Below are 71,860 nucleotides of genomic sequence, written 5' to 3' on the forward strand. Positions count from 1 at the left end.
TTATTCCTGCTTTACCCCTAGGTTCTTCATGACATTTTTTTCTTAAATTCCATATATATGTGTTAGCATACGGTATTTGTCTTTTTCTTTCTGACTTACTTCACTCTGTATGACAGACTCTAGGTCTATCCACCTCATCACAAATAGCTCAATTTCGTTTCTTTTTATGGCTGAGTAATATTCCATTGTATATATGTGCCACATCTTCTTTATCCATTCATCCGATGACGGGCACTTAGGTTGTTTCCATCTCCGGGCTATTGTAAATAGAGCTGCAATGAACATTTTGGTACATGACTCTTTTTGAATTTTGGTTTTCTCAGGGTATATGCCCAGTAGTGGGATTGCTGGGTCATATGGTAGTTCTATTTGTAGTTTTTTAAGGAACCTCCATACTGTTCTCCATAGTGGCTGAACCAATTCACATTCCCACCAGCAGTGCAAGAGTGTTCCCTTTTCTCCACACCCTCTCCAGCATTTATTGTTTCTAGATTTTTTGATGATGGCCATTCTGACTGGTGTGAGATGATATCTCATTGTAGTTTTGATTTGCATTTCTCTAATGATTAATGATGTTGAGCATTCTTTCATGTCATGGTTACTCTTTTAAACTCATCAGAATTACGTATATTTATATTATAGTGCACAGGTTTTTCTCTCTTTTCTTTTCCATGGTGGGTATTATTGTTGGAAAATTTACTATTAAAAATCATTGTAAAAGGCATTCTTGATACTTAATTGTATATTTTTCCTGAGGCAAAATTTTCCTGCCCTGATTTCAGTCTGTCTTCCATTGGTTTATTTATTAGATTCCTCCACTAGATAGTATCTCTTCCAGCTTTGGATAAAACACTCCCCGTGAGTATCACTGCCTCTGTCCTCACCAGCTAGGAAGCCTACATTGAACTTCACTTTCTGTTGTTTATATTACAAAAAAAATTAATATCTTTTTTACATATATCCTGCCCACCAACTTACCACTCATTGGTGTGGGGGAATGATGGGAAAGGCAGTCAGGTGTAATTTGCTACACCCTCGCATGGCTGCCTAAGAGTGTGCCTTGGGCCTGGAACATTTCCTTATGTGGAGCTAAGAAGCCCTCATGGCCTCGCTTGGGAGAATCTTTCCCTGTTCTGGGCTTGCTGTGTACTCCTTTGTTCTGCCTACGCATGTGTGTTATACGGCACTGGGCTAATCCCACTGCTATATCTTTTGCTAGTGGGAGGCAACGGGGTCCTTTGCCTGCAGACAAGAGGGGTGCATGCAGACCATCTCCCTGCTCTGGGATGAGACCTGCCAGCCATGGGAGACTGGCCCACACTATTGAACCTGATTTTGCTCTGTCTGTTCTCTAGGTGAATAAAGCATCATTCCATCCAGTGCCTGTGTGAGTCGTGTCTTTCTTGGCAACACTGACACCTGCAAACCATGCAGTGGGTTGACATCCGGGACTTAATGCTCCTAGTGGCAGGGATCATTATGTTCTTCACTATCCTCCACTCAGTGGGACACCTCCCCTGGAGGCAGTAACAGGTGTCACTTGCTTAACAGGGGAGCATATTGAGTGACACTTGAGAAACACTATCTTAAAAACATGTTTATTGTTCTAATCTCTCCCCATCCCTAGCCCATAACAGACGCTCAGTACGTGTGTTGAACTGAGTTGGCAGGTAACAAACATCACCCCAAAGATCCCGCTGTGCAACCCTGGAGAGCAGCAGCTGCACCCCTAGATCAGTTCCTGTGGCACCTTCTCTAGGGACCCTCACCAGGGCCCTGTGTCCCCAGGGACAAAGGGACCTCGCCCGAGGCAGCCAGCCCATACTGACCACCGCTGCTGTTCCTGGAAATGGAGCCATTGACCTAAAGAGGACAAGAGTGAGGTGTTTAAACCCCTCACCACCACTGCATTTTCTGTGACAAACAGGACTGGATTTTTGTTTGATTCTAGCCAAGTTCTGATCTAGTAGCACATGCAGCAACTTGGTCCAGGCGAGGCACCTGTACTGAGGATGATATTGAAATCAACCAGTGATCCGCTTTTCAGCACAATCCTTACTTTCTTGTCCAGTAGATTAGAATGAAGAGGGCTGAAACACCAACACTTGACAATTCTCGATCATCTTGTATGTGGAGTGCAAACAGAGAGAGGAGGTGCATGCCTCCCCCTTCTTACCTCTTTAGATTTTGTTACGTGGATACGGCTCTGTTTATGCCTGTATAGCCCTCATTTTCTAACTCAAAACTATCTTTCTTCTTCCTACCACAGATGCATGACTTACTTGCTGGAACAAATCATGGAGCCCATATACAAATGCCTTGCTAGAAGTTTGCACAGGAAGACAAAAAAAGCTCTTTCCCTGCTCAACGCAGATGTCAGCCAGCACAACACCGGAGCATTCAGAGAATGTGATGGAAATTGCATATACAGGAAAGTACACTTAGTGTATTAGCTAGGGTGACCTGTTCTTTTAGGCTATTCAGAGAAATAACGGTCATTTGCAGTGGTTTTTGTCAACTGCTCTATCATTTTGTGTAATTAGGGACAGCGTTTTGTTTTTTGAGTGGCAAAACACGCAGAGATTCAGGTTTTCCTTTTTTTCTCCCGAACCCCCAGCCCCGGCCCCATAGAACAGCTCTGTTTCTGGAGCCCTCAGAACTGTAATGGTCTTTGGGCAGAATAAGTCACTGAGGCGGCAGCATCAACACGGAACATGCGGTTAGCTAAGCAGAGAGACAGGCACAGATAACGTATGCAGTCAGCTCCACGGAAGGAGGAAAGATGAACGACAGAGCTGTTTCCTGAATGTCCTACCTGTCCATCACTTGGTACCAAAACGCCCGCTTGGCTATCCAGCTTCTTATTTTTCTCCACCGGAGAACAGAGGCCCTAAGGACGCAAAAGCTTACGTATTTTGACATGTCAGAGGAGAAAGCGATAAAATAAAATTTTCCTGCCACACAGGGTGAAGGGAATTTAAATATGTGATTGTTTTCAGCTGCTTTGCTCTAGCCCTGCCCTTTTATCTACTGCTCTTAGAAATGACTTCATTTAGCCAAACTCTCCCTCTCCCCCCTCCACCACAGGCATTTTCAAAGCACGAGTCACATGACTCCATTTCATTAGCGCCTTTTTGTCCCAGCATCCTTGATGATATCAGTTATAGCTCTGGGAGTTTGGTTTGTTCATACATTAACCATCATTAGGAACAAACAGCAAACAGTTTCTCTCAGGAGCAAAGCCCATTCCCTGTGCTGACAGAGCCTAAGAAACAGTGCCCTTCTAGAATACCGTTTATGCCTGATATGTAAGTTTTCTCTTACACTAGCTCTGGTGTATTCTCCTGAGTTTACACAGCATGCCCCCTAGACCAGTGCAAAAAGAGTTGTTGATTTTTTGTAAGATTCACAAACAGTATCCTTGTCATGCCCGGTACCCAGGAAATCCCAGAGTTTTTACTTTTCATGCTTTTTAGCTGAATTGGGTTGTCATTATGTCACGGACAATCTTTTCTGTGGCATCCTGAGACTAAGTGAAGTCTTGATTCTCAATATTTCCATTTGTACAGCTAAATTTAAAATAAAGAACATATACATTAAAAAACCGGTCTCTTGTAGATCTGTGATCTAATAAATGATGGATTTTGACAAAAAAATGAAACCACTCTATTACTAACATTTGAGAGATGTGATTAAGAACAATTCCAATGGTGGTTACTTTTCAAGTGAATTTCCTGCGGTTTTATTTACCTGAGTGCTGGAGGACCAACTTCTCAGGAGTCCCAGACTGTGGATACGGTACCACTGAATTAAGTCCTTCAGCTGGTTCACTTCCCCAATCACCCAAAGGTCACGCCGCCTGGCAATCCATCAGTTACTGAATCATCAATCCTTTTGTTGGCAATGAACTCATATTTGCTTTCTGTTTGATTGATTTCTTAGGCCAAGGCCACTGAGAAAACAAAACACTCTAAAACAGTAGATTCCCTGAAACACGCACAGGTGTGGCCAAAAGCCTCACTTCCTCTCTTGCCAGTTTATCTTTGATCGTCTGTAAACAGTGGTGGAACACTTTATCTGTGATCTGAACTGTCCTATTAATAAATGACCCAAAGAAAGGCTGAGGCATGTTTTTTCTAGTCTGACACCTCAGGTACCATAATAATGACAGGAGCAAACCTTCCTTCTGCCAACAGTCCATTTCTGTTCCAACTCTTCCTTACATGTGGTCCAAGCAGAAGATCACTGTCCTGTGACTGATAGCCTGCAGGCTGAATATGAAAGACGTCCTTAGGGAGAACCTTCCCAGACTCAGGGAAAAACCTGGGTTGGTGCAGAGCTCTCTCTGCAATTTACCAGTTGCTGGAGTAGCTCTCCTCCCAAGGAGAAGCCAGTGGCTGGGGACAACCGATGTTTGTGTTCCCTGCCACAGTGTCACAGCCTTAACCTTTGGTGGTGTGCTGTCTGCCTCAAGTTCGCAGGTTTGTCCTCGCAAGGCTTGATTTTCTGAGGTTACCTGATTCATCCTAGATTTGAAGTCTACAATTCAGCCAAGTTATTGGCAGGCAAGGAGTGGTCTAGACCAGGAGTTAGCAAACTTTTTCTGTAAAGGACCTAATAGTAAATATTTTCAGCTTTGTGGAAATACAGCTTCTGTCACAACTATTCAGTTCTGCAGTTGTAGTGTGTAAGTAGATACACACATCGAATGAGTGTAGCTTTGTTGCAATTAATTTTATTTGCAAAAATAGGCAGTGGGCTGGATTGGGCCCATGGGAGATGGTTTGCTAAGCCCTGCTCTATAGAAGTTGTCTCTAATGCTCTTGATTATGTATGCTATCAGTTCAAACAAAGCAAAACACACATTAAAACCCAAAACACTTTAAAATATATATCCACAGTAAATGTTTATTTATGTATAAATTATATACAAGGACAAATGTGCTAATATATTTTGTATATTATAAAACATATACAGGAGGTTTCCCTGGTGGCGCAGTGGTTAAGAATCCGCCTGCCAATGCAGGGGACACGGGTTTGAGTCCTGGTCTGGGAAGATCCCACATGCCGCGGAACAGCTAAGCCCGTGCGCCACAACTACTGAGCCTGTACTCTAGAGTTCACGAGCCACAACTACTGAAACCCGTGTGCCTAGAGCCTGGGCTCCACAACAAGAGAAGCCACCACAATGAGAAGCCCTCGCACCGCAAGAAAGAGTAGACCCCTCTCGCCACAACTAGAGAAAGCCTGCACGCAGCAACGAAGACCCAACACAGCCAAAAACAAATAAATAAAATAAATAAATTTATAAAACAAAACAAACAAACAAAAACATACACAGGGACTTCCCTGGTGGTCTAGTGGGTAAGACTCTGTGCTCCCAATGTAGGGGGCCCGGGTTCAATCCCTGGTTGGGGAACTAGATCCCGCATGCATGCTGCACCTGAGAGTCCACATGCTGCAGCTAAAGAGACTGCATGCTGGACCAATGATCCCATGTACCGCAACTAAGACCTGGCACAGCCAGAATAAATAAATAAATAAATAATAAGTAAATAAATAAATATTTTTTAAAAATAAAACATATACAAAAATAGAACTTTAAAAAATGAGATATAGATACAATAGTGCTTTCAAGTATAATTTTAATTGTGATGACTTCATACTATCATTAGCTAAGATCTAAAAGTACACTATATACTGAGGGCTAGGTTCACAGTTAATGACAGTGGATTTAAATCCATAATTTAATTGGTCTTCCTGGTAATTTCAAGATTGTTTGGCTAACTTTTTATTAGACCCAAATAGATCTTTATTTATGTCTTGTAATGTTACTGGCAAAGAATTCAAACTATTTTTCATTTTAACAAGCTCATATTGTTTGCACTCTGCTAAGCACTCTCCTAAGTGTTCCAAAAATGTTATTTAATTCTCATAAAAGCCCTATGGGGTGAGTACTATCATTACCCATTTTTACACAGAGAGTTTAGGTAAATTGCCTAAAGCCACACTTTTGCTAGGTGGCTGGCTCCAGAATCCTTGCTCTTATCCACTGAACTAGGCTGCCTCTCCCACTTTTTTGCATTTCCCTTAAACTTTCACTATTATAATTAAACTTCAGTCCACACTTTCTTTTTAGGAATATTTGAAAGATACTTGTCTATTTAGGGTATGGTGACCTTAGGTAAAACTAAGTAATATGGTCCAAAACTCCACTTAACTAGATGCATGCAATATACTAGAGTATACTGCCATCTAATGAATGCGACAGAGTGAATGAGGGCTACCCTGTTAAACCCCTCACCTTATGGAATTCCCACTTTCCTTCTAGGAAACCAGAGAAATGTGTCCATTGACAGATGGACTAACCAAAGATGCCAGGGTCCATTTGCATATTAAGGATTAATTCTTTTTTTTTTTAAGATATGTAAGTCCTAACATATTCTTTCTGCCCCCGAATGGAAGATGTTGCACACCTCCAGGAATATGCCACCTCTGCTTTCTAAAAGAATGGCTCTATGTCCTAATTACATTATACTATGTCCCTAATAAAATATTGACCTTGTTTATACTAATAAACATGATAAAGGCTAATCTATAATAACTATGATTGCCATTATATTACAATAATTTGATATACAAAGATACAGTTAGATGCCATTGCACTAATTTTCAGCTGTTATTAATCATTCTGTTAACTTAAAACTCTTCTTCTTTGTTCTGACTTAAAGAGAAAATAATCTTCAAAGCTCTGAACTTCACTTCTGGTCAAAAGCTTGTTGTGAAATGCCCCACTCAGCAATATTCCTCTTACCTTTAATTTCTCAGTTTGTGAACTGATGTTTAATGCTCTCTACATCAGTGGTTCCCAAACTTTCATGCACATCAGGATCACCTGGAGGGCTTATTATAGCACAGATTGCTGGGCTTTGGCCTCAAATTTCTCATTCAGTTGGTCTGGGGTGGGGCCTGGGAATTTGCATTTCTAATACCTGGGACCAGCTGCTGCTGGTCCAGGAAATGACTGCTCTGGATAACTATTGGTCTTGCTCTTTCCAGGAAGCAGAAATTGGCTTTCTGTTGTGCATGTGGTTACCTATGCCATGTGACTTTGCTATTACCCAGGAATCTTTTGTTTGTTTGTTTGTTTGTTTTTGCGTTACGCGGGCCTCTCACTGTGTGGCCTCTCCCGTTGTGGAGCACAGGCTCCGGAGGCGCAGGCTCAGCGGCCATGGCTCACAGGCCCAGCTGCTCCCTGGCATGTGGGATCTTCCCGGACTGGGGCACGAACCCATGTCCCCTGCATCAGCAGGCGGACTCTCAACCACTGCGCCACCAGGGAAGCCCTACCCAGAAATCTTGATGTTGCAATCCAACCCCATATACCTAGCTAGACCACTTAGGGCTTATCCTTGGTGTCAGCTTTTATCCCACGCCAGTTCTGCTTCAGTCCTTACTCAACAACTATGTACCACCAAACCCACCCTCAATAATTCTTGGCCTGTCCTGGAACAGAGGCTGGCATTAATTATGAGAAGAATTATACAAGGTTGTATCCTTTTCCTTCTTTTTACTCTATGTTCTTTCTCTGACCAATTTCATATGGTCACTCCCATGTTTCAACTGTCACCTTAAGATGATGATTTTTCAACCACACGTCTATAGCGCTGACCTCTCTCCTGAGCTGCAGACCAGCACCCCTCAGCTGCCCATTGGACATCTCTACCTTGATGGGACATAGGTATCTGAAACTCACTGTTGTAGGTTGAACTGAGTTCCCTAAAAGGATATGTTGAAGTCCTAACCTCCAGTATGTGTAAATGTGACCTTATTGGGAAATAGGGTCATTATAGATATCATTAGTTCAGATGAGACCATACTGGAGTAGGTTGGGCCCTCAATCCAATTGTCTGGTGTCCTTATAAGAAGAGAAGAGACATAGACACACAGGAAGAAGACAACTTGTGATAATGGAAGTGAATATTGGAGTGATGAGGTTACAAGACCAGGTATGCCAAGGATTGCCAGCAAATGCCAGAAGCTAGAAGGATCAAGGAAGAGTCATCCCCAACAGGTGTCAGAGGGAGCACAGATTTGCTGACATTTGATTTCAGACTTCTAGTCTCCAGAACTATGAGATAATAAATTTCTGGTTTTTTTTGTTTTTTTTTTTTTCCTGCGGTACGCGGGCCTCTCACCGTTGTGGCCTCTCCCGTTACGGAGCACAGGCTCTGGACGCGCAGGCCCAGCGGCCATGGCTCACGGGCCCAGCCGCTCCGCGGCATGTGGGATCCTCCCGGACCGGGGCACGAACCCGCGTCCCCTGCATCGGCAGGCGGACTCTCAACCACTGCGCCACCAGGGAAGCCCCATTTCTGTTGTTTTTAAGCCTAATTTGTGGTACTTTGTTTCAGCAGCCCTAGGAAATGGATACATTCATCATGTCCAAAACTGAACAGAATGCCCCCTTTCCTCCCCAGTAACCCAAACTTGCTTCTTCCCCTAACTGCCTTTTTCAAATAATAGCATTACAGTCTACAGTCTTGCTCATCCAAACTAGAAAGTTGGATTCATTTTATACTCTTCTTTACCCTTAACGTCCTATAAGCCACCATGTTTTGTTAACTCTATCCCTTATCTGACCTTTTCTTTAACATCTTGGCCATTGCAACAGCTTCCAAAAAAATTCTTTTTGTTTCCTTTATCTTTCCTGTATTTCCAATTAATATCTGCTATAATGATCTATCATATTAAAGTATTTATAATAATAGCTACCCTTTATTGAGAGCTTATATTACATCTAGAAATGTACTAAGTTCTTTCCCATGCATTGATCTTCACAACTTTAGCTGGTAACTACTGTTATTATCTTCATTTTATGGATCAAAAAACTGTTGCTCACGTGCACGAAGCTATCAAGTATCAGAGCTGGGGTTTGAAGTCTTACCCACTCTGCTAGTCTCCTTGTAGCCCATCACAGCACCTCCTTAAAATAGAAAGTATGGAATGGCACTCAGGCCCCAAAGCCATGTCTCCAGCCTTGTTTCCCTACGTATTTCTCTACAACCCTCTGCTCCAGGCTACTCATCATTCCCTGGCTTTACTTTCCTGCCCTTATGGCTTTGGTCATGCAGTTCCCTCAATCTAAAAATCCAACAAATTTTCACCACCAAAAACCTTTCACATCGGACTTCTCTGGTGTTGCAGTGGTTAAGAATCTGCCTTCCAATGAAGGGAACATGGGTTCGAGCCCCAGTCTGGGAAGATCCCACATGACACAGAGCAACTAAGCCCATGAGCCACAACTACTGAGCCTGCACTCTAGAGCTTGGGAGCCACAACTACTGAGCCCGTGCGTCACAATTACTGAAGCCCGTGCGCCTAGAGCCTGTGCTCCGCAGCAAGAGAAGCCACCACAATGAGAAGCCCGCGCACTGCAGCGAAGAGTAGCCCCTGCTTACCCCAACTAGAGAAAGCCTGCGTGTAGCAACGAAGACCCAACACAGCCAAAAATAAAAATAAATAAAATATAAATTTTTAAAAAAACCTTTCACATACCTCAGTACCAAGCTTAAGTATGGCCTCCTTCACCAGTACCCCAAGTCGGAATGACCTGTTCCTTCCTCTATGTAGCCTACTTAGAACTTAGGCCATTCTACCCTGCTTTCTTTCTAGCCATTTATATGTTTATTTCCGCATGGTCATGCTGGCCTCCTAATTCAAAGGCCGGCCATGCCATTTAATTTTTCCTTTATTTTCCTGCCATCTTTTCTAACAGTGCTTCAATGATTTGAATTGTTAATAGTAGCAATAGTAATCATGGTAGGAATCTTAGCAAACCTTTGCTATCATTAACACTCAACAGTTTCAGTACTATTTGAAAACTAAAGTCATATTTAAAAACATCGTATCAATTTTTTTTTCCACAACTGAAATTTCTTAATCTATTGACCTATTTTGATATAATATGAGAACTTCCTTTGAAGTTTCTATTCAAATTTCTATTCAATTTGATGTTTCATGTGATAGACTCGTTTATTGTGTGGTAACATCAAAATCTGTCCATTATCCTTTAGAAATAAAACGCTTCCAAAGGAGGCCAGGGGTGGGGTCAGAGGGCAACCACTTTGTTTTCTACTCTCCAGAAGATATTCTCTTTGCTCCTTGATCTTGAAGCAGGTCTGCTTTGTTAGTGATTTTAGGTTATGTCCCGGCCAGTTCAGAGCTAACCTAGGACTCAATTAGATTTCATGATAGGGAATCAGCTAACCTAGGACTCAATTAGATTTCATGATAGGGAATCAGTATGTGCGTCTCACTGCCCTCACCATTTATGAAGCTTAAACCCAGCCCTCATTTATTTTGGAGTCTCAGAGAACTGGCATAAGATCAAATTCCACACTTCTGGGCAAGCAGAAGGAACCCCAAAGAAGAAAACAGAGAAGAAACTCACTGAGCTCCGTGGGAAATCAAGCCAGGGTGGACATTCAGTCCAAGTGGCAGAATAACTTTCTGCTTAAATGAAAAACTATTTAGAAGTCAGTCACGTGCGAATGATGAACCAAAGTGGTTATAAATGGAGGTGCTTTGATAAGGACTTAAGAACACTTAATGAGGATGGAAGAAAATGATTAGGAAATAATTAAAAGGAAAACAATATATTCTACAAAGCAGAGAAATGTGATGAAAAATAAAGTGATCACTCTTCCCCCTTGGGCTTTTTAGCTTTTTTCCAAGCTGGAAAAATATTCCTGTTTCTGCCCTTTTTTTTGTGTGATACGCGGGCCTCTCACTCTTGTGGCCTCTCCCGTTGCCGAGCACAGGCTCCGGATGCGCAGGCTCAGCGGCCATGGCTCACGGGCCCAGCCACTCCGCGGCATGTGGGATCTTCCCGGACCGGGGCACGAACCCGTGTCCCCTGCATTGGCAGGCGGACTCTCAACCACTGCACCACCAGGGAAGCCCTTCTGCCCATATTTTGAAATATCTAGAACATTGAATTTATTGATGGAAAGTGTACTTACCATCTAATCAGAGAAACCCTAAAGGGAAAAGAGTGCTCTACACATCAGAGGTACCCTAGAGACTAGACTGTTCATAGCTCTGCATGAACAGGGGGGAAAGTGCTATATTCCCATTAAAGAGCAACACAGTTGGTTAAAGAATGAACAAAAAGCAACATTTCTTCATTAGTGTCATTGCAGGAAGCTGATGCTCTGAAAGCTGGAGGCCATCAAATGGGATATTGCAACAATAAAACAGAATGAAAAAATGAAATGCTCCATTCTCTTGTCAATCTCTTATGTTTGTCTCTTTCTTTTTAATATTCTTGGCACTACCCTGGTAAACGAATGCATGTTTGCAGTTTCGTTTTGTGCTTGGTAATTGTGCTATGGCCACCTATTCATTTGACAGACTTTGCTTTAAATGAAGGAAACTGGCAGGTTGGAGGAAAAAAACCAATGTTGCCAAATCACCAATTAAGGAAACTGCTGGAGGGAAAACTGGTCCTGAGACTGGTATCCATAAAAATGATATAGTGATGCTGCACTTCAAAAGACATTTTGAAAAGACACTTAATGAAGGACATAACAGAGGGGATTATAGGCTGGCTAACGTATATGACTGTCAAATTTAGACCATGAAGATAGATACGATGGGGTACAATCATTTTTACAAATATCTGGACATCGAAACAACAAATATACCAAATTGTGATGCAGTTGACAGGTAGGCTGATTCTCCCTCCGTAACTGGAGGAAGTCAGTCTCATGGTCAATTCTGTTCAAACCCCTGTGAAGAGATGTCACCTTGGGAGGCAGTAGACATGAGAATGAAGAGGCCATAGTCCTGGCCCTCCTTCTTGGATCTCATAATCTAGCAAAGGAATAGGCAGACACACAGGTTAGCTGAGTGTAGCTCCAAAGGCTGAAGCAGAACATTCCTCTGCTTTTCCCACTGAGTCACCTGCCAGGATCAGGCGGACCGTTCTTCCTCCCGTCTCCCTCACTGTTCTTCCCTACAGCATCCTCGATTTTGTTCGATTTCTCCAATTTCCCCCAATACCCAGCTCCACCTGGAGAGGCAGAATCAAATCCCTCATGTCTTGAAATTGCTGAAGAGGCTTTTATTCATTCCTTCCTTCACATTCTTAAATAAATACACCTTTCCTCTCTTGCTAATACGATTGCTTCTTATGGATTAATTTCAATGAACTATTATGACCCACATCCTTGTCTCTTCACTCTATTTTACCAAAGACCCTCTCCCAAGAAAGTGTGAAGGAGAAAAAGATGTGGGAAGAAAGGCCCATCTTGCCCCAGATAACAGGCACCAAAATCATGGTATGAACACAGTCCTGTGAAGTGACTGAGAACCTGGAGGTGGCATCATGGGAGATTTCATGGAAGAGGTGATGCTTGTTGAGTGGGATACTTGTGCTCAACACTGTGCTATATACAGTCAAGTTACCTAATGTAAGCTATGGCTGCTGTCCTGAAAGTGTTCTGAATCTAGCCAAGGAGATAAGATAGACACGCATGAAATAAAAAAGACAAGACAACCTATAGTTACATGTGTGATACAAAGGCACTGACATTTTTGGAACTGAAATTTATTTTCCTGTTTCTGTGCTACGTAGGCCTGGGACTAGACAAAAGAAACTTAGCTACTTGTTCCAGGAGAGACTGGTTTCTGGAAGTTAGTACTGAACAACTAAAATAGCTCACTTGGTGGATGGACTTAGAGACTGTCATCCAGAGTGAAGTAAGTCAGAAAGAGAAAGACAAATACCGTATGCTAACACATATATATGGAATCTAAGAAAAAAAATGGCTCTGAAGAACCTAGGGGCAGGACAGGAATAAAGACACAGACATAGAGAATGGACTTGAGGACATGGGGAGGGGGAAGTGTAACCTGGGACGAAGTGAGAGAGTGGCATGGGCATATATATACACTACCAAATGTAAAATAGTTGGCTGGTGGGAAGCAGCCCCATAGCACAGGGAGATCAGCTCGGTGTTTTGTGTCCATGCAGCGGGATGGGAAAGGGAGGGTGGGAGGGAGACGCAAGAGGGAGGGAATATGGTGATATATGTATAGGTATAGCTGATTCACTTTGTTATACAGCAGAACTAACACACCACTGTAAAGCAATTATACTCCAATAAAGATGTTTAAAAATAAATTAACTAACTAACTAACTAAATAAAATAGCTCACTTGTCAAGATTAACAGCTTGCCTGTTGATACTCTAAGACCCTTGACTTGTGGGGTCATCAGTCCAAAGCTCTCATGTCATTAACTCTGCTCAATCCAAACTAGTTTTCTGCCTTGCAAGACCTGCCTTAAATCATCCAGCCCTGGCCCTGAAACACTAAAAATATCCTTCCCCAATTTCCCCCCTCTGAGTTACGACCAAGACACTCAAGGTGGTCCTCTCCTTTATTGCAGTGAGTTCAATAAACTTAGCTTTGCTTGATCGGAAGTTTTTTCCATTTTTTTGGGGGATTGACAGAACAATTTAATAATTTTCCATAAAGACAGGTGTCTGGGCTACCTGGTCATTTCTGTAGCCACACAAATTTGTGTATAAATACTTCCTTTATCTCAGTGTGTCTGAGGATGAGGCCTAGAAATAAAGCAATAGCTGTGACTAAAATGCCATCCATCTAAAACACTAATAAAGCATTGGATCGCAGGAAAGCATTCATCTCAGCCGTGGCCAGAGACGGGTGGGGGTGGTACTTTTGCTTCCTGGTGGCACTGAAGATGTGATGACCTGAGCTGAGATTTGGATTACAGTTTTGGGTGAGGTTTAATTTGCTTATTTATTTATATTTTTTAATTTATGTTTGAGGTTTTCTTGCCTTATTCCCTAGGCTCTAATAGTCAAGGTTTCTCCTGGAAAAAAAAGGCTTAAGTCATGTCAATGCCTGGGAATCAGATACACACTGAATTGTCTGACAAACTAGGGATGGAAGGACTCTCTAAGGGATCCAACTTCCAGATAAAGGTAGGGCACAGAATTCATTGTGAAGGCATGCACACATACATAACCCTTGGTTCTTGGACTTAGCCAGGGCCTGTCATCCTAGGAGTGCTTGTACACTCTTGGAAGTGCTTGTAACTACAAGCCATCTTACTGGACTCAGCAACACCTTGGGGCCCAAGCAACTCTGCTGTGGTGAAACAGATGGAGGGGATGTTTCTCCATCCCAGCTCTTGGCAGATCAGGGGGCTTGAGGCTCAGACAGCTGGGAGCAATGGGGGCTGAGCATCTTTACCTCAGCAGGGCAGAGGCCCACAGAGAGGGCACATGTCAGAGCAAGAGAGGCTAGAGAGGCTGGCCCTAAAACATGAACACATGTAATACACCCCCCTGCCAACTCCAAGTCTTTCAGAAGGGCTTTGGGGCTGCAATCTGACAAAGAACCAGAATTGCAGGGTTTCCCTGGTGGCGTAGTGGTTAAGAATCTGCCTGCCAATGCAGGAGACACGGGATCGAGCCCTGGTCCGGGAAGATCCCACATGCCGCAGAGCAACTAAGCCCGTGTGCCACAACTACTGAGCCTGTGCTCTAGAGCCCATGAGCTACAACTACTGAGCCCCTATGCCACTACTGAAACCCGCGCGCCTAGAGCCCATGCTCCACAACAAGAGAAGCCACTGCAATGAGAAGCCCGCGCACCACAAGGAAGAGTAGCCCCTGCTCACCGCAACTAGAGAAAGCCTGCACACAGCAACAAAGACCCAATGCAGCCAAAAATAAATAAATAAATAAATTTATTTAAAAAACCCACCAGAATTACTTTTATGAGTCATCAAAGCCAAGAATTACAAGATTTATGTATGAAACCTAAGGAAAGCCAAGCTTGAGCCCACAGGCTGGTGATGCTTAGAGAGATCTGAGTCACACTACACAACATCGCTGATTTCCTGTAGGCATCCCGGCAGGAGGCAGGTGGCTGGGTGGGTGATGGCTGTGTGCACCAATGCAGGAGATGGCCGAGCGGAATTGCTTCAATCTGGGTCTCTATTGCCCATTGAATTCACACTCTCCACAGACTGATCATATTGGGGAAGCCAGCAATCAAGAGCATGAGGTGCTCTGGACTAACAGAAGCCAGTGGAACAGGAATGGCCACAGAAAAACCTTTGTGGCAAAGGTAGCTAACCTGAGAAGGCGGGTAAAGACACTGTCTGATTCTCTATGTCCGCTCACCTCCACTCTCGGGGGGGCTGAGACCCCAGCAGGCAGAGCACTTATGACCTCAGAGTCTTTGTGCTTGAGAGTCAGGAAGGAAGGCAGAGGAGTTGGATACAGTTCTGTCACTAGCTAGCATTTACCCCGATGGCTGCATATATTGATGTTAATTACACACCCTAGCTTTTTGGGGCAGCGCTAATTTCAAATGATCTGTCTCACTGTCCTGGGAGAGCAGTAGGGATAAAGAAAAGAACTGAGGAGCCCCAAACTACCAATATTATTGCTCCAGTGCTGCCTTTAACCAGTTGCATGCCTTTGAGGAAGTTTCTCTCTCTCAATCTGTTTCCTTGTCTGTAGAAAAAGGAACTAATACCAATCTTATGGAAGGATGACACAGCCTTCTGTCTTTCATTTCTCCCTTTTTCCAGAGTAATGGAAGTGTAGCAAGGTACAAGGTTGAGCTGCTAGTTGGCCTTTCACCACCTTCTGTGCAGATGTGACTACGTTCTCTCCAGTAATGTGCGACAGGAGTGATGTGTCCCATTCCCAGCCACCATGGTGCCTTGAGACCAGACCAGGCGAGGTCGTATGCTTTCCCCTTTCCATTGGCTGCACCCCAGATAAGGTGCCCACTCAAAACTAGACAAAGAAACAAGATGGAGAGGACCCAGGGCCCAGAATAATTGCAGGGAGGCAAGCAGCCTGCTGAGCTAGTCTGTTTATGTGAGGAAGAAATAGGTGTCTGGCTTGAGCTATTGCATTTTGGGGATCCCTAAAGTTTAACCTTATCCAAGTTGTGTAGATCTCACAGAACTGTCAAAAGCCAAAGAAAATAGAGGATGTGACATCCCCTTGTGAACTCAAGTGATTTACAAACAGATTACGGTGGCCACATAATTGAATGAGCCATCAACAGAAGAATTCTGAAAAACTGAAAGTACCCCAAACTCAGAAAAACTGCCAAACTGGATTATCCAGTCTAATCTTCCTACACAGAGCAAAGTAAACAAGGGTAACAGACACAGTGTTGCTGTCTGGGTGTCGCATATCGGATCCTATCTTCCTGTTAACACCAAATCTCTCTTGGAGTCTTGGAGGTAGTGGCCACAAAGCCTGAGGGGCCACATCCCCTCTTTCTGCTTCTGCGCACACTCAGCCTCATATGAGGATGGCCGGAGTTCACGTCCATCACTCAGCAAAGTGGCCTCAGCAAACCAGACCTCACCTGGGCCTGCCCTTTACTGCCAAGAACCTGGGCTGATGCCCTGGGCAGTGGTCAGCTCTCCACACCTGAGCTTACTCACAGACACAAGTTAAGCAATTAAACAATATCTATCTTGAGAATCTACCAGTTCCCTTCGTTACAGCCCTTCACGAACCCTCCCAACATCCCTGAGAAAGTGGAAAGCAGGTGCAGATTTCCTAACATGACAGCAAGCAGATGTTTGAGGACGGAATGAGCCAGCCCACAGGGGGACCTACGGGAACAAAACAGAACTTGCACAGCTGCCCTGGGCAACTGCATCTGACCGAGGCTGCTGGGCCCACTGTCTACCTAAAAAGAGTGTCTTTTCTGCCCAGTCTTGGGCCAAGGTACTTGGCATTTCAACTGTCAGATATTAAAGACTCATTTCTTTGTACTTCCTAGGAATTCTCTTTTTGGAATATGCAACAAGCCCTGGGCAGCTACAAATGACGGAAATGGGAGTGGAACCCACTTCTCTCCCACCCTAAAGCCCAGGCAGGCTCTTGCCATCTTATCACTCTTGGTCCCCAGAGCTGAGGAGGACACAAGTCAAGAACGTTAATTGGGTCCAATTTCTGAAACCCCCTTTGTTAACTGCAACTTAACCTCCCGAGAAACAGAGTTTTGCTTCAGAGTATTCTGTCTTATTTTCCCTGTTTCATTGTCTCTTCGTCAGGTCTTCCTGTTTGTCACCGAGCTGTACAAATGACAGACTATTTTCCAGTAGCCCCAGCAATGTGAAAGAGCTAAAGAGAAAAAAGAATGCAGACCTCTGAATGCAGTAAAAGACCAGCATGTTTCTGATCCGGGCACGTCACCATTGTTGCTCCCTCTAAAAAACTTCACCTTTGATTCACATGCCATCTACCTACTGACGAATTTATACCAAACAAGGCACAGTCTGAATGCTTTAGACTGGTTTTGGAAGCAGAAATCTTTTTCTTTCCCTCCAACTTTCAATTTGACACACTCATGTTGGCTTCTGATCTTTCTTTAAATTCTCCCCCTGCTGTAGGCCTTGATTCTCCTAAAGACCAGTTTCTCCTCCTAGCCTATGATCACTTGACCTTTCTTTGAGGCAGATGTTATTTACCTCTTTAGAGGGGAAAGGAAGATCTAAAAGCCTATTTCTAACTCATACTTTCACCTTATTCTATATCAAGATAGAAACTTCCTTATCAAAAGACCACACTAATCAGACAGGCTCCTGCTTTGACTTTAGGTAGGTGCCTTGAAGGAGAAATTCTGGGAAAGCAGAACCTGAAACAAGATCCACAGTGGATAGACCTGGGTCCGGAGCCAGGGCTTGGCCACTCACTAGCTGTGACAGCGTGGGCTAATTACTTCATGGTTCAGTTTCCTGCTATGTAAAATGGAGCTAAAAAGCTTGGTGTCATAATTAAAAGATATAACACATGTTAAGTGTCCAGCACTCAATAATTATTAATTTCCCTCATTTTCCAACATCCTGTAGGTAAAGAATTTGGAGGGAGTAGTACCATTTAGACAAACAACACTGTGGTTTCTTGAATTATGGTCCAGGACTGCTTCCATTATAAAATATAAAGCGGCATTACAGGCAATTCCCTGGCGGTCCAGTGGTTAGGACTCCACGCTTTCACTGCTGAGGGCCTGCGTTCGATCCCTGTTGGGGAACTAAGATACCACAAGCCATGTGGCGTAGGAAAAAAAAAAAAGGTGGCATTACAGAAGAGATCAAACTCTCTCCCACTTTCCCCTTCAGCACTTGGCTTCATGCGGTGAGATGTTATAGTCTCAGTGGGATCTGATCACATGAAAACAACATAGTGATAACAGGAGAAGGGATTCAAAGCATAGATGAGGTAGACTTGGTATTGACTGAAGGTGGTAGAGAGAGAAGGTGTCAAAGATGACTCTCAGGTTTCTGATATGAGCAGTGGATTAGACAGTGGTGGTAACCTGCCTCGAAGATGGCCCTGTTGATCCTTGTCTCCTGGTATTCACACCCTTGTGTAGTACCCTTCCACACTGAATCGTGGCTAGCGTGGGTGACCAATAGAATACTGAGAACCTGATGGTGTTTGCCTTATGAGGCTAAGTCATGATGGATATAACAGCTTTCTCCTTGTTCTCTTTTGGATCACCTTGCTCTGGAGGAAGCCAGCCTCTCTATGGCGCCTGTGTGGGGAGGAACTGATGTCTCCCACCAAAAGACAGCATCAACTTGCCAGTCATATGAGTGAGCCATCTTGGAAGGGGATCTTCCATCCCCATTCAACCCTCAGATGACTGCTTCCCTGGCCAACTTCTTGACTGCAGATTCATGAGAGACTTTGAGCCAGGATCACCCAGCTAAGCTAACCCCAAATCCTTGACCCATTGCAACTGTGAGATCATCAGTGTTTATTGTTGTTTTAAGCCATTAGATTTTGCGGTAACCTTTTTCACAGCAGTAGATAACTAATTCAACATTAGTGCCCAGTTGGGGTTTTTTGAAGGAAGGGTGATAAGTTTGGTTTGGGCATATTTTGTTTAAGATGCCATCTAAGTGGAGATATTGAGTAAACAACTATACATAAATGTCTGAAACTCAGAAGAGAGCTGGGCTGGAGATTTAAATCTGGGGGTCCTTAGCATAGGGATGGTATTTGAAACCAAGAAAGAATGTGAAGAAGACAAGAGAACAAGAAAGGCTTCTGGGAGGAAGGGATAGCTGAACTAAATGTTGGTATGGGACTGGGAGTTAGTCTGGAAAAGGAGCTGGGGATATGAACTGACCTGGGCTGGGGGAGGAGGGAGGAATTCCAGGGACTTCAGGAATTTAGGGTGTAAGTAAACTACTTGTGGAAACTGGTATCTGTTTGAATTGAGGCCATGTGTATTTCTAAGTATCTCCTGAGTGAATGATAAAGTTCTCAGTCCATACAGGCACCCCCTCCAAAGGCCATTCCTGGTATTAAAGGATAAATGAAATTGAAACATAAATATAAATAAAATGTGTGCGGTTAATAAAAGACACACATGCAACAAAGGAGTCTGTTTTGCAGAGGGAAAAATTAGAATTATCAATAACAAAGGAATTGGTAATGTATTCTGTACCTCCTCAAGCCCTTTTTCACAAGCCAAGTGGTTTGAAAAATAGGTAGTCTAGCCAGCTAACTCGTTCATTTCTACGTGTCCTGGTTGCTACACTGAGTCTAGACTAAAATAAAGTTTTGACATTTATATATGGAATGATGTATAAAAAGTGGCATAGAAAATATCTAGAAAGATTTTAGATATGTGTTAGATAATAAGACTCAAATGTGAAGTACAGAAGTAATAATCAGAAAAAAATGTATAGCTATTTACAGGTACTCTATACTATTAGATTAGCCCAAATGACAAGGGTCTATGTACACAGTCCCTGTGTTCAGTAGAAAAGAGGAACATGTTTTCTTCTCTGGCCATAAACATGTGAGAAAGGATTAACTCAGCTACCTGACTTTTGAAATTTAATGGATGTATTTACGGAAGAATATTAGAGGTGACGGGTCTTGGTTCAAAAACGCTAAATTTCCTGAACCTGGACTATGTTTTCTAAAATTCGAGATGCATTTAGCAAAGCAAAGGAAAAATAAATTCAGGCTGCTAGCTCGGCAGCTGGTCTGGATGCAGTATTTTGCTCTGTTTACTCTGTCAGGAAGCCAGTTACATTTGATTAAATTCTGAAATTAGAATGCATGCATTCTGGAAGATACCAAGCAGTTTCATGCTTTTACCCGTATGGAAAATGTGATTAAGGAAATGAACTCAACGGCTGTAGCATCCGAAGAGATCAATGCAACAGCTGTATTCAACTAGGCTCAGTGGGCTAGACCTTTATTTATTAAAATGGATGGCGTTAGCATAGAAACTGTGTCCACATCACATAACTGCTGTATTGCTCTGAACTCAGGCCGAGAAAGGAGCCAAGTGGAACTGCCATCCAATATTATGGCAGCGGTACAAAATGCAGAGCCACTCTCACACCACGGAGCTAAAATTAAGCCAAAAGGAGAGATAATTAAAGAATTTATATGCACAGTCTTCCCACATCAACATATTGGATTATTTTCAAAATTGCTGGTATGCCCTAATTTGGCAAGATTTACAGAATTCCCCCACAACAATCTGAAAATTCTTTGTGCTATGGCAACATCTTTTGCTTTACCCGAAAGGAAGTAGGCTATGAATAATACTTTATATGTGAAATACTGTCAGAGGTCAGGTATAACCAGATAACCCAGGCAAAAAATACCTCGTTGTGTTCATTTACTCAGTTAATAAGAGGTAAACGGTAGGATTTTATTGGAATATACTTAAATTGGCACCTGTGATTGCCAAGTCTTTGCTTTGGACATACAGGCTTGTTAATAGTTTGAAAAATGGAGATAGAACTGAGTATTATCATCAGATTGAAGCTGTGAAGCACAGAAGGGAGTGTGAAGGGACTGTGATCTAAGAGATGCTGACCCAGAGGACTGTCTAGATAAGACTTCCTAGAAACAGCAGCACATTGATATGGACCTCACGTTCTAGGATCTAATCTTCAGCTTCATAATCAAGGAAATCTGTGTAAGGGTCTCCAAATGTAATTAGATTCTCTGGGCTGTTTCATGCTAACCAAACCCACAAAAAGTAAACGCGTAAAGCAGAGTGCCAATAATCACGGGACCTTGTAAAGCTCAGGTGGGCTGATGAATACATTCTCTTCCTAAAGACATGCTACACAGATGTTTGCTTGGTCAGCTTGGAGCCAGAGCAAGGAGAGCTAATGGATCTCACTTGTCAGTTTTATCTGGCTTCGTATTCTTCTCTATGGATCAGATATTCATGTTCTTACATTGGCGGACACTCTTCCTTTCATAGGAGAAAGCGAAGCAAATTCTTACCTATTGAACTGTTTTTTTAGAAATACCACGTAGGCTATCCTTTCTGTTAATGCAATCTTTGTTTGATATGGTTTAAGACAAATGATTCAGCAGAGCTAATACAGTTGTTCATTACCCTAGAGTATCCCTTGTACCTGGTTATCATCCATGATTATGTTGAAATGATCCACCAGGAGAACAATGCACGAATTGATTGACTGATGTCTTGTAGTTAAAAATATGAACATAACCTAACTGAAGTTAACATGATTAAACAATAAAGAGACTAATAATGTCTTTATTAAAATACTTTACAGATTATTTAAATTTAAACAATTTTTTGATAAAAATTAACAATTATTTTGTAAATTCAGAAAAACAGAATCAGCATATATTATACAAAATGTCATCACCCAAAAATCACATTTTGGCACAATTATTCCTAGTCTTTTCTCTATATATTTTGTTTATATAGGTTAGAGCATATCATATATACAATTTTACATCCAGCTTTTGTCATATATAACATAAATGTCATTACACAAATAAATTCCTATGTTATCTAAAACTTCATATTTGAACGGATAAATGGAATGCCATCTTAAATCAGAGGTTGCAAGCTCAAATGGTATAAGGGGCCAGGTAGGTAACTAAAATGTGAAATGTAAGGGTATAAGACATAGGGGGTAACTGAAAACATATATCCCACCAAAGGTATTCAAATTTAGTTTTATTTTTAAATATATGACAGCAAAATCAAGTGGAGAAAATAAGCAAGCCACAGAAGAATATGTACAGTATAATACCATTTATATTGGTTTAAAACAGGTAAAACAATTCTGTGTTACACTTAGAGATACACTAGACATGCACATGTAATGAAAGTAGTTCTAAAAAGTAAAGCAGGGAATGCAAAACGCCAAATTCAGGACAGTGATTATGTCAGGTGGGAGGAAGTGATGTGAGCACAAGGTTATCAAAGCGAGATAAACAGAAGAGATTTTTAAGAGCGGGGTAATATTTAAAGTTGGGTAGTAAGCACCCAGGTGTTGACCGAAAAAAATGCACATCCTAAAAGTTGAGAATTGTTTCATTTGGCAGACTTTCTGAGGACTTCAAGCCCCAGAGGCAGCCTCTCAGATAGATAGCTCTGAGGGACTGCTCTGAAGAGGTAAGGGAGGAGCGAGGATACATAGGAGTTTTGCAATAAAGACCAGGTAGTCAGAACATCAAAAGATTATTGTTAATTAAAGAAAACCAGATATCTCAAGTTAGTGAATTTAGCACTTTTCTATGTATGGGAAGATGTAAGAGTCTGGGCTCACTGAAAACATTCCTTTGATATGCACCTTGGCTATCTAGGGCCAGTATCCCGTGCTTTCCCATCCTGAGGCTCCTCTGGGTGCACCGTTAGGGGGCTGCAATGGCTAAAGACTTGGCAGTAGGCAGCTGGGTTGTCTCCACCCTGAGTTCCCTTAGGGCTCACTGTTCAGTGTGGCTGCAGTGACCTGATGGCCGTAACATCCTTTGTTTACTGATATGATAGGCAACGTTTTTCATTCACATGGGTATTGGTTGCATTTTACTTACACTGTCTTGTACATATTATTGCATATTTTAAAGGGGAAAAAACGCCCAAACTGCTAGCTAAAGAAAACTTCCCTCTGGATTTGGCCACCAGCTGCTAGCTGGCTACCTTAGCACAAGTAGTATAGCATAGTCACCAAGAGTATGGGCTCTGAGGCCAGGCTGCCTGGTCAAACTTGAATCTCCACTCTACCACTAAACAGTTTTGTGCCCTTGGGCAGTTACTAAAATTCTCTGCAAACTAAGGCTCAAAGATCAAACCCAGCCCTTTGCCAATTTTTATAGAACCTTCCAGCTAAGAATGGATTGTACATTTTTTTTTTTTTTTTTGTGGTACGTGGGCCTCTCACTGTTGTGGCCTCTCCCGTTGCGGAGCACAGGCTCCGGACGCGCAGGCTCAGCGGCCATGGCTCAACGGGCCCAGCCGCCTCGCGGCATGTGGGATCTTCCCAGATCGGGGCACGAACCCGCGTCCCCTGCATCGGCAGGCGGACTCTCAACCACTGCGCCACCAGGGAAGCCCTGGATTGTACATTTTTAAGTGGTTAGAAGAACTGCCCTAGACCACTGTTATCGAACTGTAAATGGCTTTGGAAATTAGCTTTTGCTACAGGCTTGATAATGTTTCTCAATGAATTAAACGTAAAGCTGTAAAGCCAAACAGCATTTCTACACCATACCTATACTGTGGTAGACTCATTTCAACAACTAACCTTGTTTGAATCACATGCAATCTCAAGCTGGTTTATATACTTTACTATGCTGTTAATAAGTTAAGAAGTAAGATCTCCATATCCAAACAAATTTGCAGTAGATATATTTTCTGAGTTCAGACTACTGTTCAACAGTCTTTCGGGACCTAGATCTAAGTGCAAAGAAAATGCCCGTATTTCAAAATCCATTTAACTGTGCAGTTGAGGAGCTTCCACCTAAACTTCAATTGAAAGCAATTAATCTACAATGTAATGACATGCTTAAAGGCAAAGATCAGAATTTAATAGAATTGTATAAATGCCTTCCAAGCAATGAATATGCTCAATTAAAACCATATGTTCATGGACCGATATCAGTATTTGGCAGTACCCATGAAAAGAAAATTTCAAAGATATTTTCAAAGATAAAATACATAAACTTCATTAAAAATCAGCATTTTCAGATGAACATTTGCTATTGATTTTGATGATAGGGAATACCAACTTTGAATTCCAGTTAAGCAAAAAGAATTCCATCTTCTCCTTAACAGTATTAGTGTTACTGAACCAAACTTGGGTCCACTCGCCTGTGCGCAGTAAAGCCAATCTACTGACGCTGGATTGTGGTGAAGGAAAGTGCAGCGTTTATCGTAAATGCGCTAATACAAGCAGGATGGTGGCTTGTGCTCTAAAACCCCAAACTCCCCAAAGGGTTTCAGCAAAGCATTTTTAAAGGCCAGGTGAGGGGGGCGGTGGTCACAGGGTATGTGGTCAGCTCATGCACAATGCTCTGATTGGTTTATGATGTGGTAACAGGGCTGTGTCACAGGGGTTAACGTTATCAATCCTTAGGTTCCAGTAGGTCTGGGGCTCAGGATCATCAAGTAGTTAATTTCTTCCATTTGTTGGTGGTTTTAGCATCTGTAAAACAACTCAGGAAGTGTGCATCAGTTACTATTATCTAGATACTTCAGAGAGGATCTAAAGCAGAGGATATGGGGGAGGAGTCTGTCCTGGGAAGGCCCCATAGGGTCCTCCCCGGTTACATTAGCATTACAAAAAATTGTATCAATTATTATATTTTGAAATTCATCAATACAAATTTTGCAGAAATTTTTCTTGTTACATAAATACCTACATAATAGCCTCAATTTTGCCTCTTGGATTACAAAGTCTAAAATATTTACTACCTGGCTTTTTATAGAAAGTTTGCCAATCCCTGTCATAGAATGACTGTGAGGATTAAATAAAATAATCCTTGTGGAAATAATCAGTAGCGACCTGGCATGTAGTAAGCACTCTGTTTTTTTTTCTTTTTTTTCCTTTACCTGTCATCTATTTTGGACACATAGTTTCCCTATTTTAAAAATTATAGGTAGGGGGGCTTCCCTGGTGGTGCAGTGGTTAAGAATCTGCCTGCCAGTGCAGGGGGACATGGGTTCGAGCCCTGGTCCAGGAAGATCCCACATGCCACGGAGCAACTAAGCCCGTGTGCCACAACTACTGAGCCTGTGCTCGAGAGCCCGCCAGCCACAACTACTGAGCCCATGCGCCTAGAACCTGTGCTCCACAACAGTAGAAGCCACTGCAATGAGAAGCCCGCATGGCAACGAAGAGTAGTCCCTTGCTCGTAGCAACTAGAGAAAGCCCACACGCAGCAACGAAGACCCAACGCAGCCAAAAATAAATAAATTTTAAAATTAATTAATTAAAAAAATTATAGGTAGGGAAAAAATTAATACATTAAATATTTATGTGCATAAATATTTGTCCACATCTTGTATTAGGTTATGTTCCTAGAGGCAGGTTGATTTCAAATCAAAGCACACTTTTAAACAAAACTTATTACTTTTTTACTTATAAACTGAGGTGTTTATTTAATATAGTGAAAAATTAGAACAATACTAAATACTCAGCTCTTGGAGAATGGTTAAATAAATGGTATAGTTATAGGTCAGAATAATATTCACATTTGGCCTCCAATTAAAATACAGAAAGTGAAAAGAGTGTAGTTCTCAGTCTAACAAGATAAAACCAGGTAAGCTACAAAGGCATGGCTTTTTTTTTTAATTGAAGAAAGCTTATTTTATCTTATCACAATTACTCTTATTCCTGCACTTGCCTTCCTGGAATGTTCCATTTTGCAATTTTGATTCCAAGGAGAAATAGCCTATCTGTGAAGTTCATTCATTCATTTAACAGGCATTTATGAAATATCTACTCTTTGGGCACTTAATAGGTACGAATAAATACAAAGATAAATTTAGGCAAGTTGTCTGCCCTCAGACAATGTAGTAGGGGAGGTAAGAAATAGATTATACCTCTATCCCTGGAGTTAGGTGTGAAGCCTCACCCCAAATACATGAACAGAGGATGAGGCAGCAGTTTCCAAGGAAAGGAAAAACCAAGGTGCTCCTATAGATGAAGGATAACTAGTTGTTAGGTAGACAGAATATCAGAAGTCACCACACTTTACCAGTTCTGTGAGTCAATACAGTCCATTTTTTGCAACAGTAAAAACTTTAACCAATCTGGATGGATAAAAATTTAACTGGCAGAAAATGAGAAGGACAAGCAACTTAGTTAAAAGGTCTAGGATAGGCATAGACACAGAGGCAGAAAAGAGCAGCAGCCACCCCGGGGAATTAAGAACATGAAAGAAGGCTGGCAATATAGCTTGGTCAGATTATGGAAAGTCTTAAAAGTCTGTTTATAGAGTGTGCAGTTTTTAAAGCTGCACTGCTTCAGTTACTTTCAGGTCTCTGGGAAGATGAAGACAATTATTTTTCCCCTCTGATTCAGAAGAAGTGTATTTTGAAGTAGGGTTGCCTTCAGATATTCCAGTGAAATAAAAGCCAAGTAAACAATGATTTTTTTAACATTACACCATTAGCATACTTAATAACTGCACCTACCCGTATTCATCAGGGGAAGTTCCTAACGCCGTTCCTTAGTAACAATGCCAGTCTTGATCCTCAGTGGCTGGGAATCTGCAGCTGCACGCTTGCCTCCATCCTCCCACCCAACCACCAAGGACATAGACAGGTACCAGAAACCATGTGGAATAAAGATGGGGTTGAACTTTGTCAAATCATGAGTGAGGAAACCAACCCACTTGCATAACTCATAACAATCTGGAAACTTATTAAATTCTGCCACACCATATAAAAATCCATTTCTAATACCTGACGTGGGGAGCCAATGGAGCTTCTTAGGTACGCAGCATTTCTAATTGTTTCTGTAGAACTGAGGCTCCTCAGGAAGATAGGTAGTATGCAAAACTTTTAAATTTATGGACAAATACATTTGTGAATCATTGGTTAAAATGAAGTTACACAGGTTTCCTTTTCTAAAGGAATTATCAGACCCTTTAACATGTTATTACACATTATGGCACCCTAAGAAGGTGATAAAACATGCATTTGTCAATTTTATCGACCTCGTCTTTTTTCCAAAGAGTATCTTGTATTTCTAGTAGAGGTTCTATGGAATATACTATGGGAAACACTGGAAGAGTTTATGGTACTGTAAAGTTATAGTTTAACTATGCGATCAGAGAGCTATGCTTTGGGCTTATTGATCTGGAGCTATATATATTTAGGATGCAGAGAGACAGAAGCAAACAAAACGGGATAGATGTCCAGGTAAATACAGTCCAGGTGATGAAATTATATATGGAAACATAACATAAATACATTGTGAAGATAAAATGAGCAGGACTTTGCAATCGAATTGACACAGGCGATAAAGATAGGAAATAGGTGGTATGAAGTCGTAGATACTCAAACTTACACATTTGGTTGGCTAGGAAAATGAGAGTACTTTTCATGGAAATTAGGAAGACAAAAGCTGCACCTAAGTGGGACCTAGACAGGTTCATCAAAGGAATAAACGACACAATTTTGTTCGAAATACAGTTGAGCCTCACCATTAAGTCTACCTACTCTTCCCTCCCATAGGACTTTCCTCCTTTTCTTTCTTTTCTTCCTGCTGAGTTACCCCTCTTACAATTAGGCTTAGCACCAAATCTGGCTATTAAGGGAAAATCTCCTTGGCCTCCTTTTTTTCTATACCCCAAATGGGCATTCTTTTTAAGAGTTTTAGAGCTGATGAATAGAGGAAGTAAATATACTAATAGGACTTCCCTTTGACACATACTAGTCAGTTGCTTAGTATGATATAAAAAACAATGGCCAATTAGAACAAAAAGGAAGTTACCATGGCTTTTTAAAAACTTATGGAAGTATTAATTTGGGGGGCTATTTTTTGTCTTAGAAAATTCATCTATTTTAGAATGACAACATGCTATACTTAAGCAGTGATATTAAATTAAAAGTAATTTTGTACACTAACATGGATTTTTAATAACATGGACTACTCTTGGGAAAACTTAGTTGTTTCATTTAAAGAGGTTTATGTTGGTCCTTGCTTCCACAATAGTCTTCGTGACTCTAGGCAGATGCTGTAACTTGGACACCAGTGCAGATGTTAAGAACAAGGAGAATTTAGACATCCATCGGCTCAGATTTAAAATTATGGAGCATCGGGACTTCCCTGGCGGCCCAGTGGTTAAGATCCCGTACTCTCACTGTAGGGGGCGAGGGCTCGATCCCAGTCCAGGGCACTAAGATCCCACATGCCGCGTGGTGCAGCCATAAAAAATAAAATGATGGAGCATTAATGTGAACAAGGTTCTCCTCTTATCAAATTTTTTTCATATCATTTTCTATCTGGCACATATACACTGTTTATTATTCAATCAAAGCCCTACTCCTGATGACCCTATGTGAGAACAAACAGAAATCAAGTCACTCCCACTGGATCCTCTTCCTCTTGTGTGCTTTTGTGCACGTTTATGCCAAACTTTTGCTCCTTTGTTTACAAATCTCAGCCTTCTTTCCCTGAAGCTAAGGAATATGGCTTCAAAGGTGTCTTTAATGTTGTACCATCTCCTAGGGTGATATGATCCAACGTGGCTGCCTAGGGCAGCCCCTATTTATGCCTATTGCCTAAGCATAATTAATTGATAGCCCGCCTTCTCCTCTCAAGTGCCCTGGTTTACACAGTAAATGTGGTCATCCTATGTATTGGATGTATACATCCTATACAAAAATGTATACCTCATTTTTCACTTCTCACCCCCCCCAATTCTCCATTTTCAATTTTAATCAAGTTCATGATTTAAAGTATAGAATTAAAGGTGAAATGGGAAAGAACTGAAGAAGTCATTTATAACTTTTCATATTATAAAATAAGAAGTCTTATTTCATACTTGACAGAATTTAGCCTCTACGTGAACTTTGGAGAGTTATTACCCTGTGAGGTGGTATTTTCCACCATCAGGCATCTCTAAGTTTTATGAAAATCCTTCTTACCTTCAGCCTTAATTTTATTATTCTTTCCCAATCTAAAATTCTTAGCATGTAGGTTTGGGATTCTTTCTCAACCACACCCAGCCTAAGGAATCCATATATTATGAATTAACTTCTTTTCAGATATCTATTGATAGAATAGCATTAGTTAGCTACTATCTTTGCGAGAATTGAGAAAAGTCACTCAAGTCATTTTTGGTGTTTCGTGATTCAAATGAGGAACCTGGGTTGAATGGCTACAAGGCTCTATCTAGCTGTATGACCTTGGAAAGTTTACTTCATCTCTTTGTGCCTTGGTTTCTTGGCAAAAAAATGAAAGCATAATACTTTTGTTATGGGCTGTTGTGAGAACTAGATGACATACATAAAGCTCCATAAGAGCAGAGACCTTATCTATCTTGTTCACCACTTTATTCTAAGTGCCTAACATAGTTACTAGCAGGCACAGTTACTAGCAGGCACAGAGTAAGTGCTCAATAAATATCTGAATAAACAATGAATAATCGCCTCTAGCACATTGCCTTGCACATATTACGCATAGCTACTATCCTTTCAAACGATTTTCTTAGGACCTGGTTTCCAGACCTCTCACTGTATTGATCACTCTTACAGAAGCTCTCTGGTTTGTCAATATTCTTAAAATGTAGTTCTCACAATTCAATTGTTTGGTGTGTGGTAGTTTTGCTTTATCTGAACGTAATTACAGACCAGAGTCCGCTGGGAAAAAGCTACACTGCCTGCTTACATAAAGAGTTGCCACTTACAAAACCCACTAGATTTCTCCCAATACCACCCTTTAAACCTTGGAGAATGTATGGTTAAGACAAAATTATGAGCAGATAAGGAGCGATCAGCCAAATTAGGGAAGAACCAGGATAGTGCAGTATTACGGAGAGCCATGGCAACCAAGGTTTATTTCCATCACTGCACCTAATGAACAGTCCAGTGTGGTGATTATTAGCCTCTCCATCTTGAGTACACTCCTTGATCTCCTTGATAGCAGGGCTATGTAAAGTTCATCCACAGTGCTTAGCACTGAGGAGATCTTCAAATACTATTTAATAGTGGAATGGCAAAAGACAAACGAGAAAGTTTAAGGAAGATGCTAGAGTGAACAGATGAGCAGCTTCCTAAGAGGAAACTGTAAGATGAAGGTTTCCAATTTTTGTATAGTTTGGGACAAGATTCAGATTAAGGAAGCTGGCATTGAATGTGAGCAATAAAGTGACAAATGTAAGTGCAAAAATTCATTTGGAACTTTTGGCAAATAAAGAAATGTAAATTGGTTTAATAATTTGAGAGCGGAGCAAGGTTTAGGTTTTGCTTTTGTTGTTTTAGTAGAGACTGAAGTTTGTAGATATTCCTTAAGAAAAAGTGGAGGAGGGGAATGGAAGAAGTCTTAAGGACAAGATGATAGAAGTGTTGGGCCATAGGTGGGAGGATACGCCACAGTAATAAACCAACATAAGTAAAGGCAGAGGGAATAATCTGAGGTAGAAGGGTAGGCAAAGGAAACTCGGAATTATAAGTCTCAAAGTAGGAGAATCTGCCAGGGAGGAGGTGTAAGACTTGTGGAAAGCAAGACAAATTTGGATCCATTGTTGGGAGGATAAAAGGATTACTGACCTCTGGGAAGGATGATCCCATCCTTTGTGACTACCTCAAAAAAAATCTGCTGCTCCTCCCTTCCGATCTGATCATCATAGCTGTTTAAAACCATCTGAATCAAGTAACTGTAAACATTTTACTTTGCGCTAGGCTAGAGTAACAGGACTACCACGCATTTTTATATTAAACTGAAAAGACGTCCTCTAAAAATAAGACTTCGGTTGCACCAAAAAAGTATTTTAGAGAAGCCTTGTTCACAAGCTGAGGGGCGGAGAAGAGGTATTCATTTTAAGCTGAAAGACGGGCTGCGCTAACACCTCCGAGTGCCACCAGACGCTGTTGCAGGACACTTCTTAGGAGGTCGAGTTTAACCCCACGGCCCGGGTAAGGTGAGAATCTGGCTTGGCGGCTTCGGCTCCGCGCCTCCTGCTCCCTTCCCTCTGTAAAGCGGGTCGGGCTCCCGCCGCCACCAGGCGCCCGACGGCTCTCGGTCCGGAAGTTCAGCCGCACAGTGGACCGAAGAATAGGTTCTGGAAGAATCTCCTCGGGACTGGTAACGAGGAAGCTGTCTCCAGAGACCATCGCCAACGCTAAGGCCGACGAGCTGAGGTCGCCGTGGGAAGAGCGGTAGGCCACCAGGCCTCTTCGATCGCCGGCAGACAGGGACACATAGTTCAGGGCCATCTTCAAACACTGCCCGCAGTATCTGTGTTACGTCCCACGGTCAAGGCAGACTCTTCGCGGCTCCACTGATCAGTCCAGCCGGTCTCCAACACTGAGACCGACTTCATCGGAAGCCATCACCTGAGCGTCTGCAGATCAAAGACCCACTTTAACCCAGCGCTCTCCTCCCGAGCATGCGCAGTCCGTCAGCGCACGTTGACGCCGCTGAGAGCCGACGTGATTGACGTTTACGTCTGTGACGCCTGGGAGCGCGAGGACGTGGGGTTTCTGAGAGTGCGCAGTGGGTGCGTCGGCGGCGACTCTTCGGCCTTTTTCGGGAGGGGGCGATGCTGAGATGGGGGCGGCGGCAGCGGAAGCGGATCGTACTCTCTTTGTGGGCAACCTTGAAACGAAAGTGACAGAGGAGCTCCTTTTCGAGCTTTTCCACCAGGTAAGCGGCTGGGATCAGCCTTTCCCTTTCGTTTTCCGGCCCAGGTAGGGCCCGGCCCAATGGCCATCCCCGCTTTCCTGGCTCAAGCGGCACGGTTCGTCCCGGCACCGGACAGGTGGGCGGGCTGGAGGTGGGGGTCGCGCTTAGAAAGGGAGGCGCTCGCTACGTGTCGCTTTATTAGAAGGATCCTGGTTAGTTCAGGCCGAAGTAACAACTAAAGGTGGTGGAGGGTCCTCTGTCGGGCATTCACGTGGTAAAGAGTCAGTGCTCTTAAGCGACCTCGTACGCGTGGGTCCTTCGTTGAGCTATGCTTTTCCTCTTCCTGCTTTTCTCATCTTCCGCTTGTAAATTTTATTTCAATTTCTTTCTTAGTATCCGTTTTCCACTTAAGTTTCTTACGAAGTTGCAGCAAAGACAGACTCATAAATACTCTGTAGGAGAGCGGCACTGTAGTGTTTATGTATTAAAATCTGTATCAAGATGCAGATACATTACTGTTCCCTCCAGTTCTGTCTTTCAACAACTGGTAATGTTTGATTAGTCGATACAAAAGTGAATTTTTAGTCCAAGAAAACTACTTTCTCTTACTCTTGATAAAGGTTAATTTCCACGCAGTGGGATAATGATGGATGTTGGTGGCCTTGTTAAAGTCATAAAGTGCTGTGAAATGTAAATTCAGTCGGTGATTGGGTTTCCGGTTCCTTATGGGCTCCCTCCCTCCAAGTAAGTTAATCTAATTTTCGGTCATATCTATAGGATCTTTAACCGAGATGGAAATCCGAGTGTATCCATTTTTAAAATTAGAGTCCCTGGTTACATTTTTGAATTTTTTAAACTTTGTAAAATTTGATTATTTTCCTGAAACTGCCTTACTGAAATTCCGAAAACTTTTTTTGTCTGTAGGCTGGGCCAGTAATAAAAGTGAAAATTCCAAAAGATAAGGATGGTAAACCAAAGCAGTTTGCGTTTGTGAATTTCAAACATGAAGTATCTGTTCCTTATGCCATGAATCTGCTTAACGGAATCAAACTTTTTGGAAGGCCCATCAAAATTCAGTTTAGATCAGGTAACTATTCACTGATGATGTTTAGGAGAGAGGTTGTTTGCCGCTTTGTTTTTAATTTTGTTATTTAAAGAACCTATTTTTGGATGAAAATGCTTTAAGCTTTATGAATAGTAAACTTTATATATCCCTGAAAATGGGTAACATTGACAGTATGGATTTTGAAAGCTGTAATTTTAAAATGAGAGTTAACATTTCAGTTTGGGTTTGTGAAAAGAACATAAACCTTATTATTAAAATGACTGAGTTTGGGTTCACACTCTAAAAGCACAAGGATTATTTCCTGAAAATACTTTTCCTGACTGCTTTGTAATTTACTTTTACAAATTTTGATGTGTGATCATGTAAGGATGAAACTTTCCTTGTAGTCATTCTTACAATTTAGTGTGGGGATCAGAATACTATGGCCAGATTGGGTATTTATACATTGGAAAGTACCTTATTTGGAACCCTTTGCTTTGGGTATATTTGGTATTAAACACTTAACAATTTTCACTCTGATGAACTATAAAGCAATTTACTGAAATTTGAGGTTTTCACTTTTAGCCTATGTCTACCTTTTTCGGAGTGATTGGGCTGAGGGATACAAAATTTCAAATTAAGTTTTTTATCAATAAGAATTTCTCAAATTGTTTCATTTTAGGAAGTAGCCATGCCTCACAGGAGGTCAGTTCGTCATATCCCCAGCATCATGTTGGAAGTTCAAGCCCTACTTCCACATCTCCTAGCAGGTAATATTTCTCACCTATGTTTAAAATCATTTATCAGGAATTTTTTTAGGCAGTGACTTCAAAATGCATAATGAGTGATTGGTTTCTTTCTTTATGCTCCTACCTCTTTATTCTTCTGCTATATTTGCTATGTTGGATTATAGTTATATATGTAGCTATTTTAAGGGGACTATAGGCCCATTATATATAGTTCCCTTAAAATAGATACGTACATAACTATATTTATGTTCATTTGTAAAGACATACCCACACCCACATACATGTATATAACTGAGACGAAATTTCTCAAAACATTACTTAGCCTTACTACTTGTAGTATCCTCTATTTTCTATTTTATTTTATTTTTCAAAAAATCACATTAGTTTTATGACCACTAAATGGTTGTTGCTTGCAGTTTAAAAATACCTGTTAGTAAACAGACTACTGGACTAAGAGTTCATAGAATCGGATTCTGGATCTGTCTCTACCAATTGTGTAATCTTGAGCTAGTCTATGTCCCTGTCTTTCCATTTGTAAGGAAAAGAAGTTGATTTGAATGATCTCTGAAATACCTCTTAGCTACTGAGGATTGGAAGAGGTACCATATTTATATTTACTAATAATTTTCTTTGGGGAGGCTGATATTTTGCCAGGGACGGTTTCTTCCCGGTATGTCCATAGAGCTATTTATCAATTTATGGCTTCATTCAAGAAAGAGTTAACAAATACCTGTCACCTGTCGGGTTCTTCACCAAGTCCTTTGCACCTATGATCTCATTTATTCCTCACGGTAGATTTATGAGGCAAGGATTATTATTATCTCTACCTTATGTATGAAGAAAATGAAGGTTGGGGGTTAACTTGCTCAAGCGTGAACTGCTCATAAGCAGTGGGCTTGTTTTCAAACCCAGGCAGTGTGATTGAGCACACCCACCATGATACGAGTAGAAAGTTTCTAGAAAGTTTTAACAAGGAGAGGTAAGTGAATGAGGACTTGAAAGAGGGCAGTGTACCTAGATCATAATGAATAGAAAATGGAGAGTAGTAGATGATACTGTTGAAGTAGATAGAGGCAGAAGATACAGGGTCTTTCTTATAGGCCATAATTAGGATTTTGGAATTTCACCCTAAGAACAGTAGGAAGACATTGAAACGTTTTCAGTAGGGTAGTAAGAGGAACAGGTTTGTATTTTAATGAGTTAGTTGGTTGTACTGGGAGAGAATGGATTGAAGGGGACAAGGGTGACTAGGAAGCTGTTGGTAGCAAGGTATTGGTGTTAGTAGCAAGGAAGCTATGGGAGTGAGGTTGCTGCTTTGGATTAGGGTGGTGCCAAGAGCTGGAGAGAAGTGGGCGGATATGAAAAGAGTTTGGAAGGTGAAAATTGTAAGAGAGCAGTAATGTGAAAAGGGTACCCTCTTAGAGTCTTTTCTTGCCAGCTGAAGTTAATTGTGTTTAAATGCTTTTCAGTGTAGTTGGAATTCGAAGCATCTCTAACCACTTTTATGGACTCTTGAAAGGTATCTTAGGTGGAGGGAAAAAAAAGAGTTTTTAACCCTTCTTAGAAATTCTTGGGGAAAGAAATATGCAAGTAAATACTGTAGTTTTAATCAAACACTAGAGTGTACCTGATTTTTATACTCTCTGTAAGTAAAATTATACTTTTTACCCCCTTAGCATACAGGTACGTAATCCGATTTGAGAAACCCAAATACGGCACTTCCCTGGCGGCCCAGTGGTTAAGACTCCGCACTTCTACTGCAGGGGGCACGGGTTTATTTTATATATATATTTTTATATACATATATATAAAGAATAAAAGTTCTTTTTAAAAAAAGTAGCTTTCTTTACAGCATACAAATAAAATCAGTTCTGCTTAAAAAAGAGAAGAAAACCCAAAATAAAAAGATCTAAACTGTAAGATAAATCTTGATGATTTGATTCTTGGTGATTTAATTCCAAATCTTGGTGATTTGATTCCAAAGGCATATTTTAAAATAAAATTAAAACCTTTCTGAGTTTTTCTGTAGAGCAAGTTACCTCTATAGGAAGTGAGGAATAAGGTTTAAGTCCTTAAGATTAATATTCTTTTTATGTTACAGAACTCCTTACTCCCCCAAACCTATTATTCTTTCTTCTTATCTCAGTAAAGTTCTACCTAATTGCTCAAGCCAAAAATCTAGATTTTTATCTTTTAGTTCTTCTGGTTCCCTCATCTGTTATGTCTAATTGATCAAATCCTTTTCATTTTAGTTCTCAGTCTAGGCCTTTGCATTACTGGCCCAGGTATTGACAATTTTTTTTCTATAAATTGACACAATTTTTTTTTTCTATAAAGGACTAGTTTCTTCTGCCATTGTAGCACCACACAGATAATACCAAAACAAAAGAGCCTGGCTAAGTTCTAGTAAAACTTTGTTTACACAAACTGAGTTTGGCACACAGGCTATAGTTTGCTTCCCCCTGCACTAGTCCTTCCCTCAGCTGGAGTGTGTTGCCTCCAGGTAATCTTGTTCAGCTGTAACTTCAAACGTCTCCTTTTTAGAAAGGCCAGTCCTGACCAGTCAAGCTAAAATAGAACCGCCTATCTCTCTCACCTCAACTTGCTCTTTAGTCATTTCTTACTATGTCTTTATAACCATGTGAAATTGTCTTGTCTGAATCCTTACCCCAGCTCCATGAGAACAGATACCTTGTTGGTCTTGTTCATTCCTGTCTTTGAAGACTGTGTCTTGCTCAGGATTGGTATGTAGTAAACATTTACTGAATGAATGATTATATGTTGGTTTTCTTACTTTTCACAGGTACGAAAGGACAGTGGATAACATGACTCCATCAACACCAATAATTCAAAGATCTTTTTCTTCTTCAGAAAATTTTCAGAGACAAGCAGTGGTAAGCTGATTGTTCAACTCGAGTTGCTAAAAAACTCGTACTTAGTTAAAACATTCATTCTTAATTCTTAAGTTCATTTCTTAAATTTTAGTTAGACTAGCATGATCTTTGTAGATCACTCATTTTAGTTTTCACTGGGCTGAAATATATATTTAAAAGATTGAAGATAAAAAGAACTGCTTGTCACATTTGTATTTTTCTTTAACCATTGTTGGTGTGATGTGTGTGTGTGTTGCAAATATTGGATACTCATTCTCTGATGTTCTTGCAACCTGTGCCGAGTAACTTCTCATCACGTACTGTCTTTAATACTTAATACGTTAATATACTACAGTCTTCTAGACCACCTCCCTTGTGAACATGCCATTTTTTTCTGTAATAATATCACCAATGATAAAATCTTAAGTATCTTTTGCTGTTGCATCTTTGTCTTTGATCAGTCTCAGATCCTTCATTCTTTTCTTTTTCTTACGTTTGTTTCTTCCTTTTTATTTTCTTTGCCCAAATCACAATCTTGAATTGTGGTCCCTAGGCTTTTGTATTGCACAGGTCTGCAGAATAAAAATATAAGTGAAATAAAATAAAATTGAGAAACCAATATAAAGAGATATCAACTTTTATAAACATATTATATATTTGTCTTATTTTGCTGTAGACCATTAAAAAAAAATCATCATTAGCTAATGTCTGTCCACAGGCAGAATTTGGGAACCACTCGTCTAGTCACTTAGTACTTGTATCTATTTTCTTCTCACTAGTCCATCTCACACACCATTTCAAAATTACTATTATAACTGTTTTGCTTATCTTCCTGGTGATTTTTTTAATATAAATTTCGTATTTTATTTATTTATTTTTGGCTGCATTGGGTCTTCGTTGCTGCGTGCAGGCTTTCTCTAGTTGCGGCTAGTGGGCTTCTCATTGCAGTGGCTTCTCTTGTTGCGGAGGACAGGCTCTAGAGTGAAGGCTCAGTAGTTATGGCGGCGCATGGGCTCAGTTGCTCCGCAGCATGTGGGATCTTCCCGGACCAGGGCTCGAACCCGTGTCCCCTGCGTTGGAAGGCGGATTCTTAACCACTGCGCCACCAGGGAAGCCCTAGCCTTGTGTTTTTGCTCCCATTATCTGATTCCAGTAAACCTTTCTAGCTTTACCGTCCATTAGTCATGGCTCATGAGATCTATAACCTGTCTTAGCCAGAATTACTTGCTATTCTATGAACTATTCTGTGTTTCCCTGTTATTTTTGTTTGTGCAGTCTTCTTTCCTTGACATACCTCCCCCTTAAAATATTTTCCTTAAAAAAACTCCATCCAGGGAATTCCCTGGTGGTCCAGTAGTTAGGACTACACGCTTTCACTGCCGAGGGTGTGAGTTCGATCCCTGGTTGGGGAACTAAGATCCTGCAAGCCGTGCGGCATGGCCAAAAAAAAAAAATTACATCCATACTTTTAATACTCAGATCATATGTCGCCTTCATTAAATCCTTCCTAAAGATACTGAGCTTTTGCTTTTAATGTGTTCATCATACAGTGATTTACATTATAGTCGTTTTGTATTACTTCTTCCCTTCTAAATTATATTCTGGAAGACAAAGAGTAGTAGTACAGATATCTTGTAGGTATACATTGGAATGAATGAAGCTATTGTACTACTTTAGTTGTGTTTACCTTAAGATTCAGCTAGGCAAGAATGATTTTGCTTTTCCATTATTGTGTTTGTTTGACCATGGCTTGATATCTGTTGCCTTTGCTATCTAGAAATATTTGTGGTTAACACATTTCCTTCTTTTTCTCTTCGCTCAGATGAACAGTGTCTTGAGACAGATGTCATATGGAGGGAAATTTGGTTCTCCACATCTGGATCAATCAGGATTTTCCCCATCAGTTCAGTCACATAATCACACTTTTAACCGGTCTTCAACCTCCCAGTGGCGCCAAGATACACCATTATCACAGCGAAAAGTCAGACAGAATTCTCATACCTACGCAGTGGATAGACATTATAGCCGTGAACAGCGTTACACTGATCATGGGTCCGACCATCATTACAGAGGAAGCAGAGATGATTTCTTCTATGAAGAGAGAAATCCCGATGGCTGGAGCCATGACTATGATAACAGAAGAGACAGTGGTAGAGATGGAAAATGGCGCTCATCTCGACACTAACAAGTGTTAAAAGGATGTTTTCATAGTGTCATTCTAGGCCCTTTTTGTTAAGTTGTTTCTGGGAATGTTTTCTTTAAAAAAGTCTATAGAGCAGCTTTACAAGTTGGCACATTTCTTTATAAAATTTTTAAAACCTAATTGCAGTCCAATACAGAAATGAGAATTGTGGTTCTAGTTTTATTACATTAATAACCTTTCACCTCAGGGTTTTAAGAAGAGGAAAGGGTTTTATGCTAAAGAAAGTGCACAATTCCTAATCATTTTAGACAATTGAGGAAGGGATGTATTATTTGGATTAGTTGTATTATGAAGCAAATATTTTAATTATCTGTTACCTTTTTGTATTACAAGAAATTTCTTGTTAGGGAATCAGATTTTTGGTGTATATAATGGAAAACATTCAAGTTGATAGTCTGAAATGACTCAGTATTTTGTTACTAAATGAGAAAATGTAAATTCAGTGATTCATTTTACTAATATTTGAGAAAACCTTTTGGTCAAGTTTGGGGATAAATCATATTATTTAACTTAGAGAACTTAAGTGTAAGTTCTGTGACATGATCTTGAGTTTTACTGTAAGTGAGCATACAAGTATACATCTACACATGCTATTTCATTGTAAAATTTTAGAATTTGCTCATTAAAACATGTTCAATGGGCTTCCCTGGTGGCACAGTGGTTGAGAGTCCGCCTGCCGATGCAGGGGACAGGGGTTCGTGCCCCGGTCCGGGAAGATCCCACATGCCGCGGAGCGGCTGGGCCCGTGAGCTATGGCTGCTGAGCCTGCGCGTCCAGAGCCTGTGCTCCGCAACAGGAGAGGCAGCAACAGTGAGAGGCCCGCATACCACAAAAAAAAAAAAAAAAAAAAACATGTTCGATGTATGACTGAAGTCACTCAGGAAGTTAAATATCTCTAAATGTATTTTTTTTACAGTAAAAATACAGTGTTAATGTAAATCTTTTTCTGGAAGAACAAAAATGTAAATGCATAGTCAGATAAAATAGTAAAATGTTTTACTGAAAGTATTCTTTTTTGGGAAAAAAGGTTCATGAAACCTTTAAGTGATGCCTCTTATCACTCAAATTTCTAAACTTTTAACATTTTCAAAGTGCAAGGACACATTTTATTATGGAGATTGTACAGGGTTCTTTTTTGTTTGAACATTTGAAAGAATTTAGTCTAAAACACTTTGATTTAAAATTTTTAAAATCTTGTTTAACAAAACTTTTATGTATCAATATGCCGTTTCCCTTTCATTGTAGAACTTGTTTATAAAAATTAATTCCTTGAAAAATTTGGATTCTTTTTAATATTAACTACAACATTTGTACTATGTTGCTTTTTAATATATTGAAAACAAAAAGGAGGGGTGTGTCTTTTTTTTTGACATCACTAACATTGTACACAAAAAGCTAGCAGCATACATTTATTCAGTGATTGCGTGGTGTTAGAGTATCCTGAAATATACCTTTTGGACATATCAAACTTATATTTTAGAATCAGATTTTCAGTAACACATGGTTTATGTTTCTGAGCACTGTAAACTAATTAAGTTATTCTCCCTAGTCTCTAGGAGTTTGTACATTTGGTTTTCTCTGTTTCTAAATGCATGCAGCTTTTCTGAGTCCAGGTAAATGGAGCTAGCTATCCAATTACTCAGCACAGAGCGTTCAAATCAAGTTTCTGTTTGCTTAAGCAGTTTCATAGTAGAAGGATTTGTTTCCAACGAGCCTGTTATTTTCAGGTGTCTGACCTATATGAAAATTTACTCAGTAGCGTTTGTAGATATTAACAAAGATTAATACTGCTTTATTGCAACTTATCTGTGGCTCAGATCTGTTCCTGTTGATTCACAGGTGACCCTGGTCCAGAATAATTTTTTTCTTTTTTAATGGTTTTTGGGGCACCCCTTCTGAGGTTCCAGTGAATCTTTCACTTCACCCTCATCCAGTTGAAAGTAACCAAACTAAATATATGTACTGTGTAAAGAGATAGAACAAGACAGCCACAAAGAATTGAATATAGCTGGTGAGACAATTCACCGAGGTATTGAGAGCTGCAGGAGTAGAAAGGAAGAGATTGTTTTTATGGAAAGCAGTTTCTCCCAGAGTGTGTTCCATGAAACAGTACTCTCACAAGGTGTTCTGCAAAAATAACAGGGTTCTGTAGTCAAATGTATGGTAAACATTATGTACTATCTAACACCGTCTCTCTCTTAATGAGAAAATGCCATAAAGCTGACAAGTGCTGCAGTAATGTTTATACCTAACAGTATTTTTTCAACTTACTTGACCCTTTCTTTACCCTTTTATACATAATACATTAAGATCCCCCCAAAGAATCTCTGACTCCACCCTTCTCCATCTAGTCAATCATCAGAAAATTTTATACCACTTTCTGATTACGTTGTGTAGGCCCATCTTATCTGTATCCACGGCCACCATCCTAGAATGGGCAATCATCATTGCAACAGGGTTATTCCAACAGCACCCTAATGTTTGCGTGCTAATTTATGTATTCCTATAGTATTCCCTGTATTTCTCTTACAGCCTTTTTATTGTATTAAAATTTTATTTTTATTTGTATCTCTCTAGATGTCTCCATGAAGTCCAGGACCTCATTTTTTCACCACTGAATTCCTAGTATTCAGTGCCTGGCATATATATAATACATGGTAAATTTTTGCTGAATAAATGAAGGAACGTTTGTCAAATAATTGAAAAAAGGAGGCTTCAACACTGAAAACTTCTTTGGTATAGATTTCCGAACCCTGAACCATCATTGCATCCTATTATAAAAATTGTATCACAACATACTGTGCCTTTAATACACTCTAGAATTCTATTTGTTTTTCAAGTTGTTAAGAAGTTATTGGATCTGTATTCATTAAGGTTTTCTTAAAATAATTGTTTACCTTAGTTGGGTTTTGGAATTGTGGTTCTGTTAGTTTTGTAGAATGAATTTATATCTTTTTTTTGTTTTTTTTGTTACAAAGGCATTTAGTTTATTCTCATCAGTATCACTGATACTCTCATGGTTCACATTTCCCAGGGCGGCTCCTCTTCTTACAGTAGTTAATGTTTAATCTCACTTATGGGCCGGAGGAGGGGCTGGGCCCAGGGCAGGGAGGGTGTTGGCACTCCCCGCGGACGAGGCGGGTGATCTGTGCTTCGTGAAAGAGACATGGGTGAATGGGCGGCTGGGGGACGTGGAGGGGGGCCCCCAGAGTCTTTTTTGCGTTGGTCAGTGATTCTCCATTCATGTTCCATCCTGGCTGCCCGGGGGTGGGGGTCCATGCAGCTCAGGGCAGGGCAGGGCCAGGGGAAGGGAAAGCAGGAAAAGCAGCAGGCCGCCCAAGAGCGAGGAGGGCAGGGCGGGAGGGCACAGGGGTGGCTCCTGGGGTAAGGCACAACCCTGTCTTTGGCTCTCCTGGTGAGGAGTTTCCTCCCCCGCCCCCTCCCCAGACCTATACACACAGTCCAGGGAACCAGGGGCACCTCCTGGAGTCCCTGAAACAAGAGCGCTCTGCCACCCAACCCCGTGCTGCAGGGGCTCGGAGGAAGGATGGGGCAAGCCCCACCCGAGGACAAGGCCAGGAGGGGCTGGACAGGGGCCTGCCCAGGACAAGGGGGTGGGGAGGGAGAAGACCCCAGTCCCACACAGCTGGCCCCCGCTGAGGCCTGGAAGGAGGGGAGCGCCCGGGGACTCCTGCTTCCTTTGGGGGTCTGGCTGGAGCCCCAGCCCACCCCTCGGCCTTGGTCGGCCCGGCAGCTTGCCAAGTGCCAGGATACTGTGCTTTGGGATCTACGCTGGGGTGGGGTGTCGAGGCCAGGATGAGGGGGCAGGCGAGGTGCGACCAAGGTGCTCGTGCTTTAGCTGGGGCTGTCGACCCCCACCCCCCCGCCCCACGCACTCGGGCCGGCTGAGGGCTAAGGTACTGGGGCTGGGCCAGGAAAGCAGAGCGCCAGGGCCCCGCTGGACTGACCCTGCCCCTCGCAGCAAGCAGATGTCAGGAAGGACCCGCTCCCCACAGGCTGGCAGGGGCTCCTGGGGGGGGTGGGCACAGGCCTCCAGGTCAGATCCTAGTGGTCCAGCTGGCCCCCACCCCACCTCCTGTAATCCCCTTGCCTTTGGAGAGAGAGAGGCTGCTGGGAGCAATGGGCTAGTCAGACTGCTCGGAGACAGAGGCCTTGAGAACCAGGGCTGGAGACAAAAATGTGAACTGCAAAGAAATGACATCCACCGTGCGTGGGGAGGGGTGCGGGGGGGGGTGGTTAAAAAACAAAAAGAACCCTCCAAGTTTACACGTAGAACTAAAAAAATCCACAAAACCACTCGCGGAACTAGGCAAGGATAGAAAGAGAGGAATGGTAAAAGAAGATTCGGCAAACGATCTGTAACCATGAAGCGGACACGGCCCTGCCAGGAGCTGGACTCAGCCAACCGGACCTTGCAATGTAGCCCTTGGGCGGAGGCCCTGGGGTTGAGTGTGAGCCGGCCAGACCCACGGGAGCTCAGGCAGAGCGGGGCCTGGGGGGCCCCCCTCGTCAACGCGCGCCCCCACTCCACACACACGCGCACATTCAGCCTGCCCCCGGCTCCCCACTCCGTCCTGCCTTCCACAGCCCCGAGGACCGAAGGGGATATCAGACACGGTCCCGTTGGTTTGAAAAATAATAGGAATCTTATACTTCAATATTTCATTAGCTAAAAACATGTTTTAAAAAGTATGTACAGGGGCTGGGGGCTGGGAGCCCTGCCTTGGGGGGTCGGGGGTGGGGTGGGGAAGGGAGGGAAAGGCAGCAGCTCCCCAGCCTGCTCCCCTGGGTTCCACCCCTGGTCCTACTGCCTCTCACGTCTTCATCTGTTTAAAAGCAAAACTTCTACACACGCACGCCCGCACACACACACACGCACACCCACACGCTTCTGCGAGCCCCGGAAACCTCTCCTTCTATCCTCAGAGACCCTCGGTCTGACCCCAAGGGCCCCCCTCTCAGGACCTGCCCCTCTCAGGCCCCAGGGGGCTGGTGGCGGCAAGAGAGGCTGAGCACAGGTGGGGGAAGAGAAGGGCGCTGGGCCTGCCACCGCCCGCCACCTTAGGTCGGTCATGGAGTTTCTCTGAGCCCCAGTTTCCTCAGCTGTAAAACGGGCAGTCCTCATGGCCGCGCCTACCCCAGCCCCCAGGCGCAGGGCCAGACAAGGGAGACAGGAAGGTGCTTTTGGAACGTGGAAGCACTGGGAGGTGGTGGCGGGAGGGGTCCTGAGAACCCGGTGCCCCTGTGAGTCCCAAGGGGTTGCAGGGGGGCAGAGGCTGAGGAATGCTCCGGCTAGGTGGCCCCGCGCCTGGGAAGGGGGTCTTCCCAAGCCCCCCAGGCCAACCCCTCCCTGTGCCTGGCCTGGTGAGTGGGGAGACAGTTGCTCGGGGTTAGAAGAGGGGGAGCAAGAGCCCCCCGACTGTGCACGAGTGTGTGTGCTAGAGAAGGCAACGCAGATCTCGCACCACCTGCCGTCCTCTCCCAGCCCGGATCCCTGATCGGACTGGGGTCAGGGGGTGGGACGGGGGGTGGGGGGTGGGCAGAGGGGCCGGAGCATGCAGTGCCCCCGCGGGTCCTGGGGAAGGACAGACAGTAGCTCGTGCCCAAGATGGCGGGCAGGTGTGACAGGAGGGGGAGTGTGACGGCCCCGAGGGAGAGTCCGGTGGGGGGGTACTGGACGGCTTCCTCGGCCAAGGGGCCGGCCTCGCCGTCATGGCTGGCCGTCTCGAAGCCGTGCTCCACACCCCTCTTGTCCGGCTCTATCTTGCCCGTGTAGCTGACGAAGGTGGTGTAGGCGTCACCCTCGGCCATAAGCCGCTTGACCTTGGGGGTCCAGCTCTTCCTCACACTCGGCGGGCGTTGGTGCACATGTCGGCTGCGATGGCGTTCATCTCGCTCTCGTTGAAGCTGGGAGCAAAGTTCTGGCAGTAGTACTTGACAGCGTGGGGGACGCGACCATCCAGCGGTTTGCTGCTGGAGCTGTTCCTGGAAGAGCGGACGCCGGTGCCACAGCTATTGGCCAGCGTGTTCCGGTCAAAGAAGGAGGCCAGGAGGCGCCACAGCAGCACCTTGTGCCGCGTGCCCGCGCTGACGTGGCAGTTCATGAGCTGCGCCCGGGTGACGTACACGCTGGTGCCTGTTACCAGCTCCAGCTTCTCAGAGGGGTCACCCTCATCATAGAGCCTGGAGTGTGGCAGCGGCTGCCGATCTGGTTGATGAGCTCAGCAGGGAGAGACGCCAGGTCTTGCCGCACTCGGATGTGATTCCGGGACTCGGGGGCTACCTGCTCAGGGAGGGCCTCCTCCACCTTCTCGGCGGTCTGGCCTACATTCATCATGCGGTACGTGGCGGACATATAGCACATCTGCCGGTACTGCTCGTCTGTGCCCTTCTCGCCCGCGTCCTCCTCCTGCTCCTCCTCGTGGTAAGAGCCGCGGCTGTCGCTGGTGTAAGCGCTTGAGATGCCCGGGCTGGTCCGCTCCGACGTGCTGGGACCACTCACCACTCCGCCTGCCGCTGCCGCCACGCCCCCCGCCGGCTTCCCCCCCGCCCCCAGCCACTCTGGCGCACTGTGCCGCCGCCACCGTCTGGGCCTGCTGGGGCTGCCGGTTGGCGACCAGGTCCGGCGCGAAGAACTTGGCCATCTTGCGGCTGCCGTTGCCACTGCAGCCACCGCCGGCCTCCTTCTGGCTGCTGTCCCACAGCCGCTTGGCCACGGGCGTGCACTGCACAGAGTCCGACTCCTGCTGCTCCGTCTTGACGCGAGACACGAAGGGCAGTGGGGTGCCGCAGGCCGGCCAGCTCGACGTCTGCGCCACAGGGCTCTGGGGCTCGGACGAGGGGCCCTCCTCAGCGTGCAGGCCCTGGGAGTCACAGCGGGGTGAGCTCACCTTGAGGAAGAACTCTGTGCCCTGCTCCATGATCTCCTGGATCTGCAGGAAGCCCGATGTGTACATGAGCAGGAACTGGTCGCCCATGTTCATGCTCAGCCGGCCCGTGTAGCGGAAGCTGAGGCTCTGCTGAAGGACTGGGGCTGTGCAGCCGCCGGCAGCTCCACCACCGCACTCCGGCTGCTGTAGGACAGGCCCCGGAAGTAGGAGCTGCTGGCGGCCAGCATGGCCCGGTGGGCCTTGAAGGCAGGGCCTTTGACCACCACCGAGACATCACAGTATGGGCCCTGCAGCCGCTGCTCCTTGAGGCACTCCAGAATGCTGTGGCCGAAGTTCGGGATCTGCATCTGCAGCGTCTGGGCCATGGCGGCGGCGGCGGCGGCGGCTAAGCCGTGGCCGCTCTCCGGGGGCACCCGGCCAGCTCTGCAGCGGCGGCTGGGGCCGGGCCTGGGCCCCGGGGCGCGCCCTTCTGCGCCGGAGCTACGGCCCCCGCGGCCTGCGCTTCAGCAGCAGCGGCAGCCGCGGCGGCCATTCATTGTGGGCCAGCTGGATTTATATCTTTATTAAAAAATCAACATTTCCTCTGTCTTTCCAAATTAATGGATATAGAGTTGTACCTAGTATTTCTCATAATTTTTGTAAACCTCTCTCTCGAGTTATAGTCCAGTTTTAGCGCCTGATATATTTTACCTTCCCTCCCACACCCTGTTCAAGCTTGCTAGACTGTACTGTTATACACTTTACATTTGTGTGTGTGTGTGTGTGTGTGTGTGTGTGTGTGTGTGTGTATGCACGTACCCCACACAGAATTGTTTTTGTTTGTTCTTTGGGGGTTTTTTTGTTGTTACTGTTGGTATTAAAACATAGATTTTCTTTTAAGAAGATTTAAATAAGAAAAAAATCTTAACGCATTTTCCCAAAGTTACCGTTTCTGGAGCTCTTCATCCTTTTGTGTAGCTCCATCTATCCATTTGGTATTCGCCTGCTTGAAGAACCTGTTTTGATAGTTCTTATAGTGCAGTCTTGCTGGTGATGAACTCTTTTAGCTTGTCTATGTCTGAAAACGCCTCTTTCACATTTGTTTTTGAAATATAATTTGTCTGGGTATAGAATTCTAAGTTGAAAGTTTTTTCTTTTCCCCTTTTAATACAGGCATACCTTGGAGATATTGTGGGTTCGGTTCCAGGCCACCACTAGAAACTGAATATCACAGTAAGTGAGTGACAAATTTTTTGGTTTCCCAATGCATACAAAAGTTATGTTTATATTATACTGTATTCTATTGTGTACAATAGCATTATGTCTAAAAAACCCCAGTGTACATACCTTAATTTAAAAATCCTTTATTGCTAAAAAATGCTAATCATCTGAGCCTTCAGCGATTTATAATCTTTTTGCAGGTGGAGGATCTTGCTTCGATGCTGATGGCTGCTGACTGATCAGGGTGGTGGTTGCTGAAGGTTGGAATGGCTGTGACAGTTTCTAAAAATAAGACAACAATGAAGTTTTGCTGCACTGATTGACTCTTCCTTTCACGAATGATTTTTCTGCAGCGTGCAATGCTGTTTGATAGCATTTTTACCCACAGTGGAATTTCTTTCAGAATTGGAGCCAATCCTTTGAAACCCTGCTCCTGCTTTATCAAATAATTTTATGTAATATTCTAAATCCTTTGTTGTCATTTCATTAATCTTCACAGCATCTTCACCTGGAGTAGATTCCATCTCAAGAAACCACTTTCTTTGCTCATCCATAAGAAGCAACTCCTGATCTGTGGAAGTTTTATCATGAGATCACAGCAATGTTCTCACATCTTCAGGCTCCACTTCTAATTCTAGTTCTCTTCCTATTTCCACCACATCTGCAGTTACTTCCTGCACTGAAGTCTTGAACCCCTCATTCATTCAGGTTGGAATCAGCTTCTTCCAAACTCCTGTTAATGTTGATATTTTGACCTCTTCCTCTGAATCATGAATGTTCTTAATGGCATCTAGAATGATGAAGCTTTTCCAGGTTTTCAATTTACTTTGCCCAGATCCATCTGAGGAATCACGGTGTCTATGGCAGCTATAACCTTATGAAATGTATTTCTTTTTTGTTTATTTGTTTTTGTTGTTTTTTTGGCCATGCCCCATGGCATGCGGGATCTTAGTTCCCCCACCAGGGATCGAAGTGGTGCCCCCTGCAGTGGAAGCGTGGAGTCTTAACTACTGGACCGCCAGGGAAGTCCCGAAATGTAGTTCTTAAATAATAAGACTTGGAAGTCATAATTACTCCTTGATCCATGGGCTGCAGAATGGATATTGTGTTAAATGGATGTTGTGTTAGCAGGCATGAAAACAACATTAATCTTGTCCATCTCCATCAGAGCTCTTGGGTGACCAGTTGCGTTGTCAATGAGCAGTAACATTTTGAAAGAAATCTTTTTTTCCTGAACAGTAGGTCTCAACAGTGGACTTAAAATATTCAGTAAGGCGTGTTGTAAATAGGTGAGCTGTCATCCAGGCTTTGTTGTTCCACTTATAGAGCACAGGCAGAGTAGATTTAGCATAATTCTTAAGGCCCTTAGGATTTTCGGAATGGTGAATGAGTATTGGCTTCAATTTCAGGTCACCAACTGCATTATTCCCTAACAAGAGAGTCAGCCTGTGTTTTGAAGTTTCAAAGCCAGGCATTGACATCTCTCTAGTTATGAAAGTCCTAGATGGCATCTTCTTCCAATATAAGGCTGTTTCATCTACATTGAAAATCTGTTGTTTCATGTAGACACCTTTATTAATTAACTTAGCTGGATCCTCTGGATAACTTGCTGTAGCTTCCACATCAGCACTTGCTGCTTCACCTTGTAATTTTATATTATGGAGACGGCTTCTTTCCTTAAACCTCATGAACCAACCTCTCCTGGCTTCAGACTTTTCTTCTGTAGCTTCCTCACCTCTCTCAGCCTTCATAGAATTGAAGAGAGTTAGGGCCTTGCTCTGGATTAGGCTTTGACTTAAGGGAATGTTGTGGCTGGTTTGAATCTTCTATCCAGACCACTAAAACTTTCTCCATATCAGCAATAAGGCTGTTTTGCTTTCTTGTCATTCATGTTTTCAGTGGAGGAGCACTTTTAATTTCCTTTAAGAACTTTGCCTTTGTATTCACAACTTGTTTAACTGTTTGGCGCAAGAGGCCTTGCTTTCAGCCTATCTCAGCTTTAGACATGCCTTCCTCACTAAGCTTAATCATTTGTAGCTTTTGATTTAAAGTGAGAGATGTGTCACTCTTCCTTTCACTTGAACACTTAGAGGCCATCGTAGGGTTATAAATTGACCTAATTTCAATATTGTTATGTCTTGGGGAATAGGGAAGCCTGACGGGGGAGAGAGAGAGAGGTTAGGGGACATTTGGAACCCACACACTTATCAGTTAAGTTTGCCATTTTATATAGGCACAATTTGTGGCACCCCAAAACAATGACAATAGTAACATCAAAGATCACTAATTACAGATCATGATAACAAATATAATAATCATTTAAAAGTTTGAAGTCTTGCGGGAATTACCAAAATTTGACACAGAGTCATATGAAGTGAGCAACTGTTGGAAAAATGGTGCCAATAGACTTGCTTGACACAGGGTTGCCAGAAACCTTCTGTTTGTAAAAAAAAAAAAAAAAAAAGCAATATCTGTAAAGGGCAATAAAGTGAAGTGCAGTAAAATGAAGTATGCCTATATTTTTAAAATGTCCTCTTGCATTTTTTCCTATAAGAAATCTGCTGTCATATATGAAAGAAGGACTCTTTCATAAGGGACTACTATGAACAACTGCATGCCAACAAATTAGGTAACTTAGATGATGGGACAAGTTTTTAGAAAGATGCAAACTACTGAAACTGACTCAAGAGGAAATAGAAAATCCGAATAGACATAACAAAGAAATTGAATTAGTACTCAAAAACTACCCCAAAAAGAAAACCCAGACCCAGCTGGCTTCACTGATAAATTCTACCAAATATTTAATAAAGAATACTAATTTTTCTCAAACCCTTCCAAAGAATAGAAGAGTAGGAAACACTTCACAACTCATTCTATGAGGCCAGTATTACTCTCATCACAAGAACCAGAAAAACATATAATAAGAAAATCAAACCACAGAGCAATATATCTTATAAATATAGACACAAAAATCCTTAATAAAATAGCAAACAAAACAACCAGAGGTATATAAATGGATTCTATAACATGGCCTAGAAGGATTTATCTTAGCAATGTAAGATTGGATTAGCATCCTAAAATCAATTAATATACCACACCCTATCAACAGAATAAAAGATAAATAAAAAACTCAGAATCATCTCAATAGACACAAAAAAAGCATTTAAAGAAATTCAGCACACTTCATGATAAAACAGTTAAAGTAATAATGAAAAGGAACTTTCTCAAACTGATAAATGTCATCTATAAAACACTCATAAAAGGATTTGCCTATTCTGGACATCTAAGCAGATTCATATTTGTCCTTTTGTGTCTGGCTTCTCACAGTTATCATGTTTTCAAGATTCATCCATGTTGTAGCATTTCAATCCTTTTTATGGCCAAATGATATTCCATTGTATTGCTATACACTAGATCTTCATTACTTGCGGCTTTATTTGTGAATTCCCCTACTCACTGAATTATATTTGTAACCCCAAAATCAAAAGACTGGTGGTGCTTTTGGAGTCATTTGTGAACATGCACACATTATATATACAAAATGTGTCAATCTTCTCTAGCTGGTTTTGAGCCATTTGATTATAATGTGCCTTAACGTAGTTTTTTTCATGTTTCTTTTGCTTTGGGGTTCATTGAGCTGCATAGATCTGTGGGTTTACAGTTTTCATTAAATTTGGAAAAATTTTGGCCATTATTTAAAAAAATTCTTTTGTGTCCCCATTTTTTTCTTCTTTGGAAACTCTAATTAGGCTGCTTGATATAGTCCCATAGCTCACTGATATGCTGCTTCTTTTTTAGATTATTTTTTCTCTGTGTGTTTCATGTTGGATAGTTTCTGTTGCTATGTCTTCAAGTCCACTAATCTTTTTTTCTTCAGTGTCTAATCAGCAATTAGTTCAAATATACTCTTCATCTTAGACATTGTAGTTTTTCTCTCTAGAAGTTTGATTTGGATCTCTATTTTTCTCATTTTTTTGGTAAGCTTTATTGAGGTACAATTGATAAAACTATAAGATATTTAAAATGTACAACATGGTTATACACACACACACACACACACACACACACACATTGTGAAAGGATTCCCCCCATGGAGTTAGTTAACACATGATTTGGATCTTTTAATATCTTCACTGCTTTTACTTAAAATTTTCAACATATGGAATAAAGTTATAGCAATTTTTAATATTCTTGTCTGCTAATTCTAATACCTTTTGATTTACTCTCTCCTTATTGGATGTATTTTCCTGCTTCTTTGCTTGCCTTGTAATTTTGATTGAATGCTAGGCATTGGTGAAATTTACCATATTGCATGCTTGGTATTTCGTATTTCTATAAATATTCTTGAGTTTTATTCTGGGACACAGTTACTTGTTAACAGTTGCATCACTTCAGAACTTGCTTTTAAGATTTGTTAGGCAGGATTTGAGAAATATTATGTCTAGGGTTAATTCACCCCATTACTGAGGCAAGACGCTTTTTAATGCTCTACTAGGTACTTCATGAATTAGGAAGTTTTTCAGTCTGGCCAGTGATAGCAGATACCGTTCCTGGTCTTATGTGAGTGTTGGGTAGTATTACTTATACTTCTGTGGGACAATTCTTTCCCCAGGCTTGGGTACTTTCTTCAAACCTGTATGCTGGTCAGTACTCTCATGAATACTGGAGGAAACTTTCTGCAGATCACTAGTTTTCTCTCAGTACAACTTAATGCTCTTCAGTACTGTGTAATGGACATTCTAGTGACCTTAGTTTCCCTGAACACTCAGCTTTACCTCCTCAACTTGGAGTTTGCCAAGCTCTGCCTGTCTGCCCCCCTACTACACTGCAGCCTGAAAATTTTCTCAAGGCAGGAAGCTGCAGCCATCATAGAGCTCACCCCACTCATCTCCTGTTTCTCAGGGATCTCAGTCCTTTGTACCTGACGTCCATTGTCTTTGCTTGTGTATTGATTGTTTCAGGCAGAAAGGCAATTCTAATCTTTGTTACTCCCTCTTGACTGGAAGTGTAAGTTAATCCATGGGATTTGATATATAGTGCAGTGACCATTCTTCATTTTAAATGGTCTGTATTTTTATGTTTGGTTTTTTTCCCCTCTAACTTGAATTACTTAGATTCTATTTAGTTATTTCTAAATGACTTTTTTCTCCATGCTTCTATTGTGACCTCTAATTTTATAGCCTTGTGAACAGAAAATGTGGCCTGTGTGATAAAAACTTGTAGAGAGACAAACCAGTTCACTAGCTGGATGATCACAGGATTTTTCTAGGTTGCCTGGCAGTGAGCTAGCAGGACTGAACCCACAGCCCAGGCCCAGCTCTCCAGGGGCTGCTGAGAGAATCTGAAACCACATCCATCGTTCCTGGCTGACTCTCCTGCCTGTCAGTTTCATCCTGCTCAAAGTGATGCCTGCTTGATGTTTCTTTTCCCAGCTCTCATGATGGTTCCATAGATGTCTGAAAAACACTTGTGAAGTATTCGAGTTTTCTAGAATTCACATCCTTTTTTTTTTTGTTTTTTTTATAGTTGTCTTGCACACACTTAATCTGACAGGAAGTTTTTATAATGATATATCCTTACTGGATCTTTTCAAAGTATTCAACTTAGTTTTCTAGAAACAACTACTATTTTTCACATTCATATTTTATTGGTTTATATAATATTTAAATTAAGAACATATATTAATAAGAACTAGCATAGGACTTCCCTGGTGGTGCAGTGGTTAAGAATCCACCTGCCAATGCAGGGGACATGGGTTTGGGCCCTGGTCCAGGAAGATCCCACATGCCGAGGAGCAACTAAGCCCATGAGCAACAACTACTGAGCCTGAGCTCTAGAGCCCATGAGCCACAACTACTGAGCCCACGAGCCACAACTACTGAAGCCCATGCGCCTAGAGCCCATGCTCCACAACAAGAGAAGCTACTGCAATGAGGAGCCTGCCACTGCAATGAAGAATAGCCTGCGCTCACCGCAACCAGAAGAAGCCCATGCACAGCAACGAAGACCCAACGCAGACAAAAAAAAAAAAAAAAGCTAGCATAAGCAGGATTGGAACAGCTCAACAGATTGGAACAGCTCAATGCTGGAGAGGGTGTGGAGAAAAGGGAACCCCCTCTTGCACTGTTGGTGGGAATGTAAATTGATACAGCCACTATGGAGAACAGTATGGAGGTTCCTTAAATAACTAAAAATAGAACTACTACATGATCCAGCAATCCCACTACTGGGCATATACCCAGAGAAAACCATAATTCAAAAAGACACATGCACCCTAATGTTCATTGCAGCACTATTTACAATAGCCAGGACATGGAAGTAACCTAAATGCCCATCGACAGACGAATGGATGAAGAAGATGTGGTACGTATATACAATGGAATATTACTCAGCCATAAAAAAGAACGAAATTGGTTCATTTGTTGAGACGTGGATGTATCTAGAGACTTTCGTACAGGGTGAAGTAAGTCAGAAAGAAAAAAATACCATATATTAACACATATATGTGGAATCTAGAAAAATGCTACAGATGAACCAGTTTGCAGGGCAGAAATTGAGACACAGATGTAGAGAACAAACGTATGGACACCAAGGGGGGAAAGCGGCAGGGGTGTGGGGATGGTGGTGTGATGAATTGGGCGATTGGGATTGACATGTATACACTGATGTGTATAAAATTGATGACTAATAAGAACCTGCTGTATAAAAAAATAAATAAAATTCAAAAATTCAAAAAAAAAAAAAAAACCAGACAGTGATGAAGTACCAGAGAGCAGGGAGGTAACACAATCTGATAAAAAAAAAGAACAAGCATGGGTGGACATACAGGAGTAGCTTACTAGCCTCCAGCCTTCAGCATGTCAGGGACTTTGATGTTTATTACAGGAAGAATAGAGAACATCAGTTGTGTAGGGTTAAAGTTAAACATGCTTCTAATATGGTAGGTAAGTCCTGTTAATTATGTTTTTCAAACCTTGTATGTTTTTTTCTTCTTGATCTTTAAATTCTAAAAGAGATGATTTTAATTTGTTATTTTCTCTGAGTAGGTCTCCCAGTTTTTGTTTTATGTATCCTGAAGCTATGCCAGATAGAAAGAGAAACACGACATCTCTTTACACGTACTATAACTTTTATCAATGTAAATATCCTTGATCCATTTTCATGCTATTAACTACGAATTCTATCTATTATATTACTATATGACATCTTTATTTTTATTAATATTTGCCTGCTATGTCAGTCTATTAGTTAATTTTTAATACTTCTTGATTTTAGGAGTGACTCTCGTATTAAGATATGTTTTGATTTATTTCTGTTATAACTTCCTTGTGTGTGTGTGTAAGATTGATTACCTTTCCTTTGCTTTTCTTCTTCCTTCTAGTGCAGCATTTCATAACCCTGGGTGCATACTAGGATCACCTAGGAACCTTTCAGAAAACAATTTAACATCTAAACTTTACCCCAGAATCTCCGGGGAGGAGAGTGGTATCAGCATTTTTTTTAAAGCTTGTAGCATGAAGTCAGGATTGACAACACTAGTGTTTCTATTCCTGTAGTGCTTCTTCTTAAGTTCTCAACAATCACATTTAAAATTATAATTTTCTATCAGTGGATAGACTGAAACAGCTGTGGCAGTCAAGGTAAAATCAGAGAGGCAGAAGTAAGAGTATTAATGAATAAGGAACTTACTATAGGGATTAAAGTGACGCAATTGTGATTGCTGGTGGAACAATTTGTTGCCTGCCTCTGGTATTGGCCTGAAGTCATTATAAGTTAGCCAGCCCAGCAGTTGGGAAGGAAAGCTGAACAAGAACAGGAGCAGGGACAAACTGGAAACTGCTGGGGGGAAAAATAATGGAGCCTGTATCTGTCTGTCGTTCTCTACCTTATATGACTTGTATGACCTGAAGCCTGCAGGCTGGGTGCTGCCCCACACCAACAAGGTGAGCCAGGAGGTCAGCAACAACATGCATGAGGTACCACAGTGCCCAGCACCCTCCACCAAGCTTCCACAGTGTGGAATATATGGCTGCTGCTTCCCTTATGGCTTCTGGATCTCCAGCAAATTTCTCTTGTTGTGACTGCATTGTAATTCTGAGACTGACTTCTTGGAGTTAGGCTAACCTTCAGAGGTTGAGGGCTTAGTCCTCTGTGAGACTGCCCTCACTTCAGACACAAGCTGCGACTCCTGGATTCCCAGGCCACCTGCACTTCTGAACAACTGGCTACAAATTTGGGGGTTCCCACTACCCCCTCAGGTTTGATAAGTCACTAGAATGACTCACAGAACTCAAGAAAGAGCTATACTTATGGCCACAGTCTTATTATAGCAAAAGGCTGCAAATCAAAACCAGACAAAAAAGGAGAGACACATAGGGTAGGCCTTGGGAGGGTCTCAAATGGGAAGTTTCTGTGTCCTCTCCCCAGGCAGTCAGGAGGCATCACACTCCTGGCACATCAATGTGTATTACCAGCCAGGAGGCTTAGCCAAGCTTCGAGTCCAGAGTTTTATTGGGATTCTATTACCCGAGCATGATGGCTTGAATTCTTGGCCATGTGACTGAAGTCAATCTCCAACCCCCAACCTTCGCCCCCCACCCCATGGAGGTTGAATTGGTAGAATTGGTATGACTTGGCTCAGAGCCCTAACCCTCTAACCACATGGTTGATCTTTCCAGTATGGCCAGCCCCGTCCGGGAACTATCTAGGGGCTCGACAGCCATGAATAACAAAGACACACCTATCCCTTGGGAAATTCTGAGAATCTAGAGATTCCCTCCCAGAAACCAGGACCAAAGGCCAGTCAAATTCTTGACTATACAATGCGAAAGCTAAATGGAAACTAGACATGTACCGGAATTCTGGGGACCATAGTTCCAGCTTAGATGACACTGTGCAACACCACCACAACAGTATTATCTCTGACTCCCCTGCACCCCACCAAGAAAACACCCTTAATATACTGCCACTCTCCTTGGTGCTTCTCTCTCACTACCAGCATACAGACCAACTCCAATGCTTTGTCACAATCACTTGGATTTTAGTTTCGGATTGCCATTAATATTTTAAAATATTATCCCTTCTCTTTTTAAGGAGTTACTTCTTTTTCTTTTTTAATAAATTTATATATTTTTGGCTGTATTGGGTCTTCATTGCTGCACATGGGCTTTCTCTAATTGCAGTAAGAGGGGGCTAGTCTTCATTGTGGTGCACGGGCTTCTTATTGTGGTGGCTTCTCTTGTTGTGCAGCATGGGCTCTAGGCACGTGGGCTTCAGTAGTTGCAGCACATGGGCTCAGTAGTTGCGACTCGCAGGCTCTAGAGCACAGGCTCAGTAGTTGTGGCACACGGGCTTAGTTGCTCCGCGGCATGTGGGAGCTTCCCAGACCAGGGCTCGAACCTGTGTCCCCTGCATTGGCAGGCGGATTCTCAACGAAAAGCAAAGGTTAAAGTCAAAGAAACAGATCGAGCATGGAGTCCTATTTAGCTCTTCCCTGTTACAGAAACAACAGTTTAGATGTGGCCAATACAAGTGAAAATAATATATTAATTTTTTAGTCTATTTCTTTTCCCTTTAGAATGGAATGCAAAGGCTAGTTTAAGGTCAGTGCAAAATTAGTTGCTAGGAAATGGAAGATGTCTTTCTGTTTAGGATATTTGGGATTAGTAATCAAAGTGTTCTCTAATGTGAAGTACATACAGTACGTATGTCTTATTGTTTTTATAGGAAGCAAAATAGATACAATAAATGCCAAGAATAAGATAGTACTGAGGAATTTGTAGAGATTGCAGTTAAAGTGTTTCAGAAAGAGGGATCCCTTCCACAGCCCAAGAGTGGGCTTTTGTCCAACACTCAGAAATGAATTGTCCAAGGAGACACATGTGCTGACAAAGCAAGAGGCTTTATTGGAAAGGGGCACCCGGGCGGAGAGCAGCAGGGTCAGGGAACCCAGGAGAACTGCTCTGCCACGTTGCTCTCAGTCTCGGGTTTTATGGTAATGGGATTCGTTTCCAGGCTGTCTCTGGCCAATCATTCCACCTCAGGATCCTTCCTGGTGGTGCACACATGGCTTAATCAAGATAGATTCCAGTGAGAAGGATTCTGGGAGGATGGTAGGACATACGGACTGGCATCTCCTCTCTCTTTTTGACCTTTCCTGAATTCTTCTGGTTGGTGGTAGCTTGTTAGTTCCTCATTCCTTACCAGGACATCCTGTTGTAAGATGACTCATGCAAGTGGTTACTATTGTGCCTGGCCAGGGCAGGCGGTTTCAGTCAATGGTTCCCCTAACAAAAGCAATGCTTAAATTTAGCAGTATCACTTTGATAATTTTTGTAAAAGAAAATCAAATGTGTGCAATTAGATGAAAGAAATAGGTCATTAAAATTTTTAGTTGTGGCACAAGGTGACTAAAATTCAAAAGTAAATGATAAGCTCTGAAGAGGGTCTGATTTCATGAACATACTTCTGATATATTAGTTTATTTGTTGTTAATGACAATTTTAAAAAATGGAAGGGCCATTTGATTTAAGCTAATGATACAATATTCCCAACAATTATATTTCCACATGAAGTTTTGTTGTTGTTGCTATTGTTATTGCAAGATTTCTCCCCTTTCAAAATTAAATACTGTGTTGTTATGGGTATTTAAAATTCAATGCAAGGGTTTGAAGATGGTACTTAATTTACCATGTAGAAATAAAATTACTGTTGTCAGCACTTATGTTTGAAAAATCTTGTCAGGACAATTGAATTATTTTGAAAAACAGTGTTCATTCAAAGGAGAGGATTTCATTTGTTAAAATGATCATTCTAAGGCTCATCTCAACAACTGTGCTTTTATGTTTTGTTCTCCCAGAATCTTTTGCCTGTATCCTTTTCTCAGCTTCACGCCTTTCTCCACCTCTTTCCCTTTAACTTCTTGACCTTTTTCCTATCAGCTTGTACTCTTTAAACAAACCCATTTTCTCTGTTACTACTTCTCTTCCATTCTCTACAAGATATGAAGAAAGGGCCTTTATTACCTGCTTTCTCAACTTTCAGATTCTCTTATTTGTTTCTCAAGTTTGCAGCAGAATTTTGTGCTCTAATGACCAAATACAATGACATCTTGCAGACCTCATCCCGAGATTGATACCAATGGCTTCACACCTTCATTCAAAATTTTCTTCCTTTATTTTCTGTGTCAATGAAAAAAATTAATCAAGAGTCATTCTAAGAAAGAAATAGTTTTATTTGAGCCAACCTGAGCATTATAACCCAGGATACAGTCTTTCAGAAAGCTCTGAGGACTGTTCACCTGTTAGAGGTCAAAGCACAGTCATATAAGTTTTTGAGACAAACGGATATACATCAAAGGGCTATATGTCAAAGTAATATATTGACAGTAATATATTGACCAAAAAGGTGAGTAGTGATCATTGTGATCCCTTATAGGATTAAGGAAGGAATGTTATCACCTAAGGAGTTACTGTAACAGGGAAGAACAAAATCTGACTCCATGTTGGATCCCTTTCTTTTACTTTGACCTTTGCTTTCCATTGCTTTTATTCTGTCTATATCTATAGGCATACATAATGGCCTGCCTCAGGGAACCCTGCCCCTCTGCCTGAATGTTAAACTAAAGTGCCTTTGTTCAGCTCACAGAGAAACACCCTGACCCTGCTCACCTGTAAATGCCTGCAGAAAAGAAGAAATAACACATGCTCTCCCTGAGGCTGGCCAAAACCAGGAGTATTTTGCAAGACTTATGGCCTTTTTACTTTACTTCCTCCCCTCCTCCCCATCTCTGCTCTATAAAAGAAACTAACATCCAGACCCTGATAAGATGGTGCTCTAGGACACTAGTCCACCATCTTCTTGGATGCCTGACTTTCCGAATAAAGTCGCTATTCCTTGCCTCAACAAGCTTCGATTTGGTAACATTACCTTGCTGGCACTAATGAAACAGGAGGGAAGGGGGCAGGGCACAACCTTTGAAAGAATGACATAGTCTGAGGACATGACATAAACTGCTTAGAACCAAATGGGTCCAAGATGACAGACAAGTCAACTTCAACTAGACCTGGAGCCTCAGTACATGCTCATTGTAACACATCAACAAGCTAAATGACACACCCACAGGTCCCATGACAGTTCTAAGGCCGACCATAAGGATAAAAAAGTGGGCGGTGGCTCAATTCCTGGAAATCCCCGCCCCTTCCTGAAATAGCTGGAATACTCCTCCCACTCATTAGCCTATGAAATTACCCACCCCTATGAAAACTGACAACCCCATACCCTGATGCCACTCTCGCCTTCTGAGATGGACTACACTCTGTCTGCGGAGTGTTTCTCTCTAAATAAATTCACTTCTCACCTATCACTTTGTCTCTCGCTGAATTCCTTCTGCGATGAGATATCAGGAACCTGAGCTTCATTAAGTCCTGAAACCAAGTGTATGATCTCAGTTGGAAGACCATGGGGTTTTGGCCGGGTTCAAGTCCTGGCCTCATCGGTTCAAGTCCCAGTCTGAGGTGCATGGTTTCACTAGGAGAAAATTGCTTCTTTCTTTCTTTTTTTTTTTTTTTTGCTAGTAGACATTCCTGTGTCTTCTAAGGAGATCTGGTTAATGTATAATGCAGATGCATAGTGCACACTAAAGGGGCAGGGGTAATGGCTCAAATGGCAGAGAAAATTTTACATTAATCTTTTGTTTTGGTCCTACCTTAAAATAATTTTATTCAGCATCTGTAATGCTGCATTTTCTTGAACCTCTTCCTATCATTTTGACCAACAGTTATCTGTCTTTCTAAATTCCTTTCTTTACCCACCACTTCTTCTGTAAGAGTCGGGGATTACATTAGGTTAAATAAAAACAAAGGTTCAAAAATAGTGGCTTAACATAATAGGGGTTTTTCTTTCACCTATACCAAGTTTCTAGTTAGTATGGAAGTTCCCTTAAGTCACCATGCATAGAGAGACCAAGGTGGCTCCCATCTTTCTATTTCACCATCCTCACCACTAGTTCCATGCTCAAGATCACATCATGTTCCAAGAGAGAACCTGGGCCTTCACCACCACATCAAAATTCCAGGTAACCAGGAAGGGTAAAAAAACACCTCCAACTTATATCAATTCCCTTAAGAAGTCTTTTGGAAATTCCATAATATCATTTGCCAGAACTTAGTCACATGTCTATACCCAGCCACAAGGATGGCAAAGTGCCCTGTTAAAACCAAGAAACGTGTTATTAATGGAGATGCTTCTAAAGATAGCTGCATATTTGCTAGATAATGATCAGTCTCTGCCACAATCTGTTTTCTCAAACACTGCCTACATGATCAGAAATGATCCATGCTTATAAATGGTGAGTGGAGTGGGCTTATTAAGTAATAATAACAATGATTTATTTATACTATTTATTAAGCACCCACCATGGGCAAGGCATTGTGCTGCCTTTATGCATGTTACCTCAAACTTTTGTAGTAATTCTTTAATGAAGTCCTGCTATTACTATTTTAAGGAGGAAAATGAATCTCAGAGAGATTAGAGTCAACTTGTTTAAGGATGTATGGATAGAAGTGAGCTGAGGTTGGGTTTGAATTCAGCTAGTATGGTTCCACAGCCTATTCTCTTTTTCATTATACATGGCCCACACTGAATATTCATATTCGTAGTCTTTTGTCCAGTAATGTGGCATTGACATTGGACTATTCAAAATTATAGAATTGTTTGGCTGCAATGACAATTACTACTTGATTTAAGCTTTTTATCAAGACAGAGATCACCAGGTCAACTGGTACCACAGGGAGGTGGTTAAATCTCAAGTGTTGTACGGGTGCAGATGAGGTCACACTGACAGAAGGAAACAACTTTCTGTTGCTCTCTGCCTGAGAAACACGGGACCCCAGCTCTCTGCAAAATCTCCTACCCAGGTATTTCAAGGCTTCCTAAACAGGTCCACCCACTCCCAAAATACTGCCTTTGTTGTGCTGGGCTGTGCATGTCTAACATCTGTCCTAAATCTTGAAACTTTACCCCACTTTTTATGGAGAAATAAGAGAGGCCAGGTACAAGAGGCCAGAACTGTTATGCCAGTGGTACTTCCTCCACATGGAAGGAAATATCAGGAGTGAGAAGAAACATTCCTCTCTGCTCCCCATCTCTATAACTGTCTTGCTTCAGTTTTGCTTTTTGTGTGTGTGTGTGTGCTAGCAGAGAACTCAAGTAAGGTTGTGTGATACCATTATTAATGTGCTTTTCATTGAAAAAGCTATTTTAGAATACCTTTCTGTTCTTTAGACGTGAGTCAAGTAGGGAATAAGCCAGGAAACAAATCTACTACTGATAGTTGCTGTTCTGTCAGAATTCTTCTTTTTCTTCCTCTTACTTTGTCAGCTTTTGTGCTGCACTGTGCTCTTTGTTTCTGGTTGCTTTTTCTGTTAGCTGATTTCTCTCCCAGGATACTCCTTACCCTTCCAAGAAACAAACTTCTGGTAGGTTTGCTACACCAGTTTATTCAATAGGTGCCAACATACACAAATCAAGCTGAGGATCCTCTTTACATGCTAATTAGATTCTTAAATTTGCAAAAACTTAAAATCCTCAAGGTTGTCATGGGCCTAAGGTATTTTGCAGACAACTTGCAATCTCCTCTCCCCTAGCCTTCAGCTACTCCCTCTATGTAGATGACCTCCAAGTGCAGGTCTCTATCCCTGCCCTTGTCCCAGCAGCCTGCTAGATATCTCTACTTAGTTGTATCCCTTGAATTGCAACTTGAACCTGTCCAAAGTGAAACTTCAACCTTTCCAGAATGGAGCTCATCAACTCTTACTTGTTCTTTCTGTAATTTGTTCTCTTCAACTGGTTTCTCTCTCACTATAAGGGCTAACCATTCTAGTTGCTTAGATCCAAGATGTTCTATCTCTCTGGGATTTTCTTACCCATAATATGTGTTGTCAAAGTTCTCTTCTTTCAGGATCTAATCCAATTTCCATCCTGCACCTCTTTGGTCAAAATGAATCCTTTTCCCCTATATCCCAGTATGACTCTCTAATTCTTTAAAGCATTGGCATGATCTCCCTTGTATCAAATTTTGTATCTCCTGATTTTTGTACAAAAATACATTAAATGAGCACCTACTGTATAATGTATTAGATATTCTCTATGTGTTTATTTAGTCTTCATACCATCCATTTTACAGATGGAAAAATTAAAGCTGTTTCCTTATCTGCAAAAACAACAACAACAAAAACTAAAAAACAGGGACTTCCCTGGTGATGCAGCGGTTAAGAATCCACCTGCCAATGCAGGGGACACGGGTTCGAGTCCTGGTCCAGGAAGATCCCACAAGCCATGGAGCAACTAAGCCCGTGCACCACAACTACTGAGCCTGTGCTCTAGAGCCCGCAAGCCACAACTACTGAGCCCACGTGCCACAACTACTGAAGCCCACTCACCTAGAGCCCATGCTCTGCAACAAGAGAAGCCACTGCAGTGAGAAGCCCGTGCACCATAACGAAGAGTAGCCCCTGCTCGCCGCAACTAGAGAAAGCCCATGCACAGCAACGAAGACCCAATGCAGCCAAAAATAAATAAATAAATAAATTTATTAAAACAACAACAAGAAAAATACAACTCTAAACCTAAAATGAACCATTAATATTTTAAATACTTCTAGTGTCTGGTATAACGTCAGCTTAATAAATGTATTTTTCCTCTGGCATTCTAGCACAGTGTTTGATACATACTAAGTATTCAGTAGTAAATATCATGTATCATACAAAATGTTTATTGGACTACCTTGAGGTAAGACGAACATCAAATTTCATGAAAACCTATAGTGTGTCCATTTTGTACAAGGCGTAATTTTTTTTTTATGAATTAATTTATTTTTGGCTGCATTGGGTCTTTGTTGCTATGCGGGGGCTTTCTCTAGTTGCGGCGAGCGGGGGCTACTCTTCGTTGCGGTGCTTGGGCTTCTCATTGCGGTGGCTTCTCTTGTTGCGGAGCATGGCTGTAGGCACACGGGCTTCAGTAGTTGTGGCTCGCGGGCTCTAGAGCACAGGCTCAGTAGTTGTGACGCATGGGCTTAGTTGCTCCACGGAATGTGGGATTTTCCCGGACCAGGGCTCGAACCCGTGTCCCCTGTATTGGCGGGCGGATTCTTAACCACTGTGCCACCAGGGAAGACCTACAAGGCATATTTTATATTTGGCTTGAACTTTTTACAGTGATAGAGTGTAAAAGGCAAAAGATTTAGCATCCTTTATTCCTCCCCAATATCACCAGAAGGAAGTAAACAACAGTTATCAGTTATCAGCAGTGAACATGATGTCAACATTTCTCAAGACAAAGTATCACAAAGCAGGAAAAGAAGAGATACTATCACCAAACAGGTGTTCATGAGGTATTTACTGCCTATTTAAAAATGCTTTATAGGACATTTAAAAACTGTAGGACAGTTTGCAGGTTTGTTCTTTTTTTTTTAAGAGTTCAAGATATCTATGAAAAATCTATTAACTTTTATGGCACTTGGGAGGATGAGGCCAAAACATCTCAGAAGGTACTTTTCAGGGAGTGTGAGGAAACCCTAGATAACCAGCAAGGATCAGATTATTCATGCTAATCAGGAAGGGCTGGCTCAGGAGCAGGGTGAGGAGACTGGCCTTGGTGGGGGGACCACAGAGCACCCTCTTTGGTCCCCAGTTGCACTGCTGCTGGGCAACCAGCCAGGGCTGCCCCTAAGGATACCAGACCTTCTCTCACCAAAGAGTCTCTGTTGTCCAATAGCCTCCAGGACCCACTGCCTACAAAGCTCATGGAGAAAACCAACCCCAAACCTGGAGAAACTGATAACATGAAATAGGAAGGGAGAAAGGCAAAAAGAAATAATGGTGGTGATGGTGGGTTTTGTTTAACCTTTGCTCGGATGCAAAGAGAAACAGCCAGAATGACTACTAACTAGTATTACTACCATTACTATATGGCTGTGTGCTAGTCCTCTACAAGTATAAAAATTATTGTATTCTGGAAATTAAAGTCAAGTTTAATAGGATGGTGATAAAGCATATCAGATAAAGCTCACTGGGGACAAGGTTGTAACAACATTAGGTTTATGAACTTGCTGTAACAATCAACATGAGGAACCAGGGGTCTCTCCTAAGAGGGAGTAGGGAAAGACTTTTAAAAATAGGGCTTGGGGATTCCCTGGTGGCGCAGTGGTTAAGAATCCGCCTGCCAATGCAGGGGACACAGGTTCGAGCCCTGGTCTGGGAAGATCCCACATCCCGCGGAGCAACTAAGCCCGTGCACCACAACTACAGTGCCTGTGTTCTAGAGCCCATGCGCCACAACTACTGAGCTCACCGCCACAACTACCGAAGCCCATGCGCCTAGAGCCCGTGATCCACAACAAGAGAAGCCACCGCAGTGAGAAGCCCATGCACCGCAACAAAGAGCAGCCCCCGCTCGCTGCAACTAGAAGAAAGCCCGCGCACAGCAACGAAGACCCAACGCAGCCAAAAATAAATAAAATAAAATAAATAAAACATTAATAAATAAATAAATGAAAATAGGGCTTGGATGATTCTAAAGAAGAACCAGGGGAAGTAGGGGTTACCTCTGGTTTGATTATCACAGTAATCTCTGCCCAGGAGGTGAGAGAATCAAAGCAGGGCTGGGGAAGTCCGGGTAAGAAAGCAGCAATAAAAAAATAAAATTAAAATCCATGTAAATATTCACAGTAGTCGAAGGGTGGAAGCAACCCAAGTGTCCATTGAGTGATGAGTGGATAAACAAGATGTGGTAAATATATACAATGGAATATTATTTGATCTTAAAAAGGAAGGACATTGTGACACATGCTACAACTTGGATGAATTTTCAGGACATTATGATAAGTGAAATAAGCCAGACACAAAAGGACAAATATTGTATGATACCCCTTATATGAGGTACCTAGAAGAGTCAAATTAACAGAGGCACAAAGTGAAATGGTGGTGGCCTGTGGCTGAGAGGGGCATGGGTGGAAACAGGGAATTAGTATATAATGGTATGGAATTTTCAGTTTGGGAAGATGAAAAAGTTCTGGAGAAGGATGGTGGTGATGGTTGCACAACAATATGAATGCATTTAATGCCACCGAACTGCAGACTTCAATATGGCTAAAATGGGAAATTTTATGTATGTATATTTTACCACACACACACAAAAAGTAAAAAAAAAAAACAACACAAACGCTTAAAAAAGAAGTAGTGATCTTTAAATAAGGGGAGGGTTTGTGTAGCCTTGGCCATGTCTTGTTAGAAACAGATCAGAACTGAGTTGTGGTCCCAACTCAGATCCTTACTAACAGCATGACCTTGAATGAGCTGAATCCTCTCTCACCCTGGGCCTCAGTTTTCTCCTTTATGGAATGTGGGGTAAGGCTGAATCATCCCCAGAGTCCCATCTAGCTCTAACAACCTGGGGCCCTTGAGGCTGGGCAAGTGGGGGTCTAGCGGAGCTGCTGTGCTCACCTCCACCCTTGTGACCTTAAGCCCAGAGGGACCAGAAACATCACAGTCTGACTACCAGCAGTGTTGAAAAGCTGACTCAGGTCCTGTTTCCTTAGAAACTATAAATTTAAGATAAATGTGGAATGCTGTGTCTGGAAACCTCTTATCTGAATCTCTGCCCCTGGGTTGGAAATCGAGGTAGTTTCTCTGTATCAAAGTGACACACATGGCCCAGATTCTTTAAGAGGAGCTGTTCTCTCTGAAATGACTTCAAACAGCAAAGTTTCTCATAGCCTATGATTTTAGAGAACAAAATTTATCGGCATTTTACCCTTGTTAATTAACAAAAGCAGTTTTTATAGGTTCATGACAGAATTGAAAAAGCAAAGTCTCTGAGCAGAGTGGTGTGGCTTTAAGATAAATTCTGTTGTGAAAGGAAAAGGGAACAAAATGAGTCCACTGTGGGACAAGGCTGCTTTCAGATTCTAGAGCCCCATGTTCTTCTGTCTGCCCTCCCTCTTTTCCTTTTGGCCACGCGGCTTGCAGGATCTCAGTTCCCTGCCCAGGGATTGAAACAGGGCCATGGCAGTGAGAGCCCAGAAACCTAACCAGGGAACTCCCTGCCCTCCCTTTTATTTACATGGTTTCGATTTGTGAATTTGATGCGTACATTGTTCTGCTTTGGGACAATAACCTTTAAGATTACCAATCAAATGGTATTATACACAAAATCCAATAAACTATAAATCTCCTTACATTATAATACCATTCATTTAAAGTGTGTCTTTATGTTAAAATGAAAGTACATTACTATGAAAACTTGTTTCAAAGAAGTCCACACATAATTTTAACTCCCCAATATTTTTAAATTACGAACATGTTTTCAGGATACAAGTTCTTTAATGGAAATAGCATTTCCTAAGTTGTAAATTGTGATAAAACTGATCCATGTTCCAGTAGTAACTTTGAAAACAAAAGGTGTTCTTTGAAAATTTATCAATGCTTCCAGAGGATAAAAAGCACAATTGATAAAAGTTTATATACTTCAACTGATTCTACTTTCTATGAATCAAGTTTAAAACAAAGAAAAAACTACAGAAGAAATGTAGACTACTTCTTTTTTTATTTTATTTTTTATTAAATTTTTATTAATTTTTTTTTTTTTACTTTTTGTAGACTATTTCTTATAAAGTAGGCTACAAGTGAGTAAAAAGCTAAAGCAAAACAATGTGACTCATCAGGCAGTGCAGTTAGAATATATACCATTGTGTGTGTGTGTGTGTGTGTGTGTGTGTGTGTGTGTGTGTGTGTGTGTGTGTGTGTGTACATAAAACTGCACACGATTTGATGACACTTAGAGATTTCCTCTGTGACCTGGAAGGTGGTGGGCTGGGTATACCTGAGAAGTTGAAGGTGAAATCCAGGACACTGCATTATTCTTACAGCTCTTACTAGGCAACAAAGTTTCTCTCTCACAAAACCAGCTCACGAGGTGTGAATTACTATACGATGGACCACCAGCTCTGTAATTAGTGGCAATATGGCTTTCAGAAAAATACACAGAGGGTATAATTCCAGGCTGAGACCAAATGTTTGTGACAATGTCGCATTCAGCACCCCGACTTGCCACTGAATAGCCAAAGATTTAAGAGACTCAATGCAATTTGATACTCCAGGGTCGAAAGATCTTGTTGGTGGCCATCTCTACTCGTGGAAATAATGGAAACTATAGCTGTTAGTGGAGGATTAAAAATACTTTGATCAAAACCAAAGCAGATTGCAGAGCGAGCAAAGCTGTTTTTAGTTCATTTTAATTTAATTTGCTGCATAGATTCGTTATACACGGACGAGATTTAACCTTGAAAACTTGTAAGGGTGGACTAGGAAGTCATTACCACTGACATCTAACAGCTGAACTGAAACACAGACCACGGCAAGCCCCTGTGTAAGGAATAAGAAGTAACCCTTTGCCTATGAAGGAAAGGGACTTTTTAGTCAGCACCTACAGCGTGCTAAGTGATCTCTTGGATAAGATCTCATTTAAGGATTTCTAAAGGACTTGTTGATAGTGGAAATGGTCTTCTGGACTGAAAAAAAGCACACCGCCCTGCTGTTTCATGTAAATGAGAAAAATACCCAGTGTGTGGAGTTGCAAGTAATTAAAAAGAATGGGGAAAAAAAGAAAAAAAGATACATTAAAAAAAAGGTAACCAGGTCTCTTTCGACTTAACAAACTAAGAGAGTTCTTCCTCAACTAGGAGATTTACAACTAATTCAAATTCAGGAAACAACTCCTAAAAACGAATAAACTTAGTTCTGAAAAACATGCGCGTCCAGTAACATCCGAAAACACGTGGCGGGGGCGGGGATATCAGGCGCAACAGCAGGCAAGACTCTAAGTCCCATCATCCCATTCGGCAGCTAAGCCGGACTGTTCAGGGCCAGCCGGCGCACTGGATGCTGGGACTTGAGGTTTTTGCTCCTGCACCTCCCCGAGGGTTTGCGACGTTTAGTGACCATCGCGCCTGCGCCAGCGCCGGCTGAGAGGCTGGGGCCGTGGCGGCTTGTGCCGGGTGATGCTAGGCGGCTCCCTGGGTTCCAGGCTGTTGCGAGGTGTGGGTGGGACTCGAGGGCCGTTCGGGGCGTGGGGTGTCCGTGAAGCTGGCGCAGCCATGGCGGTGGGGGAGAGCATGGCTCAGCGGATGGTCTGGGTAGACCTGGAGGTAAGTCAGGGCGGTGGGGCGTGAGGGGAGGCGAGTGAGGTTTCGCGCGTGGGACAGAGTAGCCGAGCCTGTCCGGGGAGAGTGGCAGTGTCTGGGTCTCAGGTGTGGCAGGTGAGCGCCTCCCGGCTGTGGACGGCGCGGGGCAGGTCGGGGGGGGGGGGCAGGAGTCCTGCGGGTGTTGGGGACTGTGCCGGACTGTGGGGTTTCTTTTCCAGAGGGTGGAGTCATCCATATGGCTTGCCCTAGCCCCCAATTCCGCCCAGATGTGGACCTCCCTAACCCTCTGATGGACTCAGGGTCACGGGGGTAGGGGTGCGCACAGCGGCTGTGCTAGACCCCAGTTCCCCAGTCTCCCAGAACCCTAGGTTGTTAGAGCTAGACGGGACCCCGGGGATGACTCAGCCTTACCCCACGTTCCCTAAAGGAGAAAACTGAGGCCCAGAGAGAGGACTCAGCTCATTCAAGGTCGCGCAGTTAGTGAAGGTCGGGGTTGGGACTACAACCCAGTTCTGATCCCTTTAGGTTTTCCATACTCAGCCAAGGACTCCCCTCTCCCTTGAGCCTCAGTTTTCTCATATATGAAATGGGGATCATAACACTAGATTGTGATGAAGATCAAGTGGTGCAATTAACATAAAAACTTTGTAAACTCTGCAGAGATGTAGTAATGTTAGCTATCTAACTCTTCCAAAATTGAACGCTGTCAGCACTCAATTTTGCTTACTTTGCATCGGCCCCAGAGTAGGACTGTGATGCCTGGCATGTAGCAGGCCCTTGGTAAATGTTTATTGAATAAATAACTCATAATGAGTGCCTTGAGGACTTGCTCAAGGAGCATTATTGTGTCTTTTATCCTGGCTGTGGGATATAAATTGAATGTGATTGAGGGATGTCCTGTTAAATAAACTTGGATACAGTAGGCCATAAAGACGGTTTTGTCTGTGTGATGTATTTTTTATTGCAGATGACAGGATTGGACATTGAGAAGGACCAGATTATTGAGATGGCCTGTCTGATAACTGACTCTGATCTCAACATTTTGGCTGAAGTAGGTTATGCCTTGTAATACAACCATACTGTTTAGAGTGTACTTTGGAAATCTAAAGATTGGTTCACCACCTCCCCATCTCTTTATTTAAAAAATAAGAAAACTGAGGTCCCTGTAGATTAAGGTCCAAAATAATGTTCTAGGTCATGGTGGGCTTGGTACTAGAACCAAAGTAATCCATCTCAGAGCCTAGTATTTTTCTATAGTACTGCCCAAAATTAGGAACTATAAATGCTATCATTTGCTAAGAGCTTACTGTGTGCCAGGCACAGTTCTAAGTGCTTTACATGTATTCACTGTTAATCCTCACAGCACCTATAAGGTAGGTACTGTTATACTCACTATGTATAGAGAGACGCTTTGGCAGACAGTTGTTGGGTAATTTGCCCAAGGCCACCTGGCTAGTGATTGGGAGAGCCAGGAGTTTGACCCAAGCAGTCTGAGCAAAGTGCTCCCAACCAATAAGACACTCGACTGTGGTCCCACCAGGATTGGTGACTCATGCCAAAGCTGACTTCTTTATATTATCATCTTAGCTTATATATAGCTTAGCTTATAACTCCATATATCCAGTTTCTACGTTTTCAGCTAGGACCTGTGATTCGTCTAGATCTATATTAAGAGTTTAGAATTTCTGTTGATACAGAATCATAAAATATCCTCCTGTTGACATATTGGGCATGATTAAGGTTTTAACATGCTGCTTTTAACTGAAACATTAAGCAAAACAAATAAAACACACCTGTTGCCTTTTGGCCACTCACAAAGCATTTAATAAGCATATGAGAACGTCTGATTGGTAGAGGGTGAAATCCTGGGCCCTGAATAACTCTGTCAGCAGTATTCGGAGGTGGTGAGAAACTCTAGAATAGGAACACAGTAGGGATGTTTTGGGGAAAGACAGTTTTGTTAAAATAAGTTTCCAGAGGGTCGGATTGATGTGCTACTGGCACTGGATAAATTTCACAAGTCTACAGTTAAGACTTCTACTTATTTTCCTGGTTAGGTAAGAGAGGGGAGGAACCATTTTAGATGAATTGCTACTTTCATGGAGTACCAGGCATACATCTTGGAGTACCTCCTGATACATCAGCTGGAGGGGAATCGTGAGACTTTGTATCTCACTGTAGCAACTACCTCTTTTTTTTACACAACAAAACAAACAAAATAACTTTTATATAAACCTTGAGTTTTAGGTTTGGTTGTTTTTTCCTGTCACTTGGAATTTCCTAGATATGAATAGTGAAGAGAAGTGTGTTTATTTACCAGCCCTGCTTACCCTTGTCTGAAGAAGAGTTTTTCCCTTAGACTGTTGATACAATGTGAAATACTGACAGTTTAATGGACCAGTTAGTTGGTATGTACCCTGGAGGAAATTGGGGTCTGTAGTCACACAGCTGCACATGAGGGTGGCATTTGTGAATAGACCCAGTCTAATGAGGATAAGGATTTTTTTTTTAACATCTTTATTGGAGAATAATTGCTTTACAATGGTGTGTTAGTTTCTGCTTTATAACAAAGTGAATCAGCTATACATATATCCCCATATCTCCTCCCTCTTGCGTCTCCCTCCCACCCTCCCTATCCCACCCCTCTAGATGGTCACAAAGCACCCAGCTGATCTCCCTGTGCTATGCGGCTGCTTCCCACTAGCTATCGATTTTACATTTGGTGGTGTATATATGTCCATGCCACTCTCTCAGTTCATCCCAGCTTACCCTTCCCCCTCCCCATGTCCTCAAGTCCATTCTCTATGTCTGCATCTTTATTCTTTTGAGGATAAGGATGTTTAAAAAGAAAAAAATGCTTAGGGGCAGTTAGCACTGAAGTGTCAGTTCTGTGGAATATATGTTTTATTCTTGTATACGAGTCTGAGGAAAATGTTTTATGCTAGAAGAGCAGACATCCCACCTGGAAATTTTTCTGTAAGTAGCTTAGTGTGCCAAACTGGAATCTAGAGTAAGTTAAATAGCCTTAAGTTGATAGTCGTTGGCTTTTTCCATCATGGTTTGTTAGAATTGTGTTTTGCAATATGAGGTTTTCGGTTTTTTAAAAAATATGTTATCAAAACAGCAAGGTCCTACTGTATTGCACGGGGAACTATATTCAATATCCTGAGATCAACCAGAATGGGAAAGAATATAAAAAAGAATGTATATGTATGTAAAACTGAATCACGCTGCTGTACAGCAGAAATTAACACAACATTGGAAAACAACTATACTTCAGTAAAAAAAAAAACCAAAACAACATAGGTTATCAGAGCAAATTTTTTCTTCTTCATGGAGATTGCCGTCACCAGTTTTCTTGTTTGGCTAAAACTCCTTGTTGGTTGTAGTTGTCAGGCATATTTTAGTCAAATTCTTGCCATTCCTCTCACTAATTGCAAAGTACTTTTACCGCTTTAGTAGTAACCATACCTTGAATTTAGAGAATCTTTTTTCCCCAGAGAGTTCAAAGAACTTTCATATCTGTAATTTCTTTTATCCTGTTAACATCCCCGTGAGGGGAGGGGTTGCGGGGGCTGTTATCTCCATGGAACAGAAGGTAAAACTAAGCCAAAGGTGACTTGCTTTAATGCCACGAGTTGAGCTTCTGCTACTGCTGGATTCTGTCTGACTCACAGTTGAATGTTCTATTAAGTGGAGCTGAGAATTCCAGCATCACTTTTTTTTTTAATCTTTCACGTGTCACCAATTACTTTTTGAACTTTTTAATGTGAAAATACTGTTAAAAGTAAACAGTATAGCTTTATGCAAAATATTATGTATAGTAAGTTGGTTTTTTTGTGCTGTTCTTCTCCTGTCTCATCCCACTTCCCAACTTTTATGTATTTTCTTAGTATTTTCTATGCATATACAAATGTGTTTTTTTTTTTTTTTTTTTTTTTTTTTTTGCGGTACGCGGGCCCCTCACTGTTGTGGCCTCTCCCGTTGCGGAGCACAG

General features: G+C 42.2%; 3 protein-coding genes and 1 pseudogene across 5 annotated transcripts in view; 2 read left to right on the forward strand and 2 right to left on the reverse strand.

Moving 5' to 3' along the window:
* Positions 1 to 21,611: 21,611 nt before the first annotated feature.
* Positions 21,612 to 31,400, reverse strand: C8H11orf71 (chromosome 8 C11orf71 homolog). The gene is made up of 2 exons (XM_049713223.1): positions 30,609 to 31,400; positions 21,612 to 24,531 (listed from the first exon to the last, which is right to left on the reverse strand). The coding sequence occupies exon 1, from the start codon at positions 31,272 to 31,274 to the stop codon at positions 30,879 to 30,881; it is 396 nt and encodes a 131-aa protein (XP_049569180.1). The 5' UTR covers positions 31,275 to 31,400; the 3' UTR covers positions 21,612 to 24,531; positions 30,609 to 30,878.
* Positions 31,401 to 31,514: 114 nt separating this feature from the next.
* Positions 31,515 to 39,902, forward strand: RBM7 (RNA binding motif protein 7). Of its 2 annotated transcripts, XM_033434556.2 has the most exons (6): positions 31,567 to 31,704; positions 32,304 to 32,427; positions 32,608 to 32,770; positions 33,411 to 33,498; positions 36,281 to 36,371; positions 38,173 to 39,902. In XM_033434556.2, the coding sequence occupies exons 3-6, from the start codon at positions 32,710 to 32,712 to the stop codon at positions 38,533 to 38,535; spliced, it is 603 nt and encodes a 200-aa protein (XP_033290447.1). In that variant the 5' UTR covers positions 31,567 to 31,704; positions 32,304 to 32,427; positions 32,608 to 32,709; the 3' UTR covers positions 38,536 to 39,902. The 2 variants fall into 2 exon arrangements, with proteins under 2 accessions (XP_004273427.1, XP_033290447.1); XM_004273379.4 differs by lacking the exon at positions 32,304 to 32,427 and having other exon boundaries at positions 31,515 to 31,704.
* A 2,796-nt stretch (positions 39,903 to 42,698) lies between these two features.
* On the reverse strand, positions 42,699 to 45,829 carry LOC101286973 (nucleus accumbens-associated protein 1-like; annotated as a pseudogene).
* A 21,735-nt stretch (positions 45,830 to 67,564) lies between these two features.
* REXO2 (RNA exonuclease 2) overlaps positions 67,565 to 71,860 on the forward strand; it is a 10,729-nt gene continuing 6,433 nt past the window's right edge. The window contains exons 1-2 of one of the 2 annotated variants that reach the window (XM_004273377.1): positions 67,565 to 67,866; positions 68,831 to 68,914. In XM_004273377.1, the coding sequence (XP_004273425.1) occupies positions 67,720 to 67,866; positions 68,831 to 68,914 (231 nt within the window). In that variant the 5' untranslated portion in view covers positions 67,565 to 67,719. The remainder of the gene's footprint in view (positions 67,867 to 68,830; positions 68,915 to 71,860) is intronic. The other variant, XM_033434554.2, reaches the window with a different exon arrangement.

Source organism: Orcinus orca, chromosome 8 (assembly GCF_937001465.1).
Source record: "Orcinus orca chromosome 8, mOrcOrc1.1, whole genome shotgun sequence".
NCBI classification, from domain to species: domain Eukaryota; kingdom Metazoa; phylum Chordata; class Mammalia; order Artiodactyla; family Delphinidae; genus Orcinus; species Orcinus orca.

Coding starts and splice junctions, on each gene's coding strand:
- C8H11orf71 (XM_049713223.1), bottom strand. CDS start 31,274: ATGGCCCTGAACTATGTGTCCCTGTCTGCCGGCGATCGAAGAGGCCTG.
- RBM7 (XM_004273379.4), top strand. CDS start 31,609: ATGGGGGCGGCGGCAGCGGAAGCGGATCGTACTCTCTTTGTGGGCAAC. Junction 31,705..32,607: donor TTTTCGAGCTTTTCCACCAG/GTAAGCGGCTGG, acceptor TTTTGTCTGTAG/GCTGGGCCAGTAATAAAAGT. Junction 32,771..33,410: donor CAAAATTCAGTTTAGATCAG/GTAACTATTCAC, acceptor GTTTCATTTTAG/GAAGTAGCCATGCCTCACAG.